A 72089-nucleotide genomic window follows, 5' to 3' on the forward strand; every position below is an offset into this window, starting at 1 on the left:
AAAGAAGAGGATACCGAGGGGGATAAGGACATATTTATAGCCCAAAAGTTACTGTTTGGCGCGAAAGTTTCGGACCGAATAGCCCCTGCCTCTACGTCTCCGCAGGACACGTGTAGCTCCCGTACAATGCGTGGAGATAGTGGAGATCGTGGTTATCCGATCGTGGGAAGAGGGGGTTCAGTTACTGTGCCTTTAAAGAAAACAATTTTTGAAGATTTGAGGATTTTCGTTACAAAATCATCAGCTGACAAGGATGTTGTGAGGATTTTGAACAAAGTTTCAAATAGAACGCATATGAAGAATTGACTAGATTGGATAAGTATAGCATAGAGGGAAAGTAGGGTCCGATCACATTCACTTAGCAGAAACATCAACTTGAAGAAATAGCAATAAGTGAATGTTGTTGAGGACTAGAAATCTAAGTCTACCTAGTCAAATGAAAGTCATCAAGTGTTTTTGAAGGTTTTGTAATAGATCATCACAATGAAGAACAACTGTTTTGAAGAAGAATGCATTGTGAGGAAATTGATCAGTTGAAGAAAATCAACTTGAGGAATTTCACATTGGGCGGTAGCGTTACCCACCATATAAGAATGTTGATTACAGACGCCGCGTACAATTGTTGTAGGGCCCTGAGAATCAATTTCTTCGTTAATTTCTTCACATTCAGAGTGACATTCTTCATCAGTTGAAGAAAATTGTTTCATCATGTGTTGCACATCTAAGTCATCAACTTTGCATAAGTGTTAGGATGTGTGCATGTTTTTAAAAAACATTTGAAGACTCTAAGATATTTAGCTCACACCGCAACTTGCAAAACCTTTTCTCATCCAAGGGCTTAGTGAAGATATCTGCCAATTGATCATCTGTCTTCACATGGTCGATGAGGATATTGCCCTTGAGGACATGGTCCCGAAGAAAATGATGACGAATCTGGATGTGCTTGGTCTTCGAGTGCTGTACCGGGTTGTATGCAATCTTGATAACACTCTCATTGTCATAGTAGAGAGGTACATTCTTCATGTTGATGTCGTAGTCCTTGAGGGTTTGCTTCATCCATAGCAATTGAGCACAGCAAGAACCAGCAGCAATGTACTCAGCTTCGGCAGTGGAGAGTGATACACAGTTCTGCTTCTTTGAGGACCAGCAAACTAGTGATCTTCCGAGGAAATGGCATGTGCCAGATGTTGACTTGCGATCCACACGGTCACCAGCATAGTCAGAATCAGAATACCGTACCAGATGAAGATTGGAGCCCTTGGGATACCATAATCCTAGTGTTGGTGTGTGAGCTAAGTATCGAAGAATATGTTTCACAACCTTATGGTGTGATTCCTTCGGTTTTGCTTGAAAACGTGCACACATGCAAACACTAACCATTATATCTGGCCTAGATGCACATAGATACAATAAGGAGCCAATCATAGAACGGTATACCCGCTGATCGAAATCATTACCATTTTCATCAGTGCCAAGGTGGCCGTTGGTAGGCATCGGAGTCTTGGCACCTTTGCATTCGTGCATGTCGAATTTCCTCAGAACATCCTTGAGGTATTTCTCCTGTGATATGAAGATTCCATTGCTTTGTTGACGAATTTGAAGGCCTATGAAGAATTTCAGCTCCCCCATCATGGACATCTGATATTCTTCACTCATAATGTAGGCAAATTCATCACTGTATCTTTTGTCAGTACAGCCAAATATAATATCATCGACATATGTTTGACACACAAATAGCTCATTATCGTAGGATTTAGTTAAAAGAGTTGGATCGAGTGAACCAGGTTTGAAGCCTTTCTTCATGAGGAATTCCTTCAATGTATCATACGATGCCCGAGGGGCTTGCTTGAGACCATACAGAGCCTTTTTGAGTCTGAAGACTTTGTCTGGATTCTTTGGATCCTCAAAACCTGGGGGCTGAGCAATATATACTTCTTCCTCAAGCTTACCATTGAGGAATGCACTTTTCACATCCATTTGATATAAGGTGATGTTATGATGATTAGCATAAGCAAGTAGTATTCGAATAGCTGCAAGTCTAGCAACAGGTGCAAAAGTTTCATCGAAATCTATTCCTTCAACCCGGGTGTAGCCTTGGGCTACAAGTCGTGCCTTGTTCCTCACCACTTGACCGTCCTCATCTTGCTTGTTTCGGAAAATCCACTTGGTGCCGATGATGTTGTGCTTGCGAGGATCTGGTCGTTTCACGAGCTCCCATACATCATTCTGCTTGAATTGAAGAAGTTCGTCTTGCATAGCTTGGATCCACTCCGGTTCCAGAAAAGCCTCAGCAACTTTTGAGGGTTCTGTGATGGATACAAAGGAAAAATGCCCACAAAAGTTAACCAAGTGTGAAGCTTTTGAGCGAGTGAGAAGACCTGGCGCGTTGATGTCGTTGAGGATTTTGTCAAGTTCTACTTCGTTTGCAATCCTCGGATGAGCTGGTTGAGGATTTTGTCTGGGCTGAGGAAGTGGTGTTGTTGCAATTTCCCCAGGAGCATCTTCTTGGTTTTTATCAGCGACGGGGATCGTTTCTTCACCAATTTCCTCAGTTGGGACAATGTCTTCAGTAGGCTTAAGCTTTATCGCCTCCTCAGGAGATATCTTATCTGGATCAGAAGGCAATTGCTCTTTTTGCGAGCCATTAGTTTCATCGAACCGCACATCTACGGTCTCAAAAACTTTGTTGTGATAGTTGTTGAAGACTCTGTAAGTGTGTGAGTCCTTTCCATAACCGAGCATAAAACCTTCATGTGCTTTAGGTGCAATTTTGAGCTATGGTGAGGATCTCTAATCCAGCATTTTGCACCGAAGACTTTGAAATAACTTACATTGGGTTTCTTGTCAGTGAGGAGTTCATATGAGGTTTTCTTGAGGAATTGGTCAAGATATACCCTGTTGATGATATGACATGCAGTGTTGATTGCTTCAGGCCAGAAGCGACGAGGAGTCTGATATTCTTCAAGCATAGTTCTTGCCATTTTAACCAGAGTCTTGTTCTTCCTTTCGACGACACCATTCTGCTGAGGAGTATAAGGAGCAGACAATTCGTGAGTAATACCAAGTTCATCAAGATAATCATCAAGACCAGTGTTTTTAACTCGGTTCCATTATCACTCCTATTTGATGCCAAAGTTCGTCGAGGCCCTTGAAGAAAATCGTTTGAAGATTTCCTACACTTCAGTTTTATACACTATGATATGCACCCAAGTATATCTGGAATAATCATCAACTATGACGAAGCCATATAAAGATGTTGAATTGGTTAGTGTGGTATAGTGAGTAGGTCCAAATAAATCCATATGAAGCAATTCGAATGGACGTGTTGTGGTCATGATGGTTTTAGAGGGATGCTTGGATCTGGTCATTTTCCCAGATTCACAAGCACCGCAGAGATGATCCTTGAGGAATTTGACTGATTCGATGCCGATGACATGCTTCTTCTTTGCAAGCGTGTGAAAATTCCTCATGCCTGCATGACCTAGTCTTCGGTGCCACAACCATCCTTCTAAGGTTTTCGCTAGTAAGCAAGTGGCTGGTTGAGGACCTGTAGAGAAATCAACAATGTACAAATCCCCTCTTCTTACACCTTCGAAGACTTTGGATCTGTCAGATCCCATGATGACTACACATCTATATCTACCAAAAATAACAATCATATCAAGATCACAAAGCATCGAGACTGACATGAGGTTAAAACCAAGGGATTCAACAAGCATCACTTTGTCCATATGCCTATCCTTGGAAATAGCTACTTTGCCAAGTCCCAATACCTTGCTTTTACCTTTGTCAGCATATGTTATTTGCTTCAGAGGTGATGGAGTTAGTGGCATATTCATCAGTAAGCTTTTATCACCAGTCATGTGATGTGTGCAGCCACTATCAAGAACCCACTCAGTATTCTTGGGTTTGTCATCCTGTAGATGAATTAGTACTGCTTACCATCTCATATGCTTCAGATTTGAAGAATATGATATTAATTTCGTCAGATCAGTAATTTCATCATAACAGAAATGTAAGGACGAGTGAAATATCTCTATTTCATCAATCATTAGCTTGCGTCCTATCAAGCATTTCCTCAGGTCTCGAGCAAATTCTTCAGATGATGATTTTCATCTAGAGACCTGTCCTGCAGAAGTGATTAGTTTGATTTCTTCACCACCCACATCTGAAGCCAATGCACTTCTCTTAGCAGTAGGGGGATTAAAGTACTCATATGAATATGCAGAGAACTGGTTTGAGGATTTATGAACATAATGATTTGAGGAGTAACGTTCATATTCGTATTCCTTGTAATTTCCCTGCATGTTAGACGCATAAGCACGGGTACGGCCATAGTTTTGACCAGTTGAGGATTTTGATCCTCTTGAAGACTTTGGTCCTCCTGAGGAATTTGATCTGGGTTCAGATTCTTCAGTGGTGGTGTCATGAGGACATTCACCTGAAGATTTTCAAGATAGCTTTTGGGAACCCAGATTTTCCTCAGAGGAGGGCCATTCCTGCACTTAGGTCCAACATATCGAGCAAATACTTCACCAGATTGATTTTTGAACAGTTTATAGTTGGAATCACGTGACTCATCCGAGGAATAGGATAGTTCACATGAAAAGCCAGTTAGATTAGATGGATCAAAAGGAGGCCCAGTAGCAGCAACCCATGAGGTTTTGGGGTACTGCTCAGGTTTCCAATAAGATCCATCAACATTTAATTTCCTCTCAAAGGCAATTCCTTCTTTCCTCGGGTTCCTGTTCAAAATCTGCTTTTTGAGCACATCACAAAGGGTTTGATGTCCTTTGAGGCTTTTGTACATGCCTGTCACGTACAATTCCTTCAACCCTGCATTTTCATCAGTAACATTTGTGTTTTCCTCAAGTGAGGAAATAGACACAACACGTGCAGTTGAAGAATTTGTAGCAATGGTAGCATTTGATGATTCCGGTGAGGAATTAGCAGTTTCGCGTTCAATGCATTTAAGACATGGAGGAATAAATTCAACTTGACTAGCGCTGATCTGTTGAGCTAGTAATGAATCATTTTCCATACGAAGATCCTCATGAGACATCCTCATCTTCTCAAGATCAAGCTTCCTTTGAAGAAATTCATAGGAAAGATTCTCATGATCAGTGAGGAGTGTATCATAACGTTCCTGAAGATTATCAAATCTAGACTGAAGACTTTTCATGTCATCAGTGAGGATTTGGGTAAGGTTCATTTCATCATTGAACAGATCATCACTTTTCTCTAGCAGTTTCTGAAGCTTTTCCAGAGCAGTTTGTTGTTTAGTGGCAATGATAGCAAGTTTACTGTAACTGGGTTTCTTATAATCATTAGGCTCATAGTCACTTGAATCAGAGGAGGCATTATTTGATACCTTTGATCCTTTTGCCATGAAACAATAGGTTGGAGCGATGTCATCAGCATAGTCATCAGTATGGATGGTGCAATCATTTTCTTGCTGACGAAAGTGGTTGCTAGTGCAAGACTAGCCTGTCCGGATTCTGAGTCTTCATCAGAACCCTCTTCTTCATCACATTCTTCTGATTCTGCCTCGGAGTACATTTCCTTGCCAATAAGTGCCTGAGCCTTTCTGAAACTAGTCTTCTTGTGCGATGAGGGCTTTGAAGATGAGGATTTTGAAGATTTCTTCTTCTTCTTCAAGTCATCAGAACTGTCATCCTTGTATTTCTTCTTCTTTGATTCCTTTCCCCAGCGGGGACAATCAGCAACGTAATGACCTGATTTCTTGCACTTGTGACAGGTTCGTTTCTTGTAGTCCTCAGATGCAGATTCTAATTTCCTCATATCTCTTCTTGATGATTTACCGAACTGGCCTCGTCGTGTAAATCTCTGGAATTTCCTCACAAGCATTGCAAGCTCCTGTCCAAATTCTTCAGGGTCACAACTGCTGTCATCTGTGTCTTCTTGTTCAGATGAGGAAATTGCTCTAGCTTTCAGTGCACGTGGTCTGGAATAGCTTTGTCCATATAGATCTCTCTTTTCTTCCAGCTGGAATTCATGAGTATTTAGCCTTCCAAGGATATCAGCTGGATCCAGCATCTTGTAGTCTGGTCTTTCTTGAATCATCAGAACTAGAGTGTCAAATGAAGAATCCAAAGATCTCAGCAGTTTCTTCACAACTTCGTGATCAGTGATGTCTCGAGCTCCCAGTGCTTGCAGTTCATTTGATATGTCAGTGAGGCGATCAAAGGTGTCTTGGCAGCTTTCATTGTCATGTCTCTTGAAGCGATTGAAGAGATTGCGAAGAATATCAACACGAGAGTCACGCTGGGTTGATACTCCTTCATTTACCTTGCACAGTCTCTCCCAGATCAGTGTTGCAGAGCCCAAAGCACTTACTCTTCCAAACTGGCCTAGGCTCAGATGACCACAGATAATGTTCTTCGCTTGAGAATCGAGTTGCTTGAATTTCTTCACATCAGCAGGAGTGACACTCGCAGAGATAATGGGGACACCATTTTCCACAATATACCAGAGATCATTATCAATAGCTTGTAAATGCATTTGCATTTTGTTCTTCCAGAAGGGAAAGTTCTTTCCTTCGTAGGTAGGACATGCTGCAGTCACCTTAAACATGCCTGTAGTCGACATAACTAAAACTCCAGGTGGTTAAACCAAAATCACACAGAACAAGGGAGTACCTTGCTCTGATACCAATTGAAAGTGCGTTATTTCGACTAGAGGGGGGTGAATAGGAGATTTTTAGAATTTCATCACTGAGGAAATTCCTTTTGAGGAAATTCCTCACTGATGACTAACTTACAGCGGAAACAGTAAAGGAACATACGTGCAAACGTTCACAACAGTAGTATTTCAGAGTGAAGAATGTGAAAACAGATTGCACAGTAAGCAGGGACGCAGAATACAGATGATGATTAACTATGGTGAAGAATTTCGGGTTGAGGAAATTCAGAGAAAGTCTTCAGCAAATTCTTCAGACAGTCACAGTGAAAGTCATCAACACACAATACAAGAAAAGTAAAGAGTTGAGGAATTAGAACCCGTTTCTCAGTGAAGACTGTTGTTGATGACTCAGTTCCAACTGTTGTGACAGTTGTACATCTGGTTTGGAGCGGCTTGGTATTGAAACCAAAGGATACCCAGTCCCGGGACAGACAGTCCCTACCGTATTCTCCTTGAGCTAAGGACACACAGTCCTTGCCCAACACTTGTGGTAAGTCTTCAGGGCAGACTTCCAAACCCTCACAAACTAGGTCACCCGGCGATCCACAATTGACTGCTGGAAAGCTCTAGACCATGACGTCGAACCGTCTGGAGGATGCACAGTCCTCAAAGGTAAAAGGCTTCAGTCCCACACATGAACAACTTCTTCAGTGATGCTCAATCACTAGGTTTGGTTTGTGGTTTCGGTGTATGGGGTATTTCCTCACTGATGAATTACTCTTGAAAGCTCTGAGGAATTTGGGTTGCTCTTATGACAAGTGTCAGTTTCTAACGGAGCAGCCAACCAGCTAGTGGTTGTGGGGGGTGGCTATTTATAGCCTGGGAGCATCCCGACATGATTTGACACTAATGCCCTTAAATAATATGACCGTTGGAGTGGATAAGACCAGTGACTTGGCGTGGTTATCGAAACGGTCGGGACCCTCAACTGTGAGAGTCCTCATGTCACTCATATTCCTCACTTGAGGCTTTTGGTAGGATTAGGCTTGGGTTGAGCATCATGAGGAAATCCATTCCATAGTGTTACTTTGACCCTTTAATAGTACGGTGTTCCTATTTATCAAATGCGAAGAAAGTAAAACAGAAAACGTAAATCTTCACGCTTCAATTTCTTCAGAATGATTTTCTTCAGGAACCACCGGTCTTCTCAATATCAGTATCTTCATTAGGAATATCAATTTCATCGCAGATTCCTCGCGATTCATTTCTTCAACTGAAGATATACATTTTTAGGGGTCGATATTCTTCAAATATCTCAAACTCCTCAATGACTTATAGATCCTGTGTATACTCATAAACACATTAGATACTTAACCTATAAGTCTTCAAACCACCAAAATCACTAAGGGGCACTAGATGCACTTACAGCTTTCTTGAGGGATTTGCTCAGCTTGAGGAGTTTCATCAGCTGGTTCTTCAATCAGAGGCTGAGGAGTTGGTACTGGAGGGGCAGCTTTCTTGTTGTAGTTATTAACAGCTTTAGTAGCAAGTTTGATGAAATTGCTTTTGAGACTTTGACGGTCAGAAAGCTTGGAGTATTTATCTGTCGAAGTCTTCAACTTTGCCTGTGTTGATACAGAATCATCAGGCGTCAGATTGAGGAGATTCTGCTTGAGGAATTTGTCCTTCTTGAGCTTAGCCACCTTGGCCTGTTTAGCTTGTTGCTCCTTCCACTTGGCCTCGTTGATGAATGTGGACACCATGTGGCTGATGCCAGGGGAAGTTTCAAATCATCAAGTGGAGTGTTGGGGTCCTCATACCAGATATTTATGTAGTCTAGGAGGACTTTGGTGTCCATGGCCAGAGGAATGGAGCTACCAGAAGCTTGAGCTACCCTCTCCGGCTTGTTTCTGATCATAGCTTGCAAAGTTTCATCATCATATGCATCACTACCCTCTGATGCAGAAGGGACTGTGATGATTTTGCTTGGGCTGGGTCTTGTTCCTCTCCCAGCAGTCACCTTAGTCTTCAGAGGAGTTGGTGAAGACTTTGTCTCCGAGCTGGTTGCATCTAGGAGTGAGGAGCTTGAGGTAGCTGGCAGTGGCTTCACTATCTGCTTATGTTCAGGTTTTGAAGCTTGTGGTGGTGCTGAGGATTTTGGAGCAGAGGGTTTTGGAACTGAAGGTTTTGGAGCTGATGATGGAGCTGGTTTTTCTTGAGGCTTTGAAGCCTTTGCTTTTGATGGCATGGACTTTTGTTGAGGAATTGCCGAGCCAGAAGTCTCAGCAGCAGAGGAAGCAGCAGCAGTTGAAGCAGCAGCAGATGATTCGTTGAATTTCCTCACAGCAGCCTCTGCCTGCTTCTTGAGCTTTGCCAAGTGTTTTTCCTTTTCATCAAGATAATCATCTAGCGTCTTGAGGCTTGAGGGATGTGCTTCTTGATAATCCTCAAGTGGAGCCCGTTTTCCAGGAGGCTTCAGAGTGAATTTCTTCGCATATTTGGGAGTGACGAATGTGTAATCCTTCCACTCCTTAGCCCATCGGTGTTCTATCTTCTGAAGCCGAATTTTTCTCTTGGCCATAGTTTCATGTTCATCAGGGGTGCAGTAATCCCGGTATATATCCTCAGGGATGTCTAAAGCTGTATTCTGCTCAAGTTTCTTGCCTCCCTTTTGCTTCCTGTGATCCTCCATTTTCTTCAGCTGAGGATTTTGCTGATGAGATTGAACTCTTGAGGACTCTGATGAGTCTTGAAGATTTTCTTCAAGAAATGCTGCAAATGAGTTAATTTGATGAGAACCAAGAGATTCATCAGCAGACATGTGTGTACATGTGAACAGAGTATAGTTGCAAGGAATTTGGAGAGGTCATATGTGTTCTTAGATTTGAAGAAAATGAAAAAAATTGACAGTTGAGGAATTTGACCAGTGGTTGAGGAATTTGCCTAAGCATACTGTTCTTGGATTCCAGAGTTGTACAGATCCGAAATTTTGCACAATTGAGGAATCTCGTGAAAATCTTAGATGCTTAGTGAAGTTCATCAATAGTGTGGTGATAGGCAGTGTTCGAGGAATCAAATGCATATGGATTCTTGAGGAAAAACAGATTTCACATCTCAGAGGTAAAATAGTAGATCAAACTTGCTGTCAAAATAGGGTTTTTATTTACCCTAGATGGCGCGCACGAAGAACAGAGAAGAGTTGCAGGGAGAAGCTCTTTCGGTGCGTGTCCAATGCGCCCTAACCCGGTAGCCGAGGACGTCTACGGCGGCGGCGGACGAGGATGGTCCGACTCCGGCGTGGTTTCGGCGACGAAAAAGTCTAGGCAGTGAAGCTCTTCTTCGCCGGCGACGAGACTTCCAGCGGTGGCGCTAGGGTTTGGTGCTTTTGCTGTCGCAGGAGTGCGATGGAGCGAAGAAGTGTTTTACCGAGGGGGATGGGGACATATTTATAGCCAGAAAATTATTGTTGGCGCGAAGAAATCAGACCAAATAGCCCCTGCCTCTACGTCTCCGCACGACACGTGTAGCTCCCGAGCAAAGCGGTGGAGATCATGGAGATCATGGTTATCCGAACGAGGAAAGTGGGGTTTAGTTCTGTGCATTAAAGAAACATTTTTGAAGATTTGAGGATTTTGTTACAAAATCATCAGCTGACAAGGACGCAGTGAGGATTTTGAACAAAGTTTCAAGTAGAACGCATATGAAGAATTGAATAGACTGGATGAGAATAGCATAGAGGGAAAGTAGGGTCCGATCACATTCACTTAGATGAAACATCAACTTGAAGAAATATCTATAAGTGAATGCTGTTGAGGACTTGAAATCACAATCTATCTAGGTAACCGAAAGTCATCAAGTGTTTTTGAAGATTTGACTAACTTGAGGATTTTGTGATAAATCGTCACAATGAAGAACAGCTGTTTTGAAGAAAGTCAAATTTTTAGGAAATGGAACTTTGAAGAAAATCAACTTGAGGAATTTCATGTTGGGCGGTGGCATGACCCACCATATAAGAATGTTGATTACAGACGCCGTGTACAATTGTCGTAGGGCCCTGAGAATCAATGTCTTCGTTGATTTCTTCACATTCAGAGTGATATTCTTCGTCAGTTGAAGAAAATCGATTCATCATGTGTTGCACATCTAAGTCATCAATTTTGCATAAGTGTTAGGATGTGTGCATGTTTTTACAAAACATTTGAAGATTCTAAGATATTTAGCTCACACCGCAACTTGCAAAACCTTTTCTCATCCAAGGGCTTAGTGAAGATATCTGCCAGTTGATCATCATTCTTCACATGGTCGATGAGGATATTGCCCTTGAGGACATGGTCCCGAAGAAAATGACGACGAATCTGTATGTGCTTAGTCTTCGAGTGCTGTAGTGGGTTGTATGCAATTTTGATTGCACTCTCATTGTCGCAGTAGAGAGGCACATTCTTCATGTTTATGCCGTAGTCCTTGAGGGTTTGCTTCATCCAGAGCAATTGAGCACAGCATGAACCAGCAGCAATGTACTCAGCTTCGGTAGTGGAGAGTGATATGCAATTCTGCTTCTTTGAGGACCAGCAAACTAGTGATCTTCCGAGGAAATGGCATGTGCCAGATGTTGACTTGCGATCCACACGGTCACCAGCATAGTCAGAATCAGAATACCCTACCACATGAAGATTTGAGCCATTGGGATACCATAATCCTAGTGTTGGTGTGTGAGCTAAGTATCGAAGAATATGCTTCACAGCCTTATGGTGAGATTCCTTCGGATTTGCTTGAAAACGTGCACACATGCAAACACTAAGCATTATATCTGGCCTAGATGCACAAAGATACAATAAAGAGCCAATCATAGAGCGATATACCTGCTGATCGAATTCTTACCATTTTCATCAGTGCCGAGGTGGCCGTTGCTAGGCATTGGAGTCTTGGCACCTTTGCATTCATGCATGTCAAATTTCCTCAGAACATCCTTGAGGTATTTCTCGTGTGATATGAAGATTCCATTGCGTTGTTGACGAATTTGAAGACCTAAGAAGAATTTCAGCTCCCCCATCATAGACATCTGATATTCTTCACTCATCATGTAAGAAAATTCATCACTGTATCGTTTGTCAGTACAGCCAAATATAATGTCATCGACATATATCTGGCACACAAATAGCTCATTATCATAGGATTTAGTGAAAAGAGTTGGATCGAGTGAACCAGGTTTGAAGCCTTTCTTCATGAGGAATTCCTTCAATGTATCATACCATGCCCGAGGGGCTTGCTTGAGACCATAGAGCGCCTTTTTGAGTCTGAAGACTTTGTGTGGATTCTTTGGATCCTCAAAACCTGGGGGCCGAGCAACATATACTTCTTCCTGAAGCTTACCATTGAGGAATGTACTTTTCACATCCATTTGATATAAGATGATGTTATGATGATTAGCATAAGCAAGTAGTATTCGAATAGCGTCAAGTCTAGAAACAGGTGCAAAAGTTTCATCAAAATCTATTCCTTCAACCTGGGTGTAGCCTTGGGCTACAAGTCGTACCTTATTCCTCACCACTTGACCATCCTCATCTTGCTTGTTTTGGAAAATCCACCTGGTTCCGATGATGTTGTGCTTGCGAGGATCTGGTCGTTTGACGAGCTCCCATACGTCATTCAGCTTGAATTGAAGAAGTTCGTCTTGCATAGCTTGGATCCACTCCGGTTCCAGAAAAGCCTCAGCAACTTTTGAGGGTTCTGTGATAGATACAAAGGAAAATGCCCACAAAAGTTAACTAAGTGTGAAGCTTTTGAGCGAGTGAGAGGACCTGGCGCGTTGATGTCATTGAGAATTTTGTCAAGTTCTACTTCATTTGCAATCCTCGGATGAGCTGGTTGAGGATTTTTTCTGGGCTGAGGAAGTGGTTCCGGAGCAATTTCCTCAGGAGCACCTTCTTGATTTTCATCAGTGATGGGGATGTTTTCTTCATCAATTTCCTCAGTGGGAACAATGTCTTTAGTAGGTTTGAGCTTTATTGCTTCCTCACGAGACAACTTATCTGGATCAGAAGGCAATTGCTCTCTTTGCGAGCCGTTAGTTTCGTCGAACCGCACATCTACAGTCTCAACAACTTTGTTATGATAGTTGTTGAAGACTATGTAGGTGTGCGAGTCCTTTCCATAACCGAGCATAAAACCCTCATGTGCCTTAGGTGCAAATTTTGAGCTATGGTGAGGATCTCTAATCCAACATTTTGCACAGAAGACTTTGAAATAACTTACATTGGGTTTCTTATCAGTGAGGAGTTCATATGAGGTTTTCTTGAGGAATTTGTGAAGATATACCCTGTTGATGATATGGCATGCCGTGTTGATTGCTTCAGGCCAAAAGCGACGAGGAGTCTGATATTTTTCAAGCATGGTTCTAGCCATCTCAACCAGAGTCTTGTTCTTCCTTTCGACGACACCGTTCTGTTGAGGAATATAAGGAGCAGATAATTCGTGAGTAATACCAAGTTCATCAAGATAATCATCAAGACCAGTGTTTTTGAACTCTGTTCCATTATCACTCCTGATATGTTTGATCTTGATGCCGAAGTTCGTGGAGGCCCTTGAAGAAAATCGTTTGAAGATTTCCTGCACTTCAGTTTTATATAAGATGATATGCACCCATGTATATCTGGAATAATCATCAACTATGACGAAGCCATATAAAGATGCTGCATTTGTTAGTGTGGCATACTGAGTATGTCCAAATAGATCCATATGAAGCAATTCGAAGGGACGAGTAGTGGTCATGATAGTCTTCGAGGGATGCTTGGATCTGGTCATTTTCCCAGATTCACATGCACCGCAAAGATGATCCTTGAGGAATTTGACTGATTCGATGCCGATGACATGCTTCTTCTTCGCCAGCGTGTGCAAATTCCTCATGCCTGCATGACCTAGTCTTCGGTTCCACAGCCAACCTTCTGAGGATTTTGCTAGTAAGAAAGTGGATGGTTGAGGATCTATAGAGAAATCAACAATGTACAAATCCCCTCTTCTTACACCTTCGAAGACTTAGGATTTATCAGATTCCATGATCACAACACATCTATATCTACCAAAGATAACAATCATATCAAGACCACAAAGCATTGAGACTGACATGAGGTTAAATCCAAGGGATTCAACAAGCATCACTTTGTCCATATGCTTATCCTTGGAAATAGCCACTTTGCCAAGTCCCAATACCTTGCTTTTACCTTTGTCAGCATATGTGATTTGCTTCAGAAGTGATGAAATTAGTGGCATATTCATCAGCAGGCTTTTATCACCAGTCATGTGATGTGTGCGGCCACTATCTAGAACCCACTAAGTACTCTTGGGTTTGTCATCCTGCAGATGAATTAGTACAGCTTACCATCTCATATGCTTCAAACTTGAAGAATATGATATCAATTTCATCATATAAGAATTTCATCATAACAGAATTATAAGGACGTGTGAAATATTTCTATTTCATCAGTATTAGCTTGCGTCCTATCAAGCATTTCCTCAGGTCTCCAGCAAATTCTTCAGATGATGATTTTCATCTGGAGACCTGTCCTGCAGAAGTGATTAGTTCGATTTCTTCACCACCCACATCTGATGGGGTGGTAAAGCATTCATCATCCTGCGAGCAGCATATGAGAAAGGTGGCATTGAAGCTAATGCACTTCTCTTAACAGTAGGGGGGTTAAAGTACTCATATGAATATGCAGAGAACTGGTCTGAGGATTTATGAACATAATGATTTGAAGAGTAACGCTCATATTCATATTCCTTGTAGTTTCCCTGCATGTTAGAAGCATTAGCACGGGTACGAGCATAATTTTGACCAGTTGAGGATTTTGATCCTCTTGAAGACTTTGGTCCTCCTAAGGAATTTGATCTGGGGTTCAGATTCTTCATCGGTGGTGTCATGAGGACATTCACCTGAAGATTTTCAAGACAACTTTTGGGAACTCAAATTTTCCTCAAGGGAGGGCCATTCCTGCAGTTAGTTCCAACATATCGAGCAAATACTTCACCAGATTGATTTTTGAACAGTTTATAGTTGGAGTCAAATGACTCATCTGAGGAATAGGATAATTCACATGAAAAGCCAGTAAAATTGGATGGATCAAAAGGAGGCCCAGTAGCAGCAACCCATGAGGTTTTGGGATACTGCTCAGGTTTCCAATAAGATCCATTAGCATTCAATTTCCTCTCAAAGGCAATTCCATCTTTCCTTGGGTTCCTGTTCAAGATCTGCCTTTTGAGCACATCACAAAGGGTTTGATGTCCTTTGAGGCTTTTGTATATGCCTGTCACATTCAATACCTTCAGCCCTGCATTTTCATCAGTGACATTTGTGTTTTCCTCAAGTGAGGAATTTGACACTAAAGGAGCACTGTAGCAATTGAAGCATTTGATGATTGTGGTGAAGAATTAGCAGTTTCGCGTTCAATGCATTTAAGACATGGAGGAATGAATTCAGCTTGAGAAGCGCTGATCTGTTGAGCTAGTAATGAATCATTTTCCATTCGAAGATCATCATGAGAAATCCTCGGCTTCTCTAGATCAAGCTTCCTTTGAAGAAATTCATAGGAAAGTTTCTCATGATCAGCGAGGAGTGTATCATAACGATCTTGAAGATTATCAAATCTAGACTGAAGACTTTTTCACATCTTCAGTGAGGATTTGGGTAAGGTTCATTTCATCATTCAACAGATCATCACTTCTATCTAGCAGTTTCTAAAGCTTTTCCAAGGCAGTTTGTTGTTTAGTGGCAATGATAGCAAGTTTACTGTAACTGGGTTTTTTATAATCATCAGGTTCGCAGTCACTTGAATCAGAGGAGGAAGCATCATTCGGTACCTTTGAACCTTTTGCCATGAAGCAATAGGTTGGAGCGAAGTCATCAACATAGTCATCAGTGTGGATGGTGTTATCATCTTATTCAAGGTTGAAGATTGACTTGCTGACGGAAGTGGTTGCAAATGCAATACTGGCCTGTCCGGATTCTGAGTCTTCATCAGAACCCTCCTCTTCATCACATTCCTCTGATTCTGCCTCGGAATCCATTTCCTTGCCAATAAGTGCCCTAGCCTTTCTGAAACTAGTCTTCTTGTGCGATGAGGGCTTTGAAGATGAGGATTTTGACGATTTCTTCTTTTTCTTTGAGTCATCGGAACTGTCATCCTTGTATTTCTTCTTCTTTGATTCCTTTCCCCAACGGGGAAAATCAGCAATGTAGTGACCTGATTTCTTGCATTTGTGGCAGGTTCTTTTCTTGTAGTCCTGAGATGAAGATTCTGATTTCCTCATATCTCTTCTTGAAGATTTACCGAACTGGCCACGTCGTGTAAACCTTTGGAATTTCCTCTCGAGCATTACAAGCTCCAGTCCAAATTCTTCAGGGTCACCAATGCTATCATCCGAGTCTTCTTCTTCAGCTGAGGAAATTGCTCTAGCCTTCAGTGCACGTGGTCTAGAATAGCTTGGTCCATATAGATCTTTCTTTTCTTCTTGCTGGAATTCATGAGTATTGAGTCTTTCGAGTATATCAGCTGGATCAAGCATCTTGTAGTCTGGTCTTTCTTGAATCATCAGGACTAAAGTATCAAACGAAGAGTCCAAAGATCTTAGCAGTTTCTTCACAACTTCGTGATCAGTAATGTCTCGAGCTCCCAGTGCTTGCAGTTCATTTGATATGTCAGTGAGGCGATCAAAGGTATCTTGGCAGCTTTCATTGTCAAGCCTCTTGAAGCGAAAGAGATTGCGAAGAACATCAACTCGAGAATCACGCTGGGTTGATACTCCTTCATTTACTTTGCACAGTCACTCCCAGATAAGTTTTGCTGACCCCAAAGCACTCACTCTACCAAACTGGCATGGGCTCAGATGGCCACAGATGATATTCTTCGCTTGAGAATCAAGTTGCTTGAATTTCTTCACATCAGCAGGAGAGACACTAGCAGAGATGATGGGGACGCCATGTTCCACAATATACCAGAGATCATTGTCAATAGCTTGTACATGCATCTGCATCTTGGTCTTCCAGAAGGGAAAGTTCATTCCTTCGAAAGTAGGACATGATGCAGTAACCTTAATCATGCCTGGAGTCGACATAACTAAAACTCCAGGTGGTTAAAGAAAAATCACACAGAACAAGGGAGTACCTTGCTTTGATACCAATTGAAAGTGTGTTATATCGACTAGAGGGGGGTGAATAGGAGATTTTTAGAATTTCATCACTGAGGAAATTCCTCACTGATGACTAACTTACAGCGGAAACAGTAAAGGATCAGGAGTGCAAAGTTTTCACTACAACAGTTTTTCAGTATGAGGAATATGAAAACAGATTGCACAGTAAGCAGGCATGCAGAAAACTTATGAGGATTAACTAGCGTGATGTATTTGGGGTTGAGGAATTTCAGAGAAAGCCTTCAGCAAAATTCTTCAAACAGTGATAGTGGAAATCATCAACACATAATCTGAGGAATATAAAGAGTTGAGGAATTAGAACCCGTTTCACCGCGACGACAGTAGTTGATGACCCAGTTCCAACTATTGTGACAGTTGTACATCTAGTTTGGAGCGGCTTGGTATTGAAACCAAAATACACACAGTCCCGGGACACACAGTCCCTACCGTATTCTCCTTGGTCTAAGAACACACAGTCCTCACCCAACACTCGTGGTAAGTCTTCAGGGAAGACTTCCAAACCCTCACTAATTTGGTCACCCAGCGATCCACAATTGAGTGCTGAATTGCTCTAGACCTTGACGCCTAACCGTCTGGAGGATGCACAGTCCTCAAAGGTAAAAGGCTTCAGTCCCACACAGGAACAACTTCTTCAGTGACGCTCAATAACTTGGTTCTGGGTTTGTGGTTTGGTGTTTGGGGTATTTCCTCACTGATGAATTACTCTCGAAGACTCTGAGGAATTTGGGTTGCTCTTATGACAAGTGTCAGTTTCTAACGGAGCAGCCAACCAGCTAATGGTTGTGGGGGGCGGCTATTTATAGCCTGGGAGCATCCCGACATGATTTGACACTAATGCCCTTAAATAATATGACCGTTGGTGTGGATAAGACCAATGATGTGGCGTGGCTATCGAAACGGTCGGAACCCTCAACTGTGAGAGTCCTCATGTCACTCGTATTCCTCACTTGAGGCTTTTGGTAGGATTAGGATTGGGTTGAGCATCATTAGGAAATTCATTTCAAAGTGTAACTTAGACCCCCTTTAACAGTACGGTGTTCCTATTACTCAAGTGTGAAGAAAACAGAACAGAAAGAGTAAATCTTCATGCTTCAAAGTATTCAAAATGATTTTCTTCAGGACACACCGAATTCCTCAATTTCAATATCTTAATGAGGAATATCAATTTCATCGCAGATTCTTCGCGATTCAATTCTTCAGCTTCAGACCAATTTCTTCAACCGAAGATGTACATTTTTAGGGGTCGATATTCATCAAATATTTCAAACTCCTCAGTGACTTATAGATCCTGTGTACACTCATTTACGCATTAGATACTTAACCTATAAGTCTTAAAACCACCAAAATCACTAACGGGCACTAGATGCACTTACAGGGACAACGGAGGGCGCTGGGGACGAGGTTGGTACAAGCATGGAACGCATGATGTACCCAGGTTCAGGGCTATCCGTAGAGATAATACCCCTAGTCCTGCCGGAGTGTATGATGTATATGGATGGATTACAAGGTTGCTCCTGGAGCTGTATTGAGGAGGAGGAAGAGGGGAGCAGCCGGCTCGTCTCTGCCTCTCTCGATGTGGTTGGTGGGTGTGATATGTTGTTCGACCGACCCTCTGCATGGAGGGTGACCGGGGGGTTTTATAGACGAACCCACCGGCCTACAATATGGATAAAGGGTACAAGAGTGGGACCCGACTGGCAGCCTCGCCGGCTGGCCAGGGGGCCCACGAGGGTCTTGTCTTGTCGCCTGAGGGGCCCGCCGGCTGCAAGGTCCCATCTGGCTGTGGGACGCGCCGGCTAGCCAATGAAACTCTCGTGTAGCGAGATTCGTCATGGGAAGATAGTACGGTCGCCTCCACTATTCCCCACGCCGAGTGCAGTAATGGAGTGGGAGTTTGACGGTTCGACACTATGTCGGGTGATGGATCAGAGCCGGGGTAGGTCAGCGGCGTGGCCGCCGATGCTCGTACTTGTCGGGCACTCCGATCCAGTACCTTTGCTGACGCGTAGCTACCTTTAATCGTAGGGTCTCATCATGACCTACGATCTGATGTGACTTAAGATCCCCGGCCGGCTAGCCGGCTTGGGCACGGCCGCCTCATTCCTAGACGGCTTGGGCACGGCCGCCTCGTTCCTAGCCGGCTGGCTTGGACAAGACGGTCAGGAAGAGGTAGCCGTCTCGCCTCTAGCCGGCAAGGGTTGCCTGGCCGGCCAGAGAGTTGGCCGCCTCGTCCTCCAGCCGGCAGGCACAGCCTAGCCGGCTAGAAGACTTGGGCCTTGGAGAATCATACTTTGTCATCCCCTTTGGGCAGGAAATGAAGGAGCAGGCTCGATGAGCCTACCCCGGGGTTATCCCCCCGACAAGAGCTCTATCTTCCTCCTCACGAACAGCTCGAGGAGCACCCTGTATTGTTACTGCTTCTAGTCACTCTGGCAGGACTAGGGGTTTTACCTCCATCAGAGGGCCCTAAACCTGGGTAGATCGGTATCATGTGTCTCACACCTTCACTGTTCCCAGATATCATCGGCGCCCGTCTGACATAAACCACGAACTAAGCCACCCCTTCGAATATGCCGCAGAAATACCACGACAGTTAGGGCCCACCATGGGGCCGGCAATGACACCGGCCGGAGTTATATTCCGGGTGGGACCCTTCACCGCCACTAGCGAGCACGAGGTGCACGCCCTACTCATGCACTACAGCGCGCTCGACGGCGTCAACAACAACACCCACCACCTCAAGGACGCGGACTTCCCCGTCGGTCGCTCCATCGTCACCTTCGGCGCGCACCGCATCTACGTTGCGGTCCTCCCCAACGAGTACCCCGCCAAGGTGCTTAGGTGTGACGAGCTACCGTCATCCAACAACGGTGACCTCTTACCGACCTCGACAAACTCTACACCCACATGGAGGTGATGAATGCTATCTAGCTGGGCGACACATCAGCGTACCGGACCCCGCTACGCACGACAATGGACACACTACACGCACCCATCCCAGTTGTGTTCGACCTGGCTGTCGCAACCACGCAGCTAGACAGCCACCGCCAGCACTTGCTTGCGGAGAAGGAAGCACTAGAGGTCATGCAACATGAATTCGAGGCAGCGCGGCATGAGTGCAACGCGGCCCACGGCCTCATGCCGGCTACCATTGGGCCGAGTCAGCGGGGGAAGTGCGGCGCCGCGACGACATCATCGGCTTGGAGCTGGCCGACGTTCTCCCCATCTGTGACAACCCCGTCAAGAACATGAGAGCCGTGCGGGCTGCCCTTGGTGAGCTAGGAGAGCTAGAGCGACTGGGCCGCGAGGCACACCAGGAACGTATCCATGTCCTTGTGGAAGCTGTCAACATGCAACAAGAGCACCTGACCCTGTTGTCCCGCGACCCGGTCGGTTCTCGCTCAAGGACCAACAACGACACTATCGACCCTCACCGTCCCGCGACAGGCCGGCAGGACACAAATCATGCATCTTGGCCCGACAATGCAAACCGCTGTCTCGATAGCCGGTGCTCGGGTGATACATCACGAATGTATCTATAATTTCTACTTGTTCCATGATCTTTTGCGTGACATTGTTATATGTTTTGCTACACTTTTATATCATTTTACACATATTTAGACTAACCTACTAACTCAATGCACCGAGTGCCAGTTTCTGTCCGCTGATGTCTATTTTGCAGGGGCTTTTACCCAATTTTCCAAAGCCCGAAACAATCCAGAAAAATATACAAAAAATCAGCGAAACAGAAGCTTCCGGATCACCGAAGAAGGGACAGAAGGGGGCCAGGGGCCTCCCAGGCAGCATACTGGCGTGGCGAGGCCCTAGGCCCACCAGGATGTCGCCTCGCTGGGTCCCACCTCCTCCGGTGCCCTCCTTTGGCCTATATTTACAGTCTCGAGAGGAAACCCTCACAGACTTTGTGGAATCGTGAATTTCTCCATCATCCGCCGCCGCAGCGCTTCCGAGCTCGGGAGCGTGAGGAGACCTCTTCCCGGCACCCTGCCAGAGGGAGGATTGACCTCCGGGAGCTTCTCCATTGCCATGGACGCTTCCCGGACGTGCCGTGAGTAGTCCTCCTTGGACCATGAGTCCATGACTAGTAGCTATGTGATGTATTCTCTCTAATCTTGTGCTTCTATGGTTAGTCCTTGTGAGATGCCCTACATGATCAAGGCATCTATGTAATTCTCTTGCTATTTCTATGCTTGGTTTGTTGGGATCCGATGGATTATGAGATTATGTTCAGATTGTTATTAGTTATGTATTTTATCTTCCTTTTATATTATGTTCCTTAGTGATTCATGCATGTTCTCCGTTGCTATTTATTGCTTTGGCCAATTAGTAGATTCTGACGCCAAGAGGGAGCATTATGCATGATTGTGGGTTCATGCCCCTCGATGTCTAGCTTGAGTGACAGAAACATGAGACTAGGGGATGTGCTTGTTGCCACCAGGGAGAAAACAACGGTGCTTGTGACCACGGTTGCAAGGATTGTTTACCTTACACATAGTTTGTTAATGCAGTTGTCTGTTGCCTTGAGTTTACACTTTGGGTGGGGCTCGCAACTTAATACCGGAGAGATGTTCTGGATAGATATCTCAAGGTGGATGATTAGTAAGTAGATCCTGATGAATAATCGGTCTATTTGTCTTGGCGTACTGCCCATTACTATTGAACCTCTAACTATCAAGTAGCATAATTAGCATTGCGGTGCAATCATAATTCTGTCAATTGCCCAACTGTGATTTGTTTACCCAAGCATAGTTGTTTATCGTCTTTTGGGAGAGAGACATCACTAGTGAACATCATGTGACTCCGGTCCATATCACCATCATTGTTTACACCTCCATCATTTACCACTTTCATTTACTTTTCCGTTGCAATCACTATTACTTTCCCGCTTGTGTTTTGATCCTTTGCAAACTACAAGGCCGGAGAGATTGACAACCTCTCTGTACTCGTTGGGAGCAAAGTTATTTGTTGTGTGTGCAGGTCCACGTCTTCTGCTGACCAGGACAGGAGACACCTACTTGTTGAGCCTAGGAGTCCTCTTGGTTCGATAAACCTTACTGACGGGGTCATAGTCCTAGGGTAGGGTCATATGCCTACCATACAGGTCCTACCCAAGGACTACCCCACACAAAGGACTGGGCCCTAAGTCTGTCCCGACTGGATTAAGGAGTCCCCATCATCCAGTCGGGAATAGATCCTCAATCATCCAGTCGGAGACTAGCATTCGGAAGATACCAAGCTAACCGACTGGATACACTCGGTACACCGTAACCTCTCTGGAGGGAAACTGTCGTACGTTTCCGGGTGCATTTATTAGCATTTAGGGCATACGTTACCTGTAACGCATGCATTCAACCCCCGTTACTCCACCCCTATACCGGAAACGTTGCGGAGGGCAGCAGACTCTATATAAGCCGCCCTCCCCCACTGGTAGAGGGGTTAGCAAAACATTGTATTCCATATTACACTCGACAACAAGCTCCGTAGCTGAGGAGCCTGAACTCATACAACCTCGCCGTAGCTAGGACTCTGCCCATCTCATTCGTACCCTACACATCTACTGTCAGGCTTATACCCACGACAGTTGGCGCCCACCGTGGGGCAGGCGTCTAAGCGACTTCCGGCGAGTTTGTGACTACTTCTTTTCGTCATGTCGTCCGGTGGAGATTCGAGCATGGGTCACCAGATCTTCTTCGGCGCTCTCTCCTTCATCGTTGACGACTCGGCGTGGCTTCGGGATGTGCCCTCCACATCGAGGCGCTTCCCCGTCGCGGGGCTACGCACTTCCGTGCCGGCGCTCGCGACATCCTTCTTCTTCAACAGTCGACTCCGGTGTCGACCTGCATCGCTGCCGCATGCCGCAGCAAGCGGTCCCACCATCCGCGGCTCCAGCGTTGGGTGCAACACGGCCAGGCGCGTCAGAACGCATCTTCGCAAGTGGCGGTTCTTGAGTCCGTTGTGGTTGCCCCGTCGGCCCAGCACTCAGACTCGGTTCCGACTGAGTTTCGCCGAGTATGCGGGTCACGGGCCCGCAGCAGAAGTACACATGGCCAACTCCCATGAAGATCCCCGTCAGGCTGGCCGGAACGAGCACGAGATCGGCGAAACGTCCGGCGCACGTCGTCCACCTCGCCGTTCTGCTAGTCGGCACACTCGGCGGAGCAACGTGGAGCTGTTCCGCACACCCCTCCTCAACTTGGCTGCAGCTTCCAAGATAGTCGATTCCCTCCAGCCGACTGATTCAAAGGCTGGTAGAGGGATCGAGCAGATCCGAGCCCTGTTGCACACGACGCAGCAGCAGAATTCGGCAGTCTCCCAGTCACACAACCGGATCTATAACAGCTCCGTCCACGCGAATACGCATCGATCAGTTCACAGCCCCGGTTCGCATCAGCGCCACAGGGGAGGCAGCCGTTCCATGATTCACGAAGATCGTCGCCGCTCATGCACCCCTCCGCGGGGTGGGCCCTATGGGTCCCGGCATCATGATGACCGGCGTTCAGTCGGCGACACTTACGACCCAAGACCCGATGCAAGAGGACGTATCGCCCAGCGAAGAGTCGACCGAGGTCGAGCCCACCGCGATGGTCGCGATATCGACCGTCCGAGTGGAAGCAGGGCCACCGTGTCTGGTCCCGAGTGTTTCAGTCGAGCCATCCGTTCGGCTGACATCCCTCCCAACTTCCGATTGGCGACGGGAATTAGCAAGTTCACAGGAGAGTCCAAGCCAGAAACGTGGCTGGATGACTACCGAGTGGCAGTCCAGATCGGAGGAGGGGACGACCATGTCGCCATGAAGCACCTCCCTCTGATGCTCGACGACTCGGCACGAGCGTGGCTGAACCAGTTGGCCCCCTCAAGCATCTACAGTTGGGCAGATCTGGCCTGAGTGTTCATCAAGACCTTCAAAGGGACGTGCAAGCGCCCTGCTGGCCTTGTGGAGCTCCAGCACTGCGTCCAGAAGCAGAATGAGCCCCTGTGTGACTTCATCCAGCGCTGGACAACTCTCTATCACACGGTGGAGAACGTCACCGAGCATCAAGCAGTCTGCGCCTTCAAGACAGGCGTGCGGTACAAGGATATGTACCTGAAGTTCGGCCGAACAGGCGACATCTCCATGAGCAAGACGATGGAGATAGCAACGCGGTACACAAATGGCGAAGAAGAGGACCGCATCCGGAGCGGCAAACACAAAACAGTCGTTGACGGCGATGGGGGCAACACTCGGAAGCAGAAGCAGAAGGCTCCGGCCGCTCCGCAAGCAGAAGCAGCAGCCGTAACCAATGCCAAGTTCAAGGGCGAAGGGAAGGCTGAATTCACCCCCAAGAAGAAGCAGTTCAATAATCCCATCCTGGACCAGCCCTGTCCAGTTCACATGAAGATGGACGAAGAAGGCAACCCCATATACGCGAAGCATACCACTCGATAGTGTCGCCTTCTGATCCAGGGGTTCAGCGAAGGGCAACCGAGTGAGAAGGACCATGAACAGGACGAGGAGGATAAGGAGGATCTGTTCCCCCAAGTCCATGCAACCCTGATGATCTTTGCTGACGTCGAGAGCAAGAGCCGATTGAAGCTGGTGAATAGAGAGGTGAACATGGCCACCCCTTCCAACCCCAAGTTCCTCAAATGGTCCCAGACTGCGATCACCTTTGACCAGTCGGATCATCCGCCACATGTACCCACCCCGGGAAGACAGGCCCTGGTCGTCGACCCGATGGTAGTATGAGTCCGACTGCGCAAAGTCCTCATGGATGGCGGCAGCAGCTTGAAGATCATGTACACCGACACCCTCAAGGGGATGGGCATCCCGATGTCCAGACTCAGCGAGAGAAACATGCAGTTCCACGGAGTCGTCCCTGGACGGAAGGCCAAGTCACTCGGCCAGATCACGTTGGACGTCGTTTTTGGCTCCGACAAGAACTTCTGCAAGGAAAAGCTGACGTTTGAAGTGGTTGACTTCCAGAGGGCTTATCACGCAATTCTGGGTCGCCCAGCGTATGCGCACTTCATGGCCCGTCCATGTTACGTGTACCTGAAGCTGAAGATGCCAGGCCCGAAAGGTGTGATCACCATCACAGGCAATCGACAGCGGGCTGAAGAGTGTCTGCAGCATGGATCAAGAATCACCGACCAGCAGATGGTTGTCCTCGAGCTGGACGAGTACAAGAAAACAGTCGACCCCCGCCGACCTAATGCGCTCGAAAAAGCCGGCTTCAGAGTCTGCATTTCAGTCGGCGGGAGAGACGAAGAAAGTCAGCATCCACCCGACGGACGCCACTGCTGCCCCGACGAACATCTCCACCAACCTCGATCCTAAATAGGAAGCCGAGCTCACCCAATTCCTCCATGAGAACTGGGACATCTTCGCATGGAAACCCTCTGACATGCCAGGTGTACCCAGGGAGTTGGCTGAGCACCGACTGCACGTGGATTCCACGGCTCGGCCTGTCCGGGAGCGCCTACGCCGGTCTGCCGCGCAAAAGAGGAAGGCAATCGGAGAAGAGGTGGCCAAACTGCTGGCAGCCAACTTCATTCGCGAGGTTCACCACTCCGAGTGGCTCGCCAATGTTGTCATGGTGCCCAAGAAGGACAAGTCGCTCCGAATGTGCATCGACTTCAAGCATCTCAATAAGGTCCGCCCGAAAGACCATTTTCCGCTCCCCCGCATAGATCAAATTGTCGATTCGACTTCGGGTTGCGAGCGTCTGTCATTTCTCGATGCCTACTCGGGCTATCATCAGATCCGTCTGTATGGTCCCGATGAGTTAAAGACAGCCTTCATCACCCCATTCGGGTGCTTCTGCTACATCACTATGCCTTTCGGTCTGAAGAATGCATGAGCTACCTTTATGCGCATGATCCAAAAATGTCTCCTCGACCAGATCAGTCGCAATGTGGAGGCATATATGGATGATATCATAGTCAAGTCACGCAAAGGTTCCGACTTGCTGAATGACTTGGCAGAAACATTCGCCAACCTTCGTAGGTACGATATCAAGCTCAACCCAGCCAAATGTTCATTCGGTGTTCCCAGCGGAAAGTTACTCGGTTTCTTCATTTCCGAACGAGGGATCGACGTCAACCCCGAAAAGATCGGGACCATCGTTCGAATGGAGAGGCCGGTCAGAATACACGATGTTCAACGGCTCACAGGTTGCCTAGCGGCTTTGAGCAGGTTCATCAGTCGACTCGGCGAAAAAGCACTCCCTCTGTACCGACTCATGAAGAAATCAGATACCTTCGAGTGGACAGACGAAGCCCAAGTCGCATTCGACGACCTCAAAGTCCTACTTTCCACCCAGCCGGTTCTTACTGCTCTACTCAGTAAAGAGCCCCTTCTTCTATATATCGCGGCTACAAATCAAGTTGTCAGTACTGTTCTTACAGTCGAGCGAGAAGAAGAAGGCAAAGCATACAAAGTTCAGCGGCCAGTGTACTACGTCTCCGAAGTCTTGACTCCTTCCAAGCAGAGGTATCCCCATTATCAAAAACTTATCTATGGGATCTATATGACTGCGAAGAAGGTGGCTCATTATTTCTAAGACCACTCGGTATCTGTCGTTTCTGATGCTCCGTTGTCGGAAATTCTCCACAATCGAGACGCATCAGGCCGAGTGGCGAAGTGGGCAATGGAGATGTTGTACTGTGACATCAAGTTCGAGGCCAAGAAGGCTATTAAGTCTCAAGCCCTGGCTGACTTTATAGCAGAATGGGTAGAACAACAGCAACCGACCCACATCTACTCGGCTCATTGGACAATGTTCTTCGATGGGTCTAAGATGTTGAATGGCTCCGGCACTGGTGTTGTGATAATATCACCAAAGGGCGACAAGCTCAAATACGTGCTGCAGATACACTTTGATTCCTCCAACAACGAGGCAGAATATGAAGCTCTCCTCTACGGATTGCGCATGGCCATCTCACTCGGCGTCCGTTGCTTGATGGTCTACGGCGATTCAGATTTGGTGGTCAATCAAGTGATGAAAGAGTGGGACGTCAGGAACCCCACCATGACCACATACTGCAATGCAGTGAGGAAGCTGGAGAACAAGTTTGAAGGTCTAGAGCTCCACCATGTTCCGAGACTGAAGAACCAAGCAGCTGATGAGTTGGCAAAACTCGGATCCACTCAGAGACCCGTCCCGAGTGATGTCTGCCTCGAGCACCTCCACCTTCCCTCAGTCAAAGAAGATCCCTTCACAGAGGAACCGGTACAACCCAAGAGCACAACAGATCCGACTGAAGTCGATGTACTTGCTGTGGTTGATCTGGTCATGGAGATTCTAGCTGTCATTCCCGAATGGACTGTGCCGATCATGGCATATATCTTGAGGCAAGAACTTCCAGAAGACGAAGTCCAAGCCAGGCAGATAGTCCACAGGTCAAAGTCATTCACTGTCATTGAAGGCCAATTGTACAAGGAGAGTATCTCAGGCATTCTTCAACGATGCATCTCCCCAGAGGAGGGGCAGCTGATTCTGGAGGATATTCACTCAGGGACCTGCGGTCATCACGCTTCTTCGAGAGCAATCGTCGCCAAGGCGTTCAGAGCCGGTTTCTTTTGGCTGCACGCAAACGAGATGGCTAAAGATATGGTCGACAGATGTGAAGGCTGCCAATTCTACTCCAACAAGTCCCACAAGCCAACGTCTGCGTTAAAGACGATCCCTCTGGTGTGGCCGTTTGCAGTGTGGGGATTAGATACAGTCGGCCCATTCAAGACAGGCCAAGGTGGATACACACATTTGTTAGTGGCAGTCGACAAGTTCACGAAATGGATCGAAGCAAAGCCCATCAAGAAGCTCGACGCTTAGACAGCCGTCAAGTTTGTCAGAGACATCATCTTCAGATTCGGTGTACCTCACAGCATAATTACGGACAACGGGACAAACTTTGACTCGGACAGATTCAAAGGTTTCTGTACAAGCCAAGGCATCCGAGTCGATTTCGCTTCCGTAGCACATCCTCAGTCCAATGGACAAGCAGAGCGGGCAAAAGGGCTTATTTTGCAAGGATTGAAGCCCTGACTCCTGCGAGAGATAGGACATGCCGCTGGCGCTTGGGTTACCGAGCTACCTTTAGTGCTTGGACTTCGCACAACCCCGAACAGATCTATAGGGTGATCACCGTTCTTCCTCGTTTACGGAGCAGAAGCGGTCCTTCCGAGTGACTTGCTTCACAATGCGCCACGAGTCGAACTCTTCTCCGAAGCCGAAGCAGAACAAGCAAGGTAAGACGGAGTGGATCTTCTGGAAGAGGAGCGCGAGATGGCGTTAACTCGCTCGACCATTTATCAACAAAATCTGCGACGTTTTCATGCACGCCACGTCAGAAGTCGGACGTTCCAAGCAGGCGACCTGGTGCTCCGAGTGGATCAACAAAGACCTCACAAGTTGGCTCCGCCCTGGGAAGGACCCTTCATCATCTCCAAGGTGCTGAACAACGGAGCATACAGACTCTACAACATCGAGAGAGAGACAGACGAGCCGCGCGTATGGAACGGAGATCTCCTGAAGCGCTTCTACACGTGACCGTCGACTGAAGCGATGTAAAGAACAAGTATTGGCGAAATAATATAAAGCAGATTGAGTTTTTTGTAGGTTCAAAGTTCTTCCGCGGTCGCAGACTCCGGTCTCAAAAAAAAACTTAGCTGCGATCCAGAATCGCCAAAGTATTAACTTTCTCCGAGTGTGTACTTCACGTCACACTCGGGGGCTTAGCTGCGATCCAGCATCGCCTAAGTACTAACCTTCTCCGAGTGTGCACTTCACGTCACACTCGGGGGCTTAGCTGCGATCCAGTATCGCCTAAGTATTAACCTTCTCCGAGTGTGCACATAACGTCACACTCGGGGGCTTAGCTGCGATCCAGCATCGCCTAAGTATTAACTTTCTCCGAGTGTGCACTTAACGTCACACTCGCAGGCTTAGCTGCGGTCCAGCATCGCCTAAGTATTAACCTTCTCCGAGTGTGCACTTAACGTCACACTCGGGGGCTTAGCTGCGGTCCAGCATCGCCTAAGTATTAACCTTCTCCGAGTGTGCACTTAACGTCACACTCAGGGGCTTAGCTGCGGTCCAGCATCGCCTAAGTATTAACCTTCTCCGAGTGTGCACTTAACGTTACACTCGGGGGCTTAGCTACGGTCCAGCATCGCCTAAGTATTAACCTTCTCCGAGTGTGCACTTCACGTCACACTCGGGGGCTTAGCTGCGGTCCAGCATCGCCTAAGTATTAACCTTCTCCGAGTGTGCACTTAACATCACACTCGGGGGTTTAGCTGCGGTCCAGCATAGCCTAAGTATTAACCTTCTCCGAGTGTGCACTTAACGTCACACTCGGGGGCTTAGCTACGGTCTAGCATCGCCTAAGTATTAACCTTCTCCGAGTGTGCACTTCACGTCACACTCGGGGGCTTAGCTGCGATCCAATATCGCCTAAGTATTAACCTTCTCCGAGTGTGCACTTAACGTCACACTCGGGGGTTTAGCTGCGATCCAGCATCGCCTAAGTATTAGCCTTCTCCGAGTGTGCACTTTACGTCACACTCGGGAGCTTAGCTGCGATCCAGCATCGCCTAAGTATTAACCTTCTCCGAGTGTGCACTTAACGTCACACTCGGGGGCTTAGCTGTGATCCAGCATCGCCTCAGTATTAACCTTCTCCGAGTGTGCACTACACGTCACACTCGGGGGTTTAGCTGCGATCCAGCATCGACTGTTTGCCTTTGGCTTCACCAAGAAATGCCAAACAAAACTCGAATCAACATTGCAACAAAAGAGCAAAAATTGGATTCCAAAATCCTCGCAAAGATAGCTAACTCGGTGCGGATCAAGCTTACCCGCACTGATTTAAAAGTGTGACGGCTAACAGAAGTGGCCAAAGTACCTTACAAATAAACACTCGGCATACCGAGGATAAAGTTTCTTACGCGTCAGCTGGGCCGGCGCCAGGACTGGACGGCTCCACGAAAGTGTCCAAGTCGATTCCGTCGACGATGCGCGTAGCACTCTCAGGGAACGTCTCCATGAAGTCTTCGAATCGAAGCTTCTTCGTATTGGCGACCTTCAGCGTCTTCATTTTTTCCTCACACACCTCCTTGCAATGGACTCGGACCAAGGACAGAGCAACATCTGCACCGCAACGAGCTGCAGATTTCTTCCACGACTGCACTCTGTTGGGAATCTCCTCCAGTCGGGTCATCAGGTTCTCCATCTCCTGCCGCGACTCATCTTCTGGCCAAAGCTCCTTGTCGATTCGGCCGCCGACTTCTCTCAGTCGACCAATGAAAGGACCAACTTTGCCCACGCGGATGTGCGCACGGAGCAGATCCCGATTGGCGTCGTCGCCGAGTGGAACGTTCTCAAGAATCGAACGCTCCACGTCAGCCGCTTCAGCTTCGGCGTCAAAGCAAAAATCTGCGACAATAGGACAAACAAACAATAAGCGCCGAGTGCTACGCGCATAGCACAACCACTCGGAAAAATAAGGACTTACCAGCCAGATGCGTCATCATCTGCCGAGCCCAGTCGCTGACATATTTCTCGTGTGCTCTCCGTCGTTTGTTCAGCACATCCATCTGACTCATCAGCGCAGTCCTCTGCTTCCCCATCTTTTCCACTTCCTCAGTCAACACCTTGTTCACTTCACGCGCCTTCTCCAATGACTTCTCCCGTTCCGCCAGAGCATCCTTCATGCCGACCATTGCAAGCATGGCCGCATCAAGTTCACCAGCGAACTGATTCCTCTCCGCCTTCAGAGCCTCATAGGCCGTCCCCATTTCACAAGTTTTCTGCCAACAAGAAACAAGGGATAATCAGAAAGTTCAACAATTAACAGTCTAAGTTCTTTAGACCCCTGCCGACGCAAGCAGTCGACTGCGGTCTCGGGGACTACACCCAGTGGGTTCACTAAGAGTGACCCCACTGGCATGCACCTCGAGCAGGCCTGCCCTATTGAAATGCATGTTATAACCTACGCCTCCGAGGCCAATACTACCCGACCTGAGTACAACTTACTCTCGGGGACTCTTACCATAAGTGCACTCCGACTGCAAAAACTACTCGCACTCGGTAATCCTATCTACAGACACAACCAAACTCAAAGCAAAGTGTATAAAGACAACTGTCGGTGCAAGCACTCGACAGAAGTCTCGGGGACTACACCCACTGGGTTCACTCAGAGTGAACCCATTGCAAACAACAGCTGATGTTCAATAACAACCAATGGGTTACAGGGGAAAAGTAAATATTTACTAGACCACTTACTCGGATATCATCGCGCGGCTCCAAGCTTCGCTGGTACAAGGCCGCAATGGAGTCATAGGCCCTCTTGGCTTCTGCAGCCATCAGCTCCGCCTGCACCATAGCCACCTTGGCCGCTCCCACCTGCTCCTCCAGAAGACGCTGGATGCTGAATTCAGCATTCGACGAACCTGGAACCGTCGGAGGTTCCTGAGGCATCCCAAGGTCCGCCCCAGTCGGCTCCTCCTCCACCAGCACTGGTTCAGTCGGCGGCAGCACCTCTGTCGGCAGCACGTCGGCGGCGAGAGCGGCAGTGGGAGGAGCAGCCTCAAGAACAGGCTCCACAGCTGGGTCGGCTCTCCCCTGGTCGCGCTCATCCAGGCAGATCGCCCCTGACAGGCCGAATGACACGAGGTCTCAGAAAAAGAAAGAAGCACCTGGTTGGGACGCGATGGTATAAAACACTCGACGTTCCTACAACGCACCTGGCTGAGACGAGACGACGTTGTCCGTGTCCATGGGGTCGTCTTCCTGACGCGCCGGAGAGGTGGCAGAAGTAGCGACCCTGTCGAGTGAGATCCATTCGGCCAGTAAACAGAAGTTCACTCGGATATCAGAAAAAACTGAAAGCTGAGTACACTTACGTGGAGGTGACGGGGACAGCGACCCTCATTCGCGGCAGAGCCTTCCGAGGTTTAGGCCCACTCGGTTTGGGCGCCTTAGAAGATTGGCCCGCAGGCTCAGCGGCGGCATCCCTGGTCCTCTTAGCGCTTCGAACACTCGGGACCACTGGAGTAGTAGGCGGAGCACTCGAAGACGCGGGAGGAGCTGAGGGGACAGCGGGCTCGTGTCGGCGCTTGGTCCGATGCTCCAGTTGTGGAGGTGGCGTGTCCTGCTCCTCGTCTTCTTCCTCCTCCTTGCTGGACTCTTCCTCCGACTCCTCACTGTCGGAGACATATTCAGCGCTCTCCACGCTGCCCTCCTGGCTGCCCTCCTCCTCCTCGGCCGAGTTCCCATTCGAGACGGGAGAAAACCAGTTGGTCCACTCCTGCATAAAATTCAGTCGGCGCCATCAAACATCACACAGAGATTCAAGCAAACGACAAGATTAAGACAGTTAGGAGCACTCGACAAGAGTTTCTCACCTGATTCGGCGGAGGATTATCCGCGCAGAAGGGCTTCACTCACCGTGATCCTTTGGGATTCTCGCAGGGGCCCGTGATCTGGAGCACCCACGAGGTCACCCTCTCCTCAGTCACGCCCACAACATTGGTCCGAGTGGAATCCTCGGGCCCCGTATAATGCCACATGGCATGGTCGCGTGCCTGTAGAGGCTGGATCCGCCGACCCAGGAAGACTTCCAGCAGGTCTATACCGGTGACCCCCCTCCTAACAACGTCCACGAGTGCCTCAACCAAGGGCTGGACGTCGTTCTTCTCCGCCTTCGAGAGCGCGAGCTGCTTAGGCGGGGCGGGCCGGTCTAGACTAAAAGGAGGCAGTCCAGTCGACGCATTCGGACAGGCGATATCCTGGCAGTAGAACCACGTCGACTGCTAGTTCCTAACCGACTCACTTAACTGGAGAGCAGGATAGCTACTCTGACTCTTCTTCTGGAATCCTAAACCACCGCAGAGCTGGAGGAGGTGCGTCTTAACTGGCTAAGTTGTTTGATAGTTTGTGATCGGGAGGAGAAGATGTGTTTGAACCCCCAATGGGGAGGGCAACCGATGAAACATTCGCACAAAACTATAAAGGCAGAAAGATGGGCGATGGCATTCGGAGGAAAATGGTGAAGTTGGGCCCCGAAGTGATTCATGATGCCCTTGAAGAAAGGATGCGGGGGCAAAGAAAAACCTCGGTGGACATGGCTGAAGAGCAGGACGCGCTCCCCCTCCCGAGGCGCTGGCTCGACCTCGTCCTCCGCCGGCAGTCTCCAGGACTTATGCACGAGCACTCCGTGCTCCACCAGCTGCAGCAGATCTCCCTCCGTCACCGTGGAGGGGAGGAAGTCTCCTTGGATCCACCCCGCCGGCAGCGGCCGCTGCCGCTGCTGAGCAGGCGCCACCGCCTTGCCCTTCTTCTTCCTCGCCTCCATCTTGCTGGTCTGACCCTTGGTCATGGAGGCGACGGCGAACCCTCGAGAGGAAGGAGAAGGAGGGAGTGTAGGAGCGCTGGAGGTGGCGAGGAAGACGGAGCAGGCGAGAGCGAAAGATTCGCCGAGCGTAACGAAGAAGCCTCACCGCCCAGATTTAAATAGGGTTCCGACTGGGTCACCGGCGGGTGGCCCCGAAACCTTATCCGCCCGACCGGCCGCGGCGATATCAGTGGAGGACTTGAAGGCGCGAGAATCGAGGCGTCAGGCGCTACTCGAGTGCGCTCACGTCGTCTCCGCTGAGCGCGCCGAACCCAAAATTTGAGATCCCGGAAAATCCGCCACTGTCAGTTGACCGGTCGCGTCAAAAGATGCCGCGGAAACACTCAGCTCCCGACAGTCTGTTTCGCAAGCACTTCCGCTCGGATCGTTGGTCAGAAAAGATAAAATGGATCGTTGGTCAGAAAAGATAAAATGGATAGTCGCAAGCACGCCCAAGCCGAATCTAATCGAGTCGGAACCGAACTTCAAGAACCGCTTCATCGTTTCAACCCCAATCCATTCGGGGACTAATGACGGGGTCATAGTCCTAGGGTAGGGTCATAGGCCTGCCATACAGGTCCTACCCAAGGACTACCCCACACAAAGGACTAGGCCCTAAGTCTGTCCCGACTGGATTAAGGAGTCCCCATCATCCAGTCGGGAACAGATCCTCAATCATCCAGTCGGAGGCTAGCATTCGGAAGATACCAAGCTAACCGACTGGATACACTCAGTACACCGTAACCTCTCTGGAGGGAAACTGTCGTACGTTTCCGGGTGCATTTATTAGCATTTAGGGCATACGTTACCTGTAACATACGCATTCAACCCCCGTTACTCCACCCCTGTACCGGAACCATTACGGAGGGCAGCGGACTCTATATAAGCCGCCCTCCCCCACTGGTAGAGGGGTTAGCAAAACATTGTGTTCCATATTACACTCGACAACAAGCTCTGAGAGCATTGAGACGTAGGGCTGTTACCTCCACCGTTGAGGGGCCTGAACTCATACAACCTCGCCGTAGCTAGGACTCTACCCATCTCATTCGTACCCTACACATCTACTGTCAGGCTTATACCCACGACACTTACAGTCTCCGTGTAAGGGAAATCTGCTGCTCACGACATCTCCACCTTCCACTTGGGGTAACCAATGATGGGCGAGAAGTATATCCATCAACTCGTCATCAAGAAAATTTCTGGCGCTGTTGCCGGGGACTCCAGTCTTCAAGATAGGGGAGTTGCACACTATCCTTTACCTTTGCATTTCAGTCTTGTTAGTTTTCTTTCTAGTTTTTGCTTTAGAGTCTTATACCAAAGACCACAAAAAACTTAGTTGCTTTGTTCTTGCTTGTTGCTGCTGCTATGGGTTCCACTGAGAACACTAAGTTGTGTGACTCCACTAGTTAGGCTTACGGAAAACTGCATTCTTAGTTCGCTGCTTGGAGAAGGCCGCTTTACCACACCCATGGTAGAGAAGTCTCCTCCACCTACTGAATGTATCCCATTCAAAATACCACTTGGGATAATTGAAATAATTTGGAATGATTGTTATGCAGGAGATGGAACAGTCAATCCTAGTATTCATTTGTTGAAACTTACAGAACTTTGTGAGTTGTTTAAGATTTTAGGTTTGACAAGAGATGGAGTCATGAGGAAATTATTTGCCTTGTCACTGAAAGGAAAAGCATTGGAATGGTATATGCTACTAGATGATTCTCACCTACGGGATTGGGAAGAGATTCAGTCTCTCTTTTACTCCAAGTTTTATCCTCTTCATGAAGTCCATGTGGATCATGGAAACAATGCTTTATGTGATACTTATATTGTTGAGTTTATTCATGACCCCACTTAAAATTAATATGAGAAGGGAACATATGCTTATAGATATTTTAATAATATCAAGTTCCCTCTCTTTATTGTTGAAGGTTTTGAAGCTATACTTGTTTCGCCTTCCTATGCGTATTGCTTTGTGCTTCAATGAATTATTCTATTGCAATATTCCTATGCATAGGAAGCATGTTAGACTTAAATGTGTTTGTTATTTCTTTCTTGATGCTCTCTTTTGTTCTACCACTCTTATTCCTACGAGAGCATCATAAATATCTTAAGCCTATCTTTATGGCTATAAAGAAAGAGCTCTAGGGAGACAACCCTTGTTATGTTTACTTTTAGTTTTTACTTTCAGTTTTTAGTGGTCTTGATGTGTGTTACTAATGTAATAACATCATTATATCTTTATTTTCAAGCTTTGTGCCAAGTTTTAGCCTCCGATTGCAAGAAAGTTCTAAAGTTGTGACATGTTGTCCAGAAACAGATTATGTCTGCATGACGGAAAAATTCGCCAAAAATCACCAGATAATCTTTTTGATCTTAATTTGTTTGACAGCATGATCTTTATAATTATGTTTCTGGAATCTGTTCTGAGTTTTTTGATTTGGGTTGCACAAGTGCCCCGAATAAATTATTTACTACCTGTTGTTACGTTTTTCACAGATTCTGCCATGTTTTGTGTTTTCATTGTTTTGCAAATCCTAAAATTACCTTTTATTTTCAAAAACCTTTTGGAAATCATGAGAAGCAGTAGCTTTTCATGAAATTCTTTATTTCCAACAGGTAATGAATTATTTTATTAAGGGTGCTAACCACTCTAATCAGCTTATGATGAGTTTCGTATGAAGGGACTTTTCAAGTATGCGATGCGAGAGATGATGAAAGAAGATACAGGAGTGTCAAGCGCTCAAGCTTGGGGATGCCCCCATGCACCCCAAGAAATATTCAAGTAGACTAAAGCGTCTAAGCTTGGGGATGCCCCCGTGCATCCCCTTCTCTATCAACAATCATCAGTTCGTCCATCTTCATGCTATATTTTTATCACTTCATATGATATGTGCTATGCTTGAAGCGTCTCGCTATTTACTTTTTAGTTTGTTTTAGTTTTGCTTGATGTTCATAACAAGTCGGAACCTAGCCTACCTTGTTTGGGAGAGAGACACGATCCATTCCACTCTAGAACACAACATAGGTTTTCATGCTTATCTTTTTGTGTGTTCTTCATCTTTTCGTAGCTACTGTCATGCTTAGCTCTTAGTTTTCATGCTTATCTTTTTAAGAGCTATTATTTAGGTTGCTTCTGGAAATCTCTTGAGTTATCATGCTTACCTTGTTTAGAGAGTTGGCTCGTTGCACTGAGTTGTGTGTCTTGCATGAGTAGGTAACTGAGATTGCTATTTAAGTATAGTAGTAACCTGCAATAGTTTTGAGGTATTGATTTGAGTAATGCTTGGACTATTGGTGCCAATAGCTTGAGCCTATTAGTGATAGGTGTCGTATTTTGGGAAATCTATGTGTTTTTAAAACTAAAAATTAGTTGAGAACTCTAGCGAAAAAAAATATCGCTAACCTCTAGAGGGGTTGGAATAGATAGAGTACCCTCACGTTACCATGAGTAGAGGATGCGCAAGGATAAACAAACCCCCAAACACTCCTCCTCGGGGTACTTGTCTCTTTTTGAATCTCCTAACTAGATAGAGAGTTACCTATAATAAGTGTATGAGTTCTTCGGACTAATGTGAGTATTCGATTGTTGGCACTTCCACCATCCATATTTTGCTAGCCTCTTTGGTACCGTGCATTGCCCTTTCTTACATTGGGAGTTGGTGCAAACTTCCGATGCATCCAAACCCATGACATGATACGCCCTGTCATACATAAGCCTCATTATATCTTTCCTCAAAATAGCCACCATACCTATCTATTAAGGCATTTCCATAGGCTTTCCGAGATACATTGACATACTACATCCACCATCTCATGACTTGAAATTCATGTCATACATGCTTTTGCTTGATCATAGAGCCGCATGCTAGTTGGGCCTTGCCCTAATTACTGCTACATGACGCGCTAGTATCATTGCATATCCTGCTGCACTAGCAGAGGCATACATTTGTATACATCATGATGGTTTTCACTTGTCTTTATGTTGAGTACTTCTTATAAAGTGTGATGATTTTTCTTTTTATTCATGTAAAACATAGAATGTTGCCCTTAAGAGAGGAAAATATCCAAAAGTGGACAAAAAAATCCCAAAGAGGACAAATGAGAGATAAAAAAGAAAGAGCCAAAGAGGCCACAAAATAAAAATAAAAAGAAAAAAGAAAAAGAAATAAAAAGAGAGAAGGGGGCAACACTACTATTCCTTTTGAAAGATCCACACTCGCACTCCATTGCTATATTGGTACTACATAGAGATTATCATTCATGGATAACTATGTGGGGACCCTTACACTATAGAACTTGGTTTGCATATTCCAATGACGAGTCCCCTGAAATGAGCTCTAGGTCTTCATGAGAAAACAAGTTGGATGTACCCACACTAGTTCCATTAGAGAACATGCTTTAGCTCATATGTGCATCCGTTACATGGCAATCCCAGCTCCTCACATCATATCTATCATTTGGCTTTCTCTCGCCTATGGTTGTCCTCATTTATGTGATCCTTTCACACCTTTTTGTCTTCCTTCCCCATCATTATTCTATTTTCCATCCTAAGTGCCAACATATCTTGCTTACACTCATCCATTGCATGAGTGCTCAAAGTCGAAAGAGAGAGGATCATTTTGACTTGTGCCTGACTAGTGGTCTGGGGATGAGTCAAAATAAGATGCCGAAGGAGACTAAGTGTGAGGTTTAGTAGATTGAGTTCTCAATTAAAAATATATATTTTATGATCTCAACCCATCTCCCACTTCTTGCACGCAAACACAATTTGGAGACATTCGAGTCACGGATAGCGAGAGCTCTTGCACCTTTATGTTCTTACTTTGCTAAATTCAATAATAGATATAGACTCTTGCTTGTTATAGTCTTGACTTGAATTGCATATCTCACTTGCTTTACTTTGAAGTTCTTATATGTGTGTTAGCATGTCACCACTGAAATTATTGTCTAATCATTTATCTACTCGAGGATGAGCAGAAATTAAGCTTGGGAATGTTGATTCGTCCCAAACGTATCTATAATTTGTGCTTGTTCCATGATCTTTTGGGTGACATTGTTGTATGTTTTGCTACACTTTTATATCATTTTACATATATTTGGACTAACCCACTAACTCAGTGCACCCAATGCCAGTTTCTGTCTACTGATGCCTATTTTTCAGGGGCTTTTACCCAATTTTCCGAAGCCCGAAAAATCCAGAAAATATATAAAAAATCAGCGAAACAAAACCTTCCGGATCACCAAAGAAGGGACAGAGGGGGGCAGGGGCCTCCCAGGCGTCCCAGGAGGTCGCCTGGGTGGGTCCCACCCCCTCTGATATCCTCCTTTGGCCTATATCACGAATTTCTCCATCGTTCCGCCGCCGCAGCGCTTCCGAGATCGCGAGCGTGACGAGGCCTGTTCCCGGCACCCTGCCAGAGGGAGGATTGACCTCCGGGAGTTTCTCCACCGCCATGGACACTTCCCGGTCGTGCCGTGATTAGTCCTCCTTGGCCATGAGTCCATGACCGGTAGCTATGTGATGTCTTCTCTCCAATCTTGTGCTTCAATGGTTAGTCCTTGTGAGCTCACCTACATGATCAAGGCATATATGTAATTCTCTTGCTATTGCTATGCTCGGTTTGTTGGGATCTGATGGATTTTGAGATTATGTTCAGATTGTTATGAGTTATATATTTGATTATCCTTTTATATTATGTTCCTTAGTGATTCATGCATGTTCTCTGTTGCTATTTATTGCTTTGGCCAAGTAGTAGATTGTAACTCCAAGAGGGAGCGTTATGCATGATTGTGGGTTCATGCCCCTTGAAGTCTAGCTATAGTGACAGAAACATGAGACTTGGGGATGTGATTGTTGCCACCTGGGACAAAACAACAGTGCTTGTGACCACAGTTGCAAGGATTGTTTACCTTACGCATAGTTCGTTAATGCAGTTTCCGTTGCCTTGAGTTTACACTTTGGGTGGGGCTCGCAACTTAATACCGGAGATATGTTCTGGATAGATATCTCAAGGTGGATGATTAGTAAGTAGATGCTGATGAATAAACGGTCTACTTGTCTTGGCTTACTGTCCTTTACTATTGAACCTCTAACTATCATTGCGGTGCGATCATAATTTTGTCAATTACCCAACTGTGATTTGTTTACCCAAGCATAGTTGTTTATCGTATTTTGGGAGAGAAACATCACTAGTGAAAATCATGTGACTCTGGTCCATATCACCATCATTGTTTACACCTCCATCATTTACCGCTTTCATTTACTTTTCCGTTGCAATCACTCTTACTTTTCCGCTTCTGTTTTGATCCTTTGCAAACTACATGGCCGGAGAGATTGACAACCTCTCTGTACTTGTTAGGAGAAAAGTTATTTGTTGTGTATGCAGGTCCACGTCTTCTGCTGACCAGGACAGGAGATACCTACTTGTTGAGCCTAGGAGTCCTCTTGGTTCGATAAACCTTACAGTTTCCGTGTAAAGAAAATATGCTACTCGCGACATCTCCACCTTCCACTTGGGGTAACCAACGAGGGGCGAGAAGTATATACATCACCTCGTCATCATCGGGCAGCCGCGGTCGGCGAGGATGTAGCTCGTCGGTTGTGAATAGCCTTGCGAACGAGCCGCCTGGACAGGCCAACCACTTGCGGGCGCGGACCTATCCATGCGGTGAGCGAGACCATGACCCGGTGTTCAAGCAGCTAGCAGCTCGCCTCCTAGTGGCTGAACACGTCGGCCTATGTCAGCTAGATGAGCAAGACGCTCATTTTCGTTTGGAGCGACTCGTGGAGTCCAAGGTAGTCGAGGAAGAAATCAGTGCCGACCCGCCCTGTTTTGGGCCGCACATCTTGAATGAACCTTTCCCTAAGGGCTTCACCTTGGCGCGCGACACCCCCAAGTACAACTGAAAGAATCGATATCGTTGACTAGAGGGGGGAGTGAATAGGCAACTAACAAATTTCAAACTTTTCTTTAAACAAATTAGGTTTAGCAACAAATAGGTTGTCTAGATATGCAACTAAGTGAGCAACCTATATGATGCTAGAAACAACTATAATAAGCAAGAAGTAAATACAAGTACATGTAAGGAATAACCACAAGTGGAGCCGATGAATACGAGGATGTGTTTCTGAAGTTCCTTCCCTTTGAAGGGAAGTATGTCTCCATTGGGGCGGTGTGGAGGCACAATGCTCCCCAAGATGCCACTAAGGCCACCGTATTCTTCTCACGCCCTCCCACAATGTGAGGTGTCATGATTCCACTAAGTGGTGCCCTTGAAGGTGGGACCAAACCTTTACAAACAAGGTTGGGGCAATCTCCACAACTTAATTGGAGGCTCCCAGCAAGATCACAAAGCTTTACCAATATGGAATGTGTCTTCTAGGTGACCTCTTCTATCTAGGGTGCTCAAACACCCAAGGGTAACAAGATCCGTGGGGGTTTAATGGAGGGGGCAACTTTTCTCTTGGTGGAAGTGTGGGAAGGGCCTTCTCCTCCAAACCCTAGAGAACCAACAAAAGATGATGGCTAGGGAGAGAGATTGGGCAAGCTTGAGCTTTTGGAGCAACAATGGAGCTGGAGAGGAAAAAGGTGAGATCTCCTCGGGGAACAAGACCTCTATTTATAGTGGGGGGAATCTGGCCGTTACCAGCCCCTTACTGGCCCAATTAAGTGGTAGTACTATGCACAATGGTTGTACTACTATCCAGCGTGGGCGATACTTTCGCTCAGCTAGGTAAGAGGGGAGGTCGGAAAAACCAGAGGGAAAAAAATAGGCGGAAGTGGGTGCGACAGAAGGGGGCAGCAGTACCGCTGGAGCGGTACTACCGCTCCCCCTGGGCGGTACTTCCTATCAACAAAATAAAATATCCCCCCGACACCAAAGAAGAAAAACAAGCGGAAGTGGGCCCGGCTCTGGTGGGCGGCAATACCGCTGGAGCGGTACTACCTCTGAGTAGCGCGGTACTACCGCTCACCAGGGTGGTACTACCGCTAGTGAAACTTCTTGGGCACTATATCTAGGCGGCTCCTTTGCTCCGGAAAAGGTATGGGAATCAAGAATGAGAGAGTGTTCCACCCAACTTTTCCAAACAGAGATCCCCTCTTGATAGTACGGGATTATCTATGACTCGAGTCCACCAACCCTAAATCAATAGCTAAGCATTGTCTTCACTTTCACTTGCTGAGGGGAATATAACCGTCTCGTGTCACCTGATAATTCTTCGAAAGCATATCGCACACGTTTAGTCCGCAACGGGTATCTGCATCAACCAGCAAAATTACTTAGGAGAAATTGTGCTCTTACAATCTCCCCCTTTTTGGTGGGTTTTTGACAATACAGGATTTTCCAAAAATGAACTAAGAAGTCTTAGGCATTCCCAAAGCCTACGAAATATAGACATGCTCCCCCTAGATGTGTTCTCTATTTGAATATGCTTTTGGAATGCAAAAATCACACACTAGGATCAATACCCCCCCCCTATATCTTATAGACAAGGCTATATACTTGCATGGAAAGAATATAGTACACATAAATAAGCAAGCATATCATAAGGGTAAAGACATAACACGATATATGGGATAGCATATGTCTTACACCATACATAAGTTCGCACACAAGTCTTGGACAAACGCAAACCAACGCAAACCAAAGAAAGCAATAAATGAGTTGACGAGATGGAGAAACAAATGCAAATAAACACACTCATGACTCAGCAAGGCAAATCAATTTTAAACTAAGACACATTCTCCCCCTTTGGCATCGAGACACCAAAAAGAGGACACAAGAGAAGCTTAGTAGTCCTCGTCATCATCTCCGCCAGACTCATCTGAAGTAGGAGACTCCTTTGAAGTAGACACCTCCTCCTCAGCATCCACCTCCTCCTCATACTCCGTCCACTCGCAGTTGGCCTTTATCCAGTCCTCCTCATCGGTGATTTTGTCCTCTGAACCACTCTGGACATCAAGGCTAATCTTCCACATGATCATCTTGTCACGGTTGTGCGCCTTCTTGTCATGTGCCTTGTACTGACCCTTCGCCTGGAAGCAAAAGAGAGCCTTCATCTTCTTCCTGAGCTTGGAGGCCAAAGAAGGTTCTGTCTCGGATCTGGGAACAAACTCATAGTCGGGCTCAAGCTACTCATCCGAGTCAATAACAGCAATCTCTCGAATAGCACATGGAATGCCCCAGTTTTCCTTCACACGAAGCTTGAGCACACCATGAGAGACCATGTGATCGGTCACCAACAGCTCAGTAGGAAAGGTAGCATTCCAGGTGTCCTCAATCAGCTTAAACAGATACGGGGCATAGATGGGAACCTTCTTCTTGTCAAACACAAGAGACCTCAACTCCATCCACATAATGTGGGAAACATCCAAAGTGGACTCGTGGTCTCGCTCCGCTCATAGAAAATAAGGAGGTTGACAAGATAGGAATGCACCTGGTCCTTGTTCCCAACACGAGGAAACACAGAGTTGCGAAAAACCCTGTGCATGATGTCGAGAAAAGGCATCAGCTCGGTACGGTCGCCCTTCGTAGTCCGCACAATCCTCGAGTAACGAATGAGCTTGGACTTATTAATAGAAGGAATACCCTCAGTGTGAGGCCTCAGGACAGTAGGCACATCCAGACCCGTGTCAGCAATGCCGAGAGATTTCAGAAATGTCTTCCAAACTGAGTGTAGCACATGGTCACCAGTCATCCAGGTCAAGTGCCTTTCATCACCGTCATGGAAGTGAATAGTGGCATAGAATTGATCCATGATCTTGCTGTCAAAGTCCTTGTTGAAACTAATGATAGGACCAAGACCCAACTTCTTGCACAGAGCATAAGCTTCAGCAAAATAAGAAGTATAGAGATAAGAGATCATGTGCCCCATATCAATACTCTTGACATCCACAAAGAGGTTGGTCCTTGTCTTGATGTTCTAGGAATAGATAAGAGATTGCGTCTTCTTCCAAAATGGACGCCCTGCAAGAGCATAATCCTGAGGTAGACAATAGGGATTCTTCTTGCATAGCACAACAAACTCTTCTTGAGGCAACTCTTGGGGCTCTTTCGGTCCCTTCTTCTTGGTGACTGTCCTCCTCACAGGCTACTTTTGAGGCTGAGCACTGGAAGTAGCAGCTGCCTCCTCACATACACGTGGGCGCTTGGAGCCATGCTTGGGGTTCACGCGACGAGTCATAGGACTAGAGCCATCACCCGGAACTCACAAGAAAAGTGGCAGGAAAACATGTGTAAACAGACTTCAAAAGTCAAATAGGAAATCAAAACAGCGATGGGCAGATGCAGGAAAGAAGATGGGTGCAGGTGCCAGGGTGGTAGTACCGCTATGCAAGAGCGGTACTTCCGCTATAGCTGTAGTACAACTGTGTAGGAGCGGTACTTCCGCCGAAGCGGTAGTACCGGTCATGCACGGTCAATAGTATTGTCCTGGGGAACTGCTGGCAATGGAGGCGGCAGTACCAAATCTCTCCATCCCACAAATATCTAATGCAAGTATGAAAGTGATTGCAAAACAAGATCATCCACACATCTTACGCATGCCATGAAAAAACAAAATAAATAGGGAATCCACACGCATTTCCCTAGATCAAGGTCCAACGAAATACCATGAGAGAGAGACGGGTATCAAGGGCAATACCGGGTTCCATGGCACGTGAGAGATGGGAGGAGAGATCCCTCCGGGTGAAAATGGGGAGGGCGGCACGAATAGAGTGATCCGGAGTCGGCCTCCGGTGATGTTCTTGGTCACCACAGAGAGAGAGAGAGTTGGGAGGAGAGGGAGGGAATGGGTAGGGGGAATTATAACTCCCCGTGCCCCAATTTTAACTCCCCGTGAAATCCCCGAGGCGGTAGTACCGCCCATCAGCATGGTAGTGCCGTTGGAGCGGTAATACCGGCCTGGGAGTGGTAGTACCGGCCTGGGAGCGGTAGTACTGCATGTGACCCAAGCAACAGTCACCATAACATAATGAAGGCACAAAATTGGATTCTATTTGACTATGCACACAAGAGAGTAAAGGTACAAAATGAAAGAAGGTACTCCACTTTTAAAAGAATGCAAAACGAGAACTAAATCGCATTGTGGAGTACCCGTTCATGCAATTAATGAAAAAACTTGGGTGGAAGAGGGGCGGTGGCCAAGGCCACCTTGGTTTGAGTCGGTTGGTATGGCACCGCGAAGATTTTAACCTTGGGCCCATGACCAAAACTCGTCTTTGAAGCACACGTATCACAATCAGTGACTAATGTGAAAGACTTGATCGATTTATGCATAACAGGGGGTGGGAGAGTTCATTGAGAGAACAACACTCCCCCTAAATTCATGCCTACATCAAAACAAAATATAATGATGAGAGTGGTGGGGTGTGCCTAATTTCAATCCACATTGCTCAAATCAATGATATTTAGCTCATGCCTTAACTCGTAAAATCTTGCTTCATCTAAAGGCTTCGTGAAGATATCTGCAAGCTAATCATTAGTGTTGAGGTAAATGAGGTCAATCTCCCCACGCTTCATATGCTCCCGGATGAAGTGGTGACAGATGGTGATGTGCTTCATCTTGCAATGTTAAACCGGGTTGTTGGAGATTGAGATAGCACTGATATTTTCATAGTAAAGAGGCACTTTGTCACAAGTGACACCGTAATCCTTTAAAGTTTATCTCATCCATAGCAACTGAGCACAACAACTTGCAGCAGCTACATATTTGGCTTTGGTGGACGAGAGAGAAACACTATTTTGTTTCTTGGAATACCAACTTACCAGAGAGCGATCAAGGAATTGGCAACCTCCGGAAGTTGACTTCCTATCCACACAGTCTCCTACCCAATCCGAATCTGAATATCCTATGAGATCAAATGAAGCCCCTTTGGGATACCATAAGCCAAAGTTTGAGGTACGAGCCAAATATCGAAAGATTCACTTGACCGCCACATAGTGACGTTCCTTAGTTGCGGATTGAAATCGTGCACAAATTCCCACACTCAACATAATATCCGGTCTAGATGCACAAAGGTAAAGCAGAGATCCGATCATAGAGCGATATACCTTTTGATCCACAACTTTACCATTGGGATCGAGGTCAAGATAGCAGTTGAGAGGCATGGGAGTGTTGGCCTTGGCTGGTTTGAGATCATCCAACTTGAACCTTTTGAGCATGTCTTGAGTGTATTTTTCTTGATTGATGAAGGTTCATTGACTTTGTTGCTTGACTTCGAATCCAAGAAAAACTTCAACTCTCCCATCATAGACATCTCAAACTTTTATTCATTAGTGTAGCAAATTCTTCATTAAAAGATTTGTTAGGAGAAACAAAGATAATATCATCAACATATAGTTGGCATATGAACAAGTTCCCCTTGACCTTCTTAGTAAAAAGAGTGGGGTCAATTTTCCCAACTTCAAATCCACGATCATGTAACATCTCGATAAGGTGCTCATACCACACACGTGGGGCTTGTTTAAAGCCATAGAGTGTCTTATCAAGAACATACACATGATTAGGGAACTCGGGATCCTCGAACCCAGGGGTTGCTCGACATAAACCAACTCCTTAAGGGGACCATTAAGAAATTGACTCTTCACATCCATTTGGTATAATTTGAAGTTATGATGAGAAGAAAATGCAAGCAACATGCGAATAGATTCAAGGGAAGCGACAGGAGCAAAGGTTTCACCAGAGTTGATACCCTCGACCTGGGAGTAGCCTTGTGCTACCAATCTTGCCTTGTTCCAAGTGATAACACTGTTCGCATCTTGCTTAGTCTTAAAGATCCACTTTGTCCCAATGACATTGTGGTTCTCCTTTGGTGTTGGCACCAGTCACCACAATTTTTTGTGCTTGAAGTTGTTGAGTTCTTCATGCATGGATTCAACCCAATCCTTGTCGTCAAGAGCTTCTTGTACCTTTAGTGGTTCAATGCAAGAAGCAAACGCATAATGGGCACTAAAGTTTGATAATTGACGATGTGTGGTTACCCCTCTCTGTTAGATGTCGTAGACATTATCCAGCACATAAGAATAATTTTTGAGCGTTTTGGCAGTCTTGGCAGCACGTCTTTCTTGAATCTCCTCAGGGTAAGCTAAGGAGCCTGTTTGAGACCTTTCCCGCCTTTTAGAGTTTTCCCTTGATCTTGAGATTGATTTTGTTCTTGCGCTTGCTCTAGATCTTGAACTTGGTCTTGATCTTGAGCTTGGTCTTGATCTTGAGCATCCTCATAGGGGTGAGCTGGATCAAGGACATCAATTAGTGTAGGACCATCTTGAGGTTGATCTTATCCTTGATCGGGATCACGGGGATGAGGGTGTTCAGAGCGTTCTTCGGAAGCGCGTGGGTCTTGCTTCATTAATGGTTCCACATTAGTGGAACCTTGTCGTTCTCCTTAAGCCACAAGGGGTTCCTCAACAGGCAGGAAGTATCACACGCCCATTCTTCTTATGGCTTGGGGAGGAATTTCATCACCTACATCACAAAGACTACTTAGCTCCACATGGGAGCCATTATTCTCATCAAACTCCATGTTACACGTCTCCTCAATGAGTCATGAGGACTTGTTGAGGACACGGTAAGCGCGAGAGTTTGTAGCATAACCAACAAATATGCCCTCTTTAGATCTAGGTTCAAATTTAAACAAATGAACACCTTTCTTAAGAATGAAAGACTTATAGCCAAACACCCGAAAGTACTTGAGGTTGGGATTGTTGCCGGTAAGAATTTCATATGGAGTCTAGTTCAAGCCTTTGCGAAGGTAAAGCCGATTGGATGCATGACATGCGGTGTTGACGGCTTCAACCCAAAAGTTAGACATTTAAATTACGCCATCATGGTTCTTGCCGCATCCATCAATGTCCGGTTCTTTCTTTCCGCCACACCATTTTGTTGAGGAGTGTAAGGTGCAGAATATTGATGCTTGATTCCTTCATCACTCAGAAATTCATTTAGGGTGTAGTTCTTGAACTTGGTGCCTTTGTCATTTCTAATCATCAATATATTTGCATTATTTTGGCGTTGAGCTTCAATAGCAAAGTCGATGATGGTTTGTTGAGTCTCACTCTTTCGCTTGAAAAAGTATACCCAGGTATATCTTGAGTAATCATTCACTATCACCAAGCAATACTTTCTTCCCGCAAGACTATCATAGGATGGAGGACCAAATAGATCCATGTGGAGGAGCTCCAAGGTCCTTTTTGTGTAGAAGATAGTCGTGGGGTGGTGAGCTGTCTCATGAATCTTTCCTTCAATACACTCACTGCAAGCACGATCTCTGGTAAAACTAACATTTGTTTGTCCGATAATGCGATCCTCTTTGAGGACACTTTGCAAATATCTCATATTGACATGGGCTAGCCGGAGATGGCAAATCCATCCAACATCAACTTTAGCCATTAGGCAAGTCACGGTCTTAGTGGGTCGCTCCAAAAAGTTAACCACATAGAGATCGTTCTCGACATGCCCAACAAAGGCTACTTTAAGAGTCTTGCTCCACAAAAGGGCCATAGAGTCAATGCCAAAGAAAGTACTAAAGCCCATAACTACAAGTTGAAGAATGAAAAGTAAAATGTATGCGAGGATCTCAACAACCATAACCTTCTCAATGGTAAGTTCCGGAGAAATTACCACCTTGCCGTGAGCCAACACCTTTGAAAAAATCGCATCATAACCAAAGGAGACTTGGGTGGCAATGGAAGGGTCGGGATGAACATCCACCACCATGTTGGGGAATGTTGCATGGGAAACAAAAAATTTCCTATGCGCATACAAGATCTATCCATGGTGATGGCCATCTACGAGAGGAAAGATCGGATCCACATACCCTTGTAGATCGCTAAGCGGGAAGCAATAAGAAACGTGGTTGATGTAGTCGAACGCCTTCGCGATCCAAATCGCAAGCCATCCCGCGATCCAATCACAATCTAGTGACAAACGGACGACACCTCCGTGTCCAGCACACGTACAACTTGATGACGATCTCTGCCTTCTTGATCCAGCAAGAGGGAGCAGAGAGGTAGGTGAATTCTCCGACAACATGATGGCGTGGCGGCGGTGTTGGTGGAGCTAATCCGGCAGGGCTACGCCGTGCACTACCGGATCAAACTAGAGGTGGACGAACTAGTGGAGAGAGAGAGAGCTTCTTCGTGGCTTGGGGTCGGCTTCCTCTCTCCTCTCCACTATATATAGGAGGGAGGCAAGGGGTGGCGCCGTAGGGAAAATCCCTAGGGTTGGCCGGCAACGCAAGAGAGGACGAGGAGTCCTCCTAAAATTCGGTTTGGTGGTGGCGCTAGGACTCCTCCTCCTAGTCGGTTCCTCCCCACCTACTCAATTCGGGCACATAGGGCCAAGGGGTTGTCCACCCAGCCTATTGGGGATAGTGCACCACCTCTTAGGCCTATGTGTCCCTCCCGGGTGGGTGGCCCTTCCCGGTGAACCCCTGGAACCCATTCGGCACTACGGGTACTTTACCGACAGTGCTCGAAATCTTTCCGGAACCCGTATACCTCTTTCTATATACCAATCTTCATCTCCAGACCACTCTAGAACTACTCGTGATGTTCGGGAACTCATCCTAGACTCCCAACGATCTTCGGTCACCAACATACATAATTCAACTATACCGAAACATCACCGAACCTTAAGTGTGCACACCCTCCTGGTTTGAGAACTATGTAGACATGACCGAGACATTCTCCGGTCAATAACCAATGGCGGGACCTGGATGCCCATATTGGTTCCTACATATTCTACGAAGATGTTTATCCGTTGAACCTCTATGTCAAGGATTCAGTTAATCTCGTATATTGTTCCCTTTGTCCATCAGTATGTTACTTGCCCGAGGTTTGATCGTCGGTATATCCATACCTAGTTCAATATCGTTACCGGCAAGTCTCTTTACTCCTTCCATAATACAAGTTCACGTGAGTAACTCTTTATTCACATTGCTTGCAAGCTCATTGTGATGTTGTATTACCGATTGGGAACTAGAGATACATCTCCATCATGCGGAGTGACAAATCCCATTCTCGATTCACGCCAACCCAACATACACCTTTGCAGATACCTGTAGAGAACCTTTATAGTCACCCAGTTACGTTGTGACATTTGATACACCCAAGGAAATCCTCCGGTGTCCGGGAGTTGCATGATCCCGTGATCATAGAAACAAATACTTGACATGCAGAAAACAATAGCAATAAACTAACACGATCACATGCTACGTTCATAGTTTGGGTCTTGTCCATCACATCATTCTCCTAATGATGTGATCCCGTTATCAAATGGCAACTCTTGTCTATGGTTAGGAAACCTTGACCATCTTTGATCAACAAGCTAGTAAATTAGAGGCTTACTAGGGACAATGTGTTGTCTATGTATCCACACATGTATTTGAGTTTCTAATCAATACAATTCTAGCATGGATAATAAACGATTATCTTGAACAAATAAATATAATAATAACTATTTTATTATAGCCTCTAGCGCATATTTCCAGCACACCAAGTCCTTGCTTCCAGTCATATGATTTGTTGCTCCACTATCAAGCAACTGTGATACACAACCGGAAGCAAAATCGTGCATAAGATCAATGCTTGGATTTAGGTACCCATTCCTGAATGGGTCCTCTCATGTTAGTAACAATGGTCTTAGGAACCCAAATAGACTATTAAATGTGCTTATCATAAGAACCAACAAACTTAGCCAAAACATCATGATCACTAGCACAACACAAACATAAGAGGGATTAAAGTCGCTGGTTGTGTTGGGTAGAGGGGTATTGCCCTTCATGGCATTACCACCCTTAGCTTGGTCATTTTTCTTCTCGTGAGTACCCTCCCCGGATTTAACAAAGGTTTCCAGAAGCTAGGGAGGTTGCTTGGAATTCTTCTTCTTGTTCCTCTAGGACTTGGGTGCAAACCCAACTCATTCCTTTGCAACCACTTCCTTTTGACTGCTCAAAAGGTCATTAAGATTCTTTTCACCTTGGATGCATGTCACAAGGACTTTCTTAAGCTACTCTTTTAATTTGGAGTTCTCCTCCACAAGATGTGCTTGCTCACAATAGGGGTTAGTAGCATGGACATTATCAACTAAAACAAATGAGAGCAAGTGGCTATTTCCTTAGTGAGTTTTACTTGGAGTTGAGCATGCGACTCTTTTAAAGAGACATGAGAACTCTTCAAGGCCTTTTGAGCCTTGTCAAGTGTTGCAAGCCCTTTCTTGAGGCTAACGTGATCAAACCCAAGTGCACTCTTTTCGGATTGAAGCACAAGGGTAAGAACAAGAGCATGATCAAGATCTTTATTTAACTTAGCAAGGTCATTGTTAGGTGACTCCTCAAGAATAAAACGAAGTCCTTGCTCCTTCCCAAGAGCAATACAAAGATCCACAATCTCATCATCATAGTCATGACTACGATCTTGTAATGTAGAGATTGTGTCTTCATGAGATTCAATGAGGTCATTAGCCTCTCCGGGTTGTTCCAAGAGAGCAACACAATGCTTCTTGGACTTACCCTTGAGTTTTCTCATGAATTTACCAAAGGATTTTTCCTCCTTTTCTACCTCTTCCTTTTCATCTCCCTTATCCATGGTAGTAGAAATGGTAGCTTGGATGTTAGTAGTTTGAGCGTTAGAGGTTACCTTGTTGGATGCCTTGTCTATCATGCACTTGGCAATCTAGTTCTCGTTGGGGGCTTGAAGAGAGAAACCTTGCTTTTAGAAGACAATGCAATGGCCACCGTGGCCATTCCCAGTGCTTCACCACTTGTCTCATCGCGATCATCCTCATCAGAGAGGTACTCTTGTTGAGCCACCAACAAATTTCCGGGCACCTTCTTTGGGAAGTTGTCCTTGTTTGGGAAGGACTTGGTATTGTCTTTGCGAATGAGCTTGTGATGACGAGTTGATGGATATACTTCTCACCCCCCGTTGGTTACTCCAAGTGGAAGGTGGAGATGTAGTCAACAGCAGATTTCCCTTACATGGAGACTGTAAGGTTTATCGAACCAGAAGGACTCCTAGGCTCAACAAGTAGGTGTATTTCATCCTGGAGCTAGCAGAAGACGTGGACCTGCACACACAAAAAAGAACTTTGCTCCCAACGAGTACAAATAGGTTGTCAATCTCTCCGGCCTTGTAGTTTAAAAAGGATCAAAACACAAGCAGGAAAATAATAGTGATTGCAACGGAAAAGTAAATCAAAATGGTAAATGATGGAGGTGTAAACAATGATGGTGATATGGATCGGAGTCACATGATGTTCACTAGTGATGTCTCTCTCCAAAAAGACGATAAACAACTATGCTTGGGTAAACAAATCACAATTGGGCAATTGACGGAATTATGATCGCACCGCAATGCAAATTATGCTGCTTGATAGTTAGAGGTTCAATAGAAATGGGCAGTACGGCAAGACAAGTAGATCGTTTATTCATCAGCATCTACTTACTAATCATCCACCTTGATATATCTATCCAAAACATCTCTCCGGTATTAAGTTGCAAGCCCCACCCAAAGTGTAAACTCAAAGCAATGGACAACTGCATTAACGAACTATGCGTAAGGTAAACAATCCTTGCAACCGTGGTCACAAATACCGTTGTTTTCTCCCCGGTAGCAACAAACACATCCCCTAGTCTCATGTTTCTGTCACTCAAGCTAGACATCGAGGGGCCCGAACCCACAGTCATGCATAACGCTCCCTCTTGGAGTTACGATCTACTACTTGGCCAAAGCAATAAAAAGCAACGGAGAACATGCATGCATGAATCACTAAGGAAGACAATATAAAAGGATAATAAAATATATAACTCATAACAATCTGAACATAATCTCATAATCCATCGGATCCCAACAGACCGAGCATAACAAGAGCAAGATAATTACATAGATGCCTTGATCATGTAGGGCATCTCACAAGGACTAACCATTGAAGCACAATATTGGAGAGAAGACATCACATAGCTACTAGTCATGGACTCATGGTCCATGGAGGACTACTCACGGCACGTCCGGGAAGCGTCCATGTCAGTGGAGAAGCTCCCGGAGGTCAATCCTCCCCCCGGTAGGGTGCCGGGAAGAGGTCTCCTGACGCTCCCGATCACGGAAGCGCTGCGGCTGCGGAACGATGGAGAAATTCGCGATTCCAGAAAGTGTGTGAGGGTTTCCTCTCGGGACTATAAATATAGGCCAAACGAGGGCACCGGAGGAGGTGGGACCCACCCAAGCGACATCCTGGCCGTGCCAGCAGGCCCCCCTCTGGCCCTCCTTCGGTGATCCAGAAGCTTCTCTTTCGCTGATTTTTAATATATTTTTTCTGTATTTTTCGGGTTTCAGAAAATTGGGTAAAAGCCCCTGCAAAATAGACATCAGCAGACAGAAACTGGCACTGGGTGCACTGAGTTAGTAGGTTAGTCCAAATATGTGTAAAATGATATAAAAGTGTAGCAAAATATATAACAATGTCACCCAAAAGATCATGGAACAAGCATAAATTATAGATACGTTTGGGACGTATCAACATCCGCACGCTTAATTTCTGCTCGTCCTCGAGTAGATAAATGGTAACACAATAATTTATGCGGTGACATGATAACACACATATAAGAACTTCAAAGTAAAGCAAGCGAGATATGCAATTCAAGTCAAGATAATAACAAGCAAGAGTCTATATCTAGTATTGAATTTAGCAAAGTAAGAACATAAAGTTGTAAGAGCTCTTGTTCTCCGTCACTCGAATGTATCCAAATGGTGTTTGCGTGCAAGAAGTTGGAGATGGGTTGAGATCGTAAAATATTTTTTAATTGAGAACTCAATGTACTAAACCTCACACTTAGTCTCCTTCGGAATCATATTTTGACTCATCTCCGGACCACTAGTCAGGCACAAGTCAAAATGATCCTCTCCCTTTCGACTTTGAGCACTCATGCAATGGATGATCATAAGCAAGATATGTGGGCACTTAGGATGGCAAGTGGAATAATGATGGGGAAGGAAGACCAAAAGGTGTGAAAGGCTCACATGAATGAGCGTAAGCAAGATATGTTGGCACTTAGGATGCACATATTAGCTAAGGTAAGATCTACAATGGAACTAATGTGGGTGCATACAACTTGTTTGCTCATGAAGACCTAGAGCTCATTGGAGGAGGCTCATCATTGTAATATGCAAACCAAGTTCTATAGTGTAAGGATCCCCACATAGTTATCCATGAATGATAATCTCTATGTAGTACAAATATAGCAATGGAGTACGAGTGTGGATCTTTCAAAGGAATAGTAGTGTTGCCCCCTTCTCTCTTTTTATTTCCTTTTTTCTTTTTCTTTTACTTTTATTTTATTTATTTATTTTGTGGCCTTTTTGGCTCTTTCTTTTTATCTCTCATTTGTCCTCTTTGGGATCTTTTGTTTTGCCCACTTTGGGATCTTTTCCTCTTAAGGGCAACACTATATGTTTTACATGAAAAAAAAGAAAAATCATCACACTTTATAAGAAGTACTCAACATAAATACAAGTGAAAACTATCATGATGTATGCAAATGTATGCCTCTGCTAGTGTAGCAGGATATGCAATGATACTAGCGTGTCATGTAGCAGTAATGAGGGTAAGGCCCAACTAGCATACGACTCTAGTATGAAGCAAAAGCATGTATGACATGAACATCAAGTCATGAGATGATGGATGTTGCATGGCAATGTATCTCGGAAAGGCTATGGAAATGCCTCAATAGGTAGGTATGGTGGCTGTTTTGAGGAAAGATATAATGAGGCTTATGTATGACAGAGCGTATCATGTCATGGGTGTGGATGCATCGGCGGAGTTTTCATCAACTCTCAAGGTGAGAAAGGGCAATGCACGGTACCGAAGAGGCTAGCAAAATATGGATGGTGGAAGTGCCAACAATCGAATACTCACATTAGTCCGAAGAACTCATACACTTATTATTGGTAACTCTCTATCTAGTTAGGAAATTCACAAAGAGACAAGTACCCCGAGGAGGAGTGTTTGGGGGTTTGGTTATCCTTGCGCATGCTCGACTCATGGTAACATGAGGGTACTCTATATATTCCAACCCCTCCAGAGGTTAGTGATTAATTTAGTAGCTAGAGTTCTCAACAAATTTTTAGTTTTCGAAAAACACAGGGATTTTCCAAAATATGACACCTATCACTAATAGGCTCAAGCTCTTGGCTCCAATAGTCCAAACATTATTCAAATCAATACCTCAAAACTATTGCAAGTTACTACTATACTTAAATAGCAACCTCAATTACCTACTCATGCAAGACACAAAACTCAGTGCAACGAACCAACTCTCTAAAGAAGATAAGCATGATAATTCAAGAGAGTTCCAGAAGCAACCTAAATAATAGCTCTTACAAAGATAAGCATGAAAACTAAGAGCTAAGCATGATAGTAGCTACAAAAGGATGAAGAACACACAAAAAGATAAGCATGAAAACCTATGTTGTGTTCTAGAGTGGAATGGAGCGTGTGTGTCTCCCAAACAAGGTAGGCTAGGTTCCGACTTGTTATGAACAGCAAGCAAAACTAAAACAAACTAAAAAGTAAAGAGCAAGACGCTCCAAGCATAGCACATATCATATGAAGTGATAAAAATATAGCATGGAGATGGACAAACTGATGATTGTTGATAGAGAAGGGGATACACGGGGGCATCCCCAAGCTTAGACGCTTGAGTCTCCTTGAATATTTCTTGGGGTGCATGGGGGCATCCCCAAGCTTGAGCGCTTGACACTCATGTATCTTCTTTCATCATCTCTCTCATCACATACTTGAAAACTCCCTTCATACGAAACTCATCATAAGCTGATTAGACTGGTTAGTACCCTTAATAAAAAGGAAGCTCAGGATTTGCAAAACAATGGAAACGCAAAACATGGCAGAATTTGTGAAAAAACAGAACAACAGGTAGTAAATAATTTATTCAGGGCACTTCTGCAACTTAAATCGAAAAACTCAGAACAGATGCGAGAAAGGAAATTATATAAATCATGCTGTCAAAAAAAATTAGATCAAAAAGATGATCTTGTGATGTTTGGCGAATTTTTCTGTCACGCAGACAGAATCTGTTTCTGGACAGCATGTCACAATTCTTGAACTTTCTTGCAATCGGAGGCTATAACTTCGCACAAAGCTTAAAAATAAAGATACAATGATGTTGCTACAGTAGTAACAAGCATAAAGACCACTAAAATTGAAAGTAAGAACAAATTGGGTTGGCTCCCAACAAGCGCTTTCTTTTGTGCCTTTGAGCTAGGCATAATGCAAGAAGATCAAATGTTATCAACTCCAAAAGAATAACTTGCTCGAGTAACGGACTCATAAGGTAACTTAATATTTTTTCTAGGGAAGTGATCCATTCCCTTTTTAAGAGGAAATTGGAATTTAATAATTCCCTCTTTCATGTCAACGGTAGCACCAACGGTGCAGAGAAAAGGGCGTCCCAAAATAATTTGACATGAAGGATCACATTCAATGTCCATGATAAGAAAATCAACAGGCACATAATTATCATTGACAATAATAAGAACATCATAAATTCTCCCTAAAGTTTCTTTATGGAAGAATCAACAAGACGAACACCAAAATAACATGGATCATAAGGTTTCCAATCAAGCATATCATACATTCTTTTGGGCATAACGCAGGCACTAGCTCCAACATCACACAATACAAAGCAAGAGATATTATTCAATTTAATCTTGACCATAGGATCCCAACCATCTTCTAGTTTCCTAGGAATAGAAGTCTCTAGCTTGAGCTTCTCCTACCTAGATTTGATAAGAACATTGGTAATATGCTCGGTGAAGGCAATATTGAGTATACTAGTGTGGGGGTCTTTAGCCATTCTTTGCAACAAGGTGGTAACTTTGGAGAGACTATATTTGTCAAAATCAAGATTAATACCATTAATTAAAGTGTTAGTAATGTCATCTAAGCTCATTCTTTTGGTAGTATCTAAGTTCATAGGACCTCAGATTCCATGCAAGCATCAAACCTTAAAATGCTTGACAACTCAAAGCAAAGTAACTAATTTTTTCTTGTTTTTTATTATAAGACTCTAAAGAAAAAACTAAAAAGCAAACTAACAAGACTAACAAGCAAAGGTAAAAGATAGTGTGCAACTCCCCTATCTTGAAGACTGGAGTCCCCGGCAACGGCGCCACAAATTTTGCTTGATGACGAGTTGATGGATATACTTCTCGCCCCTCGTTGGTTACCCCAAGTGGAAGGTGTAGATGTAGTCAGCAGTAGATTTCCCTTACATGGAGACTCTGAGGTTTATTGAACTAGAAGGACTCCTAGGCTCAACAAGAAGGTGTCTTCCACCCTGGAGCTAGTAGAAGACGTGGACCTGCACACACAAAAAATAACTTTGCTCCCAACGAGTACAAAGAGGTTGTCAATCTCTCCGGCCTTGTAGTTTTCAAAGGATCAAAACACAAGCGGGAAAATAATAGTGATTGCAACAAAAAAGTAAATGAAAACAGTAAATGATGGAGGTGTAAACAATGATGGTGATATGGACCAGAGTCACATGATGTTCACTAGTGATGTCTCTCTCCCAAAAGACGATAAACAACTATGCTTGGGTAAACAAATCACAGTTGGGCAATTGACAGAATTATGATCGCACCGGAATGCTAATTATGGTGCTTGATAGTTAGAGGTTCAATAGAAATGGGCACTACGCCAAGACAAGTAGATAGTTTAATCATCATCATCTACTTACTAACCATCCACATTGAGATATCTATCCAAAACATCTCTCTAATATTAAATTGGGAGCCCCACCCAAAGTCTAAACTCAAAGCAATCGACAACTGCATTAACGAACTATGCGTAAGGTAAACAATCCTTGCAACCGTGGTCACAAGCACCATTGTTTTCTCCCTGGTGGCAACAAGCACATCCCCTAGTCTCACGTTTCTGTCACTCAAGATAGACATCGAGGGGATTGAACCCACGATCATGCATAACGCTCCCTCTTGGAGTTACAATCTACTACTTGGACAAAGCAATAAAAAGCAACGGAGAACATCCATGAATCACTAAGGAACAAAATATAAAAGTATAATCAAATATATAACTCATAACAATCTGAATATAATCCCATAATCCATCGGATCCCAACAAACGGAGCATAGCAAGAGCAAGATAATTACATAGATGCCTTGATCATGTAGGGCAACTCACAAGGACTAACCATTGAAGCACAAGATTGGAGAGAAGACATCACATAACTACTGTTCATGGACTCATGGTCCAAGGAGGACTACTCACGGCACATCCGGGAAGCATCCATGGCGGTGGAGAAGATCCCGGAGGTCAATCCTCCTTCTGACAGGGTGCCGGGAAGAGGTCTCCTGACGCTCCCCATCTCGGAAGCGTTGTGGCACCGGAATGATGGACAAATTCGCGATTCCAGAAAGTCTGTGAGGGTTTCCTCTCGGGACTCTAAATATAGGCCAAAGGAGGACACTGGAGGAGGTGGGACCCACCCAGGCGACCTCCTGGCGCGGCCTAGGGCCTGGCCGCGCCAGTTGGCCACCTAGGAGGGCCCTGGCCCCCTCTGGCCCTCCTTCGGTGATCCGGAAGCTTTTGTTTCCCTGATTTTTTTATAATTTTTATGGATTTTTGCGGGCTTCGGAAAATTGGGTAAAAGCCCCTGCAAAATAGACGTCAGCAGACAGAAACTCGCACTGGGTGCACTGAGTTAGTTGGTTACTCCAAATATGTGTAAAATGATATAAAAGTGTAGCAAAACATATAACAATGTCACCCAAAAGATCATGGAACAAGCAGAAATTATAGATACGTTTGGGACGTATCAGCTTGCCACCATTGTCTTCCCTCTGCTCATAGGGACAATCTGCCAAAAAGTGACTCACATTGCCACAATTGTAGCAAGTTCTCACGCGTTGCTTTCCCTTGGACCCATTTGAGTTGTTCTTGGAGAAGTTTGGCCTTGAGTTTTTCTTGTTGCCCCAAAACTGCCTTGATGCAAGAGCCATGTGATCGTGATAAGCATACTTGGTGTCTTTAGGACAAGTTTCTTCTTCGTCTTCCTCATCTTCCTGCAAAACAGCCTTGGCCTTCAACGCAAGGTTGGGGGAGTCTTTTCTTGACTATTGATCATGACAATAAACTCATCCAACACATCACTTGAGGACAAGGAATGAAAGTTCGGCCTTTGATGGATGACGGAGGACTTGGACTTGTTGAATGGCATGATGGCCTTGAGAAATTTATGCTCAATCCAAGTGTCATCCACATCTTTGCTTCCATGATCCTGAAGAGCAACAACAAGAGTTGTAACTCTTCGATATTGCTCACGAGGGTCCTCATCCTCGATCATAGCAAATTCATCAGCCTCATCAAGAACCACTTCATAGTTGGACCATTGAATGCTAGAGCTTCCCTTGTACATGGAAATGATGTGCTCCAAACAATCTTTGGCACGAGTGAAGGGACGCAAGCGAGGAAGGTCTTCAACGGGTATAGCGGTTTGAAGAATGAACAAGGAAGAGTGATTGAGCTGATTGTCGGCCTCTTCTCTTGGAGTGAGGTTTCTTGGATCATGTAGGTAGTACCCCTCTCAGTTATTCTCCAAAGTTGTGATGATTCGTTGTTCAAATGGGACTTGATACAAAACCTAGTTAGCAAAATCATTCATAACAAGCTTTGGTGGAGGACCTAGATTAATAATATGTAGTGGGTGGACCGGTCCTCCATAGACCATGTGAGGAGGAACTGAGGCAAAGGCATTTGCCCCACTCGTTCCTTGAGGTGTTTTATCCTTTTCACTACTAGCATTTTACTATTCGGAATTGCCCCCCGAATCCGAAGTTGTGGGATTAGCCACCAACAACGGATCGATAGGAGGTTTGTAAATATCAAGGAAATCCTTAAGCATGTTCTTGACTTCGATAACCACTGAGGATTTAAATGTGGACATGACCTCATTTCATTCCTCTTGAGTGACCGAGTTTGCAGCAGCTCCCTCGGGCACCTCCCCAACCCGGTCCCCGTCATCAACCATACTCTTTGGGCGGTGAAACCCTTAATAAAGAGACGAGGCTCTGTTACCAATTGAAAGGATCGATATGGTTGACTAGAGGGGGTGAGTGAATAGTCAACTAACAAATTTTAAACTTTTCTTTAAACAAATTAGATTTAGCAACAAATAGGTTGTCTAGATATGCAACTAAGTGAGCAACCTATATGATGCTAACAACAACTGTAATAAGCAAGAAGCTAATAAAAGTAAAGGTAAGAAATAACCATAAGTGGAACGATGAAGACGAGGATGTGTTTCCGAAGTTCCTTCCCTTTGAAGGTAAGTACGTCTCCGTTGGAGAGGTGTGGAGGCATAATGCTTCTATTTATAGTGGGGGGAAATCTGGCCGTTACCAGCCCATTACTGGCAAAACTAAGCGGTAGTATTGGGCACCAGGGCGGTACTACCACTGTGACGGTAGTACCATATAGCATGGGCGGTACTTCCGCTCAGCGGGGTAAGAGGGGAGGTAGGAAACGAGAGAGAAAAAATAGGTGGAAGTGGGCGCGGCAGAAGGGGGCGACAGTACCGCTGGAGCGGTACTACCGCTCCCCCTAGGCGGTACTTTCGCTCAACAAAATAAAATAGCCCCTGACACCAAAGAATAAAAAAAAGCGGAAGAGGGACGAACTCTGGTGGGCGACAGTACTGCTGGAGCGGTAGTACTGCTCAGCAGGGCGGTACTACCGCTGGAGTGGTACTACCACTCACTAGGGCGGTACTACCGCTAGTGAAATTTCTTGGGTAGTGTATCAGGGCAGCACCTTTGCTCCAGAAAAGGGATGGCCATCAAAAATGAGAGACAGTGTTCCACCCAACTTTTCCAAACGCGGATTCCCTCTTGATAGTACGGGATTATCTATGACTCGAGTGCAGCAACCCTAAGTCAATAGCTAAGCATGGTCTTCACTTTCACTTGCTGAGGGGAATATAACCATCTCGTGCCACCTGATAATTCTCTCAAAGCATATATTAGTCCACAAAGGGTATCATCATCAACCACCAAAATTACTTAGGAGAAATTGTGCTCTTACAACAACGGCTCAACCAAGCCTGAGGATTGGTTAACCGACTACACTAGTGTCGTCGGCATCGCCGGTAGCAAAAAGCATGTGGCGGCATGCCACACCCCCTCATCCTGCTCGGCTTGCCCCGGACCTGGCCCAACGTCCTGCTAGCTGACAGCGTTAACGGCTCGTTCGACTTCGAGGAGGCATTTGTGCACAACTTCACCAGCACGTACAAGCTGATACGTCCCAAACGGATCTATAATTTCTGTTTGTTCCATGCTCTCTTGGGTGACATTGTTATATGTTTTGCTACACTTCTATACCTTTTTACACATATTTGGACTAACCTACTAACTCAGTGCACCCAGTGCTAGTTTCTGTGTGCTGATGTCTTTTAGTTGCAGGGACCTTACCCCAATTTACACAGTCCCAAAAATCCCGAGAAGAATATATAAAAATCAGCATGACGGAAGCTTCACGAAGCACCAAGATGGGCCAGAGTGGAGCCAGGACTCACCCAGGTGGCCACCTGGCGCGGACCCGCTCCTGGCCGCGCCACCAGGTCGCCTCGGCAGTTGGTCCACCCCTTGGCGCCCTCCTTTGGCCTATATTTACCTCTCGGGCAGAAAACCCCGAGGACAGATCCAGAATCACGAATTTTTTCACCATTCCGCCGCTGCAGCGCTTCCGAGATCAAGAGCGATAGAAGACCTCTTCTCAGAACCCTGCCGGAGGGAGGATTGACCTCCGGGAGCTTCTCCACCACCATGGACGCTTCTCGGGCGTGCCGTGAGTAGTCCTCCTTGGACCATGAGTCCATGACCAGTAGCTATGTGACGTATTCTCTCCAATCTTGTGCTTCAATGCTTAGCCCTTGTGAGCTACCATACATTATCAAGGCATCTATGTAATTTACCTGTTGCTACTATGCTGAGTTTGTTGGGATCCGATGGATTATGAGATTATGCTCAGATTGTGATGAGTTATATATTTGGTTCTCCTTTTATATTATGTTCTTGAGTAATTCATGCATGTCCTCCGCTGCTTTTTATTGCTTTGGCCAAGTAGTAGATTGTAACTCCAAGAGGGAGTGTTATGCATTATTGTGGGTTGATGCCCCCTGATGTCTAGCTTGAGTGACATAGACATGAGACTAGGGAATGTGTTGTTGCCACCAGGGAGAAAACAATGATGCTTGTGACCACGGTTGCAAGGATTGTTTACCTTACGCAAAGTTTGTTAATGCAGTTGTCCATTGCTTTGAGTTTACACTTTGGGTGGGGCTCGCAACTTAATGCTAGCAAGATGTTCTAGATAGATTTCTCAAGGTGGATGATTAGAGAGTAGATGATGATGGATAAACGGTCTAATTTTCTTGGCATACTGCCCATTGCTTTTGAGCCCCTAACTTTCTTGTAGCATGATCAACATTGCGGTGCGTTTATAATTCTATCAATTGCCCAGCTATAATTTGTTTACCCAGCATAGTTGTTTATCGTCTTTTGGGAGAGATACATCACTAGTGAACATCATGGGACTCTGGTCCATATTTCCACCATTGTTTACACCTCCATCATTTACTGCTTTTATTTACTTTTCCGTTGCAATCACTATCACTATTCCCGCTTGTGTTTTGATCCTTTGCAAACTACAAGGCCGGAGAGATTGACAACCTCTCTGAACTCGTTGGGAGCAAAGTTATTTGTTCTCTGTGCAGGCCCATGTCTTCTGCTAGTCCCAGAGCAGCGGACACCTACTTGTTGATCCTCGGAGTCCTCCTGGTTCGATAAACCTTACAATCCGAGTGTAATGGAAATATGTTGCTCACTAAATCTCCACCTTCCACTTGGGGTAACCAACGAGGGGCGAGAAGTATATGCATCAACTCGTCATCAAGAAAATTTCTGGCGCCGTTGCCGGGGACTCCAATCTTCAAGATAGGGGAGTTGCACACTATGTTTTACCTTTGCTTTTCGTCTTCTTAGTTTTCTTTCTAGTTTTTGCTTTAGAGTCTTATACCAAAAACCACAAAAAAATAGTTGATTTGCTTTTAATTGTCCTTTCTGCTTAGTCCAGCATGTTAGGGTTTAATGCTTTGAGGAAATCTGAGGTCCTAGATTTCCACCAAAGAATGGAGAAAATATGAAGAGGACTTGGGATAAAATTTCTGAAGCACATAAAAGAATTATGCCTTGGATACCTATCAGAATTTTGCTTAGAAATTTTTATCATGGTCTTTTTATATGGTGTCAACACTCTCTTGATATTATAGCTGAAGGAGATTTTTTAGAGTGTGATGAGGCTAGAGCTCTTGATAGTATACATGGTCTATCTAATTACCTTGTTTATGATCCTGGATTTGACACTATTATAGATAGACTTCCTACCATTGAAAGAAGAATAGATGCTCTTGAATTAAGAGAAAGAGAGAAACCCATGGTTGATAAGAAAAATATTTTGAAAATAGATGATTACTCGGAGCCTTTTGTTAGAATTAGCATCTCTAACCAAGATTCCTTGCTTATTGTCATATTGGATCCATGGTTTCTACAATGCCAAAAGTTGTTTGTGATTCTCTAAGCCTTTTAAACATGGACAATTTTTCATCTTATCATGAACATACTAATGGGGATATTTCTGAGATCGAGGGAAAGGTAAAAGATGTCTAGGTTACGTTCTCTAAAAGGAATGCAACGGTGATTTCTTCATCATGAAGCCAAACCAAGGAAACATAGTGCTTGGAATTGTTTTGAAAGTGAAAGGTACGTACATGTTCCCTAGGAAAAATAAGGATGAACTTGTTGAGGATCCGTTTGAAGGTTTTGATGATTCCAATGACTTTGGTGAATTTTGATCCTTCTTTTTGCATCATGCCTAGTTCAAAGGTATAAAAGAAAGCGCTTGTTGGGAGGCAACCCAATTTGTTTTTACTTTCAGTTTTAGTGGTCTTGATGCTTGTTACTACTGTATCGGCATCATTTTATCTTTATTTTCAAGCTTTGTGCCAAGTTTTAGCCTGTGATTGCAAGAAAGTTCAAAAGTTGTGAGTTGTGACATGCTGTCCAGAAACAGATTATGTCTGCTTGACGGAAAAATTCGTCAAACATCACCAAATCATATTTTTGGTATGAATTGTTTTGAAAGTATGCTCTATGTAATTGTCTTTCTAGCGTCCGTTCTGAGTTTTTTGATTTGAGTTGCAGAAGTGCCCCGAAAAAATTATTTACTACCTGATGTTCTGTTTTTCCCAGATTCTGCCTTGTTTTGCGTTTTCATTGTTTTGCAAATCTTAAGCTTGATTTTTCTTAGCAAAAACCTTTTGGAAATCTTGAGAAACAGTAGATCTTCGTGAAAATATTTATTTCTAGTAGAGAATAAATTGTTTTATTATGCGCACTAACCACTCTAATCAGCTTATGATGAGTCTACTATGAAGGGAGTTTTCAAGTATGCGATGGAAGATGATGAAAGAAGATCCAGGAGTGTCAAGCGCTCAATCTTGGGGATGCCCCCATGCACCCCCAAGAAATATTCAAGGAGACTCAAGCGTCTAAGCTTGGGTATGCACCCGTGCATCCCCTTCTCCATCAACAATCATCGGTTCGTCCTTCTCCATGCTATATTTTTATCACTTCATATGTTATGTGTTATGCTTGGAGCGTCCCGCTCTTTACTTTTTAGTTTGTTTTAGTTTTGCTTGCTCTTCATAACAAGTTGGAACCTAGCCTTCTTTGTTTGGGAGAGAAACACGCTCCACTCAACCCTAGCACACAACATAGGTTTTCATGCTTATCTTTTTGTGTGTGTTCTTTATCTTTTCATAGTTGTTGTCGTGCTTAGCTCTTAGTTTTCATGCTTTATCTTTTTAGGAGATTTTATTTAGGTTGCTTTTGGAACTCCCTTGATTTATCATGCTTATCTTGTTTAGAGAGTTGGCTTGTTGAACTGAGTTGTGTGTCTAGCATGAGTAGGTAATTGAGGTTGCTATTTAAGTATAGTAGTAACTTGCAATAGTTTTGAGGTATTGATTTGAGTAATGTTTGGACTATTGGTGTCAAGAGCTTGAGCCTCTTAGTGATAGGTGTCGTATTTTGGGAAATCCGTGTGTACTTTCAAAAACAAAACAAATAGTTGAGAACTCTAGCTACTAGATGGATCGCTAACCTCTGGAGGGGTTGGAATATATAGAGTACCCTCACGTTATCATGGGTCGAGGATGCGCAAGGATAACCAAATCCCCAAACACTCCTCCTCGGGGTACTTGTCTCTTTGTGAATCCCCTGACTAGATAGAGAGTTATCGATAATAAGTGCATGAGTTCTTTGGACTAATGCGAGTATTCGATTGTTGGCACTTCCACCTTCCATATTTTTCTAGCCTCTTCGGTACCGTGCATTGCCCTTTCTCATCTTGAGAGTTGGTGCAATGTTCTCCGGTGCATCCAAACACTTCGCATGATACGCTCTGTCATCATAAGCCTCATTATATCCTTCCTCAAAATGGCCCCCATACCTACCTATTAAGGCATTTCCATGGCCTTTTTCGAGATACATTGCCATGTAACATCCACCACTCATGACTTGATCTTCATGTCATACATGCTTTTGCTTGATCGAGGAGCCGCATGCTAGTTGGGCCTTGCCCTCATTATTGCTACATGATGTGCTAGTTTCATTGCATATCCTGCTACACTGGCAGAGGCATACATTTGCATACATCATGATAGTTTTCATTTGTCTTGATGTTGAGTATTTCTTATAAAGTGTGAAGATCTTCTTTTTATTCTTGTAGAATATAGAGTGTTGCCCTTAAGTCAGGAAAAGATCCCAAAGAGGACAAATTAAAAGATCCCAAAAGAGGACACATGAAAAGATCCCAAAGAGGACAAATGAGAGATAAATAGAAAGATCCTCAGAGGCCACAAAAAAATAAAGAAATAAAAAGAGAGAAGGGGGCAACACTACTATTCCTTTTGAAAGATCCACACTCGTACACCATTGTTATATTTGTAGTCCATAGAGATTATCATTCATGCGTAACTATGTGGGGACCCTTACACTATAGAACTTGGCTTGTATATTCCAATGATGAGCCTCCATCCATGCGTAACTAAGTGCCAACATATCTTGCTTGCGCTCATCCATTGCATGAGTGCTCAAAGTCGAAAGGGAGAGGATCATTTTGACTTGTGCCTGACTAGTGGTCTAGGGATGAGTCAAAATAAGATTCCGAAAGAGACCAAGTGTGAAGTTTTAGTAGATTGAGTTCTCAATTAAACTATATAATATAGTTTATGCTTTAAACCCATCTCCCACTTCTTGCACGCAAACACCATTTGGAGACATTCGAGTCACGGACAACGAGAGCTCTTGCACCTTTATGTTCTAACTTTGTTATTTTTCAATACTAAATATAGAGTCTTGCTTGTTATTGTCTTGACTTGAATTGCATATCTTACTTGCTTTACTTTGAAGTTCTTATATGTGTGTTAGCATGTCACCACAAAAATTATTTGTGTTATCATTTACCTACTCGAGGACGGGCATGAATTAAGCTTGGGGATGTTGATACGTCCCAAACGTATCTATAATTTATGTTTGTTCCATGCTCTTGGGTGACATTGTTATATGTTTTGCTACACTTTTATACTTTTTACACATATTTGGACTAACCTACTAACTTAGTGCACCCAGTGCCAGTTTCTACTTGCTGATGTCTTTAAATTGCACGGACTTTACCCCAATTTACAGAACCCCAATTTATAGAGCGCCAATTTACAGAACCCCAATTTACAAAATCCCAATTTACAAAACCCCAATTTACAGACCCCAATTTACGAAAGCTTCACAAAGCACCAAAATGGGCCAGAGGGGGGCCAGGCCTCATCCAGGCGGCCACATGGCGTGGGACCCCTCCTGGCCACGCCACCAGGTCGCCTGGGCGGCTGGTCCACCCCCTGGTGCCCTCCTTTGTCCTATATTTACCCCTCAGGCGGAAAACCCAGAGGACAGATCCAGAATCTCAAATTTCTCCACCGTTCTACCGCCGCAGCGCTTCTGAGATCGAGAGCACCAGAAGACCTCTTCCCGACACCCTGTCAAAGGGAGGATTGACCTCCGGGAGCTTCTCCACCACCATGGACGCTTCCCGGACGTGCCGTGAGTAGTCCTCCTTGGACCATGAGTCGAGGACCAATAGCTATGTGATGTCTTCTCTCCAATCTTGTGCTTCAATGCTTAGCCCTTGTGAGCTGCCCTACATGATCAAGGCATCTATGTAATTTACCTGATGTTGCTATGCTGAGTTTGCTGGGATCCGATGGATTATGAGATTATGTTTAGATTGTGATGAGTTATATATTTGGTTCTCCTTTTATATTATGTTCTTAAGTAATTCATGTATGTTCTCCGTTGCTTTTTATTGCTTTGGTCGAGCAGTAGATTGGAACTCCAAGAGGCCGCATTATGCATGATGTGGGTTCATGCCCCCTGATGTCTAGCTTGAGTGACAGAAACATGAGACTAGGGGATGTGCTGTTGCCACCAGGGAGAAAATAATGGTTCTTGTGACCACGGTTGCAAGGATTGTTTACCTTACGCAAAGTTCGTTAATGTAGTTGTCCGTTGCTTTGAGTTTCCACTTTGGGTGGGGATCGTAAATTAATACGAGCGAGATGTTCTGGATAGATATCTCAATGTGGATGATTAGAGATTAGATGCTGATGGATAAGCAGTCTACTTGTCTTGGTGTACCGCCCAATACTTTTGAGACTCTAACTTTCTTGTAGCATGATTAGTAGCATTGCGGTGCGTTTTTAATTCTGTCAATTGCCCAACTATAATTTGTTTACCCAACACAGTTGTTTATCGTCTTTTGGGAGAGAGACGTCACTAGTGAACATCATGGAACTCTGGTCCATATTTCCACCATTATTTACACCTCCATCATTGACTGCTTTTATTTACTTTTCCGTTGCAATCACTATCACTATTCCCGCTTGTGTTTTGATCCTTTGCAAACTACAAGGCCGGAGAGATTGACAACCTCCCTGAACTCGTTGAGAGCAAAGTTATTTGTTGTGTGTGAAGGTCCACGTCTTCTGCTAGCGCCAGAGCAGCGGACACCTACTTGTTGATCCTCGGACTCTTCCTGGTTCGATAAACCTTACAGTCCCCGTGTAAGGGAAATCTGCTGCTGACTACATCTCCACCTTCCACTTGGGGTAACCAACGAGGGGCGAGAAGTATATCCATCAACTTGTCATCACAAGCGTCCCGACCGTCCCCGCCAGCTGGCCCTCTGTGTTCATGGCCTGGCCAAACTGCTCCATGTTTACCTCACACGATGGACCGAGCTCCGCAATTCCTGCGAGGGCGTCCATGAGGTACACGCGTTCCAGTACTTCATCGATGGTTGCTGAGACGACACCCTCCTGAAGCATAAGCTCATGCGTTGGGAGAGAGTGACCCTGGCGTAGTTGATGGCTGTTGTCGATGAGTATGTCATGGCCGAGTCTTCCATGAAGCTCCCGGTTCTCATCGACACGGCCGGCAAGCATACCTTGTCAATACCGTCTACCACCCCGACAGTCGATTGGTCCTAGCCGGACCAGGGCAAGCGCAAGACCGACCATTCAGATGCCCGCTATGGCTGCAAGCAGGTAGATGCTGTTGAGGATGGAAAGATAGCTGACGGTTTAAGCTCCAGCCAGCGTCAGCGCACCAACGAGGGCAAGTAGTCGTGGAAGCCCAAGTATACCTTCGAAGCAATGCTCGATGTGCCTTGCAAGTTCCACAACGGGGCCAAACCGGCCACGCACATGGCTCGCCAGTACAGCTGGTTCACCAAGATTGCATGGGGTGACGCACTGCCACCCTGTAACATCCCAAATTTTGGAATGTTAAAATAATTATTAGATTGTTGGTTTGTTTGCTTGAGTGATTGAAACTTGTGTGAAATTTGAAACTTTTCAAAAACTTTTGAATGAGAGGGAATAAAATGACTTTCCCCATCTCCGATGAATTCAAATTCAACCTTTTAAAAGCAAAGAGAGAAGATGACATGACTTCTTCAACTATAAAGAATTTGAACGGAGTTTGCATTTTAATCCTTTCAAAATATTTGCCCTTGCTTCTTTATTTTTCTTCCCCGAGAAAATGCCCTGACAAAATTCTTGCACGCAAGAAAGAGCGGTGGAAAATGACCCTCCAAAAACTAGGGGCACTCATTGAAATATTTTGAGCCAAGAAAAAGAACAAAATTTAATTTGAGAAAATAATTGCAAAAAGAAATAATGCTTTTAGGGATTTTTTGGAAAAACATTTTTTTTAAGTTTTTATTTTGGCCCTGGAAAAATGCCCATCATTTAGATTTTATTTTTCTGATAATTTTAGTGTATAGAAACTCCATATTACGAATTGATTTGATTTCCCTGTTATCGTTTTAGTTTCCTAATTTTGAAAAAAGGAAAGAAATCGCGTTTAATAGGAAATAAAGAGCTGGCCCATTAAGGAGTTTCCATATCTGGCCCGTTTAGTATCTTCTCCTTCCTCTAGTCATTCACGTTACCAAGAACTTCCTTGGCAGGAACCAAGAGATCCTCCCCTTCCGGAATTCGCGAATCTCCTTCCCTCCCAGCACCTCCTCGCCACCTATAAAGGATCCCCTTGTCCTCCTCGTTCCATTCCCCTCGAGAAACGCCCCGTTCCCATGCTCGTAGTCACGGCGCCACCATCCTCATCTTCCTGTCAAGAACGGAGTACAGTAGGTCTCGTGGCGCTTTCCCATCACCCCTGCCGAGCCTCTCCAGCGCCCCACCCCCTGCCGCGCTACTCCTCCGCCGATTCCCCACCCCGCCGGTGACCTCCCCACCTCGCCGGAGCAGCTACCTCGCCGGAGTTCTTCCTCTGTGTCACCCATGGTGAGATTCACGAAATCCCGTATTGCAGTTTTTTCAGAAAATTACAATATTAGAAAATTCATATCTATTAGTCTATACCTCTGAATTAGGTGATTCTTTTTGACTTGGATCACAAATTTTATGTAGTTTCTGTAGATATATAATTTGTCTATGTTTGGATTTATAAAAATTGAGTTGGATCAGATTTGAATTAAAGCTTGTTTTGCTTATTCCGGGAGTTTAAAAATAGCTTTTAATTTGATTCTTTTTGCTGCTGCTTCCTATTGATCATATCTTTCAGTAGTTTAAGTTTCCATTTTTTTAAATATTTTTACTTAGGGTTTTAAGCAAAACAGATTCTGTTTTAGCCTTTTTTGTTTTCTTGCTATTTCTTTTGTATTAATTGTTCTTAATTTGTTTTTTTGTAATTGTGACAAGTTATATTTTGTTTTCTGATATTTACCAGTAACTTTTCAACAGCAACAAAATTTTATTTTATTTATTCTTATTTGGTTGCTTGGAATCAATTCTAGTTCTATACTAACTTGCGAATTGATTACATTGCTAGTTTGATTTCCTATTTTGAAAATACTTATAAAATAATATTGTTTTGTAAATTTTACTTCTGTTATCTTAGTTATTTTATATTTTGTTTTCTGTTATTTTTCCATTTTAGTGTTTTATTTTCAGTTAGAACAAAAACTATATAGTGTTTGATGTAGTAGAAGACTCCCTAGTCTTATTTGAAGTTTCCTTCGGATTCTCATTTCACTCTCTCCTTTGTTTTGATTGCTAGAATGATTGCTAGTATGAGTGCTTATGTGAATGATATGTTTGTTATATAGATTTCATCGGAGAGTGACGAGTAGTCTATCAAGTTATTTCTCGAGAAATTCTTCTTCGTCAACATCACCAGGCAGGTCATTTGATCATGTATCACCTCTGTTTTATGCATCGTAGTTCTACCATCCTATGCCCAATTGCATGCTGAGTAGGTACTTGAAAATTATGGTTACATATTGTAGTATCATGTGGTAGGCACCCAACAACCCCGTTACTTGGCCCGGGACGACAAATTTCATATTCCTATGCTTGAGTAGACGGGATTCTGGTTGAGAGTTTATCACGAGTGATGCGAGAATAATTTAATAACCAAGACCGGTTAAGTCAAGACTTTTCAAGACCTCGTGATGCAATGCAACTCTGGGTGAAGGACGGTTGATCGGCTCCCTGGAGAAACCAGTGGATGACCCGGGATGCCGGGGACGGCCATGACATCCTGCGGAAAGCTTCACCCAGGCTCAAAGAGATGGACGGATATTTTCAAGACCCAAGGCTTACCTGCACAGCCACAAGTCATTATAGGCTCTGTCTTGGTTGGACAACACGACGACTCTGGACAGGCGGTGCTAGCAGATGTAGACGAACGGTAGGAATGGATGGGCACCGACAGGGATTCAGAGGGACCCGTTGAAAGACCATGTTTTGATCATCCGGTCTTCAAACACCCTGAAGTGTGAGGACATACACGGAGGCGATCAAATCTTGTGGGGAACGTGTGCAAAACTCTGCAGAGTACTTAAACCTAATCGATTAGCCGTGTCCACGGTCATGGACAACTTGAGCCAAAGGAACTGAAGTTATCTGGATTTCTCAACACCATTAAATATATTTGATGAGGGTAATTATTGACAACTCGGGTACGAGAATTGGTTGGCGGAACCATCTCGTTAACAACCAACAATGTAGTAACATTTTTGTTTTTAGCCCTCTCTAGATGTAGGAGAAAACTTGCTTTTCGCTAAAAACTTATAGCCCCACCTGCCATATATGCATATAGTATAGATGATTACTTTTCACCCCTCTCATATGTGACTTGCCGACATATTCAATATGCTGACCTACACGGCTGCAACGTCTTATGTTGCAGATATTTTTCTTTGACGAGTAAGAGTACGATTCAGGGTTACGGTCTACACTCAACTTGTCGTTGGTGTTTATTGGGACTCCACTCCCTTGACTGCTTCCGCTGAGATATTTAAGGTATATATCAGTTTTACGCTATTTACATGTGATTGCACTTTGATATATACATTGATGTACTGTGTGTGCCAGCATACTGATCCAGGGATGGCACAGAAACACAGAGGCTTGACTCATTTTGAGTCGGGTCGCTACAGAAATGGTATCAGAGCACATGTTGATGTTGGGGAACGTCGCATGGGAAACAAAAAATTTCCTACGCGCACGAAGACCTATCATGGTGATATCCATCTACGAGAGGGGATGAGTGATCTACGTACCCTTGTAGATCGTACAGCAGAAGCGTTAGTGAACGCGGTTGATGTAGTGGAACGTCCTCACGTCCCTCGATCCGCCCCGCGAACAATCCCGCGATCAGTCCCACAATCTAGTACCGAACGGACGGCACCTCCGCGTTCAGCACACGTACAGCTCGACGATGATCTCGGCCTTCTTGATCCAGCAAGAGAGATGGAGAGGTAGAAGAGTTCTCCGGCAGCGTGAGCAGGGCTCCGCCCGAGCTCCGCAGAAACGCGATCTAGAGGAAAAACCGTGGAGGTATGTGGTCGGGCTGCCGTGGAAAAAGTCGTCTCAAATCAGCCCTATAACCTCCGTATATATAGGTGGGAGGGAAGGGACCTTGCCTTGGGGCTCAAGGAGCCCCAAGGGGGTCGGCCGAGTCCAAGGGGGGAAGGCTCCCCCCCCCCCAAACCGAGCTGGACTTGGTTTGGTGGGTGGGAGTTCTTCCTTCCCTTCCCACCTCCCTTTTTTTCTTTCTCTTTGATTTTCCTTTGTATGGCGCATAGGGCCCTTTTGGGCTGTCCCACCAGCCCA

Source organism: Hordeum vulgare, chromosome 5H (genome assembly GCF_904849725.1).
Source record: "Hordeum vulgare subsp. vulgare chromosome 5H, MorexV3_pseudomolecules_assembly, whole genome shotgun sequence".
In the NCBI taxonomy this organism is placed as follows: Eukaryota; Viridiplantae; Streptophyta; class Magnoliopsida; order Poales; family Poaceae; genus Hordeum; species Hordeum vulgare.